Source organism: Mustelus asterias, unplaced genomic scaffold (genome assembly GCF_964213995.1).
Source record: "Mustelus asterias unplaced genomic scaffold, sMusAst1.hap1.1 HAP1_SCAFFOLD_1864, whole genome shotgun sequence".
NCBI classification, from domain to species: Eukaryota; Metazoa; Chordata; class Chondrichthyes; order Carcharhiniformes; family Triakidae; genus Mustelus; species Mustelus asterias.
Window position 1 is genome coordinate 10225 of NW_027591809.1, and position 63195 is coordinate 73419.

Below are 63195 nucleotides of genomic sequence, written 5' to 3' on the forward strand. Positions count from 1 at the left end.
CAGTGTTGAGGGAGCGCCGCACTGTGGGCGGTTCAGTGCTGAGGGAGCACCGCACTGTGGGAGGGTCAGTGCTGAGGGAGCGCCGCACTCTGGGAGGGTCAGTGCTGAGGGAGCGCCACACTGTGGGAGGGTCAGTGCTGAGGGAGCGCCGCACTGTGGGAGGGTCAGTGCTGAGGGAGCGTCACACTGTGGGAGGGTCGGTGCTGAGGGAGTGCCGCACTGCGGGAGGGTCAGTGCTGAGGGAGCACTGCACTGTAGGAGGGTCAGTGCTGAGGGAGCGCCGCACTGTGGGAGGGTCAGTGCTGAGGGAGCGCCGCACTGTAGGAGGGTCAGTGCTGAGGGAGCGCCGCACTGTGGGAGGGTCAGTGCTGAGGGAGCACTGCACTGTGGGAGGGTCAGTGCTGAGGGAGCGCCGCACTGTGGGAGGGTCAGTGCTGAGGGAGCGCCGCACTGTGGGAGGGTTAGTGCTGAGGGAGCGCCGCACTGTGGGAGGGTCAGTGCTGAGGGAGCGCCGCACTGTGTGAGGGTCAGTGCTGAGGGAGTGCCGCACTGTGGGGGGGTCAGTGCTGAGGGAGCGCCGCACTGTCGGAGGGTCAGTGCTGAGGAAGTGCCGCACACTGTGGGAGGGTAAGTGTTGAGGGAGCGCCGCACTGTGGGCGGTTCAGTGCTGAGGGAGCACCGCACTGTGGGAGGGTCAGTGCTGAGGGAGCGCCGCACTGTGGGAGGGTCAGTGCTGAGGGAGCGTCACACTGTGGGAGGGTCAGTGCTGAGGGAGCACTGCATTGTGGGAGGGTCAGTGCTGAGGGAGCACCGCACTGTGGGAGGGTCAGTGCTGAGGGAGCGCCACTCTGTGGGAGGGTCAGTGCTGAGGGAGCGCCGCACTGTGGGAGGGTCGGTGCTGAGGGAGTGCCGCACTGCGGGAGGGTCAGTGCTGAGGGAGTGCCGCACTGCGGGAGGGTCAGTGCTGAGGGAGCACTGCACTGTAGGAGGGTCAGTGCTGAGGGAGCGCCGCACTGTGGGAGGGTCAGTGCTGAGGGAGCGCCGCACTGTAGGAGGGTCAGTGCTGAGGGAGCGCCGCACTGTGGGAGGGTCAGTGCTGAGGGAGCACTGCACTGTGGGAGGGTCAGTGCTGAGGGAGCGCCGCACTGTGGGAGGGTCAGTGCTGAGGGAGCGCCGCACTGTGGGAGGGTCAATGCTGAGGGAGCGCCGCACTGTGGGAGGGTTAGTGCTGAGGGAGCGCCGCACTGTGGGAGGGTCAGTGCTGAGGGAGCACCACACTGTGGGAGGGTCAGTGCTGAGGGAGCGCCGCACTGTCAGAGGGTCAGTGCTGAGGGAGCGCCGCACTGTGGGAGGGTCAGTGCTGAGGGAGCGCCGCACTGTAGGAGGGTCAGTGCTGAGGGAGCGCCGCACTGTGGGAGGGTCAGTGCTGAGGGAGCGCCGCACTGTGGGAGGGTCAGTGCTGAGGGAGCACTGCACTGTGGGAGGGTCAGTGCTGAGGGAGCGCCGCACTGTGGGAGGGTCAGTGCTGAGGGAGCGCCGCACTGTGGGAGGGTCAATGCTGAGGGAGCGCCGCACTGTGGGAGGGTTAGTGCTGAGGGAGCGCCGCACTGTGGGAGGGTCAGTGCTGAGGGAGCACCACACTGTGGGAGGGTCAGTGCTGAGGGAGCGCCGCACTGTCAGAGGGTCAGTGCTGAGGGAGCGCCGCACTGTGGGAGGGTCAGTGCTGAGGGAGCGCCGCACTGTAGGAGGGTCAGTGCTGAGGGAGCGCCGCACTGTGGGAGGGTCAGTGCTGAGGGAGCTCTGCACTGTGGGAGGGTCAGTGCTGAGGGAGCACCGCACTGTGGGAGGGTCAGTGCTGAGGGAGCACTGCATTGTGGGAGGGTCAGTGCTGAGGGAGCACCGCACTGTGGGAGGGTCAGTGCTGAGGGAGCGCCACACTGTGGGAGGGTCAGTGCTGAGGGAGTGCCGCACTGTGGGGGGGTCAGTGCTGAGGGAGCGCCGCACTGTCGGAGGGTCAGTGCTGAGGAAGTGCCGCACACTGTGGGAGGGTAAGTGTTGAGGGAGCGCCGCACTGTGGGCGGTTCAGTGCTGAGGGAGCACCGCACTGTGGGAGGGTCAGTGCTGAGGGAGCGCCGCACTGTGGGAGGGTCAGTGCTGAGGGAGCGCCGCACTGTGGGAGGGTCAGTGCTGAGGGAGCGCCGCACTGTGGGAGGGTCAGTGCTGAGGGAGCGTCACACTGTGGGAGGGTCAGTGCTGAGGGAGCGTCACACTGTGGGAGGGTCAGTGCTGAGGGAGCACTGCATTGTGGGAGGGTCAGTGCTGAGGGAGCACCGCACTGTGGGAGGGTCAGTGCTGAGGGAGCGCCACTCTGTGGGAGGGTCAGTGCTGAGGGAGCGCCGCACTGTGGGAGGGTCGGTGCTGAGGGAGTGCCGCACTGCAGGAGGGTCAGTGCTGAGGGAGTGCCGCACTGCGGGAGGGTCAGTGCTGAGGGAGCACTGCACTGTAGGAGGGTCAGTGCTGAGGGAGCGCTGCACTGTGGGAGGGTCAGTGCTGAGGGAACGCCGCACTGTAGGAGGGTCAGTGCTGAGGGAGCGCCGCACTGTGGGAGGGTCAGTGCTGAGGGAGCACTGCACTGTGGGAGGGTCAGTGCTGAGGGAGCGCCGCACTGTGGGAGGGTCAGTGCTGAGGGAGCGCCGCACTGTGGGAGGGTCAATGCTGAGGGAGCGCCGCACTGTGGGAGGGTTAGTGCTGAGGGAGCGCCGCACTGTGGGAGGGTCAGTGCTGAGGGAGCACCACACTGTGGGAGGGTCAGTGCTGAGGGAGCGCCGCACTGTGGGAGGGTCAGTGCTGAGGGAGCGCCGCACTGTGGGAGGGTCAGTGCTGAGGGAGCGCCGCACTGTAGGAGGGTCAGTGCTGAGGGAGCGCCGCACTGTGGGAGGGTCAGTGCTGAGGGAGCTCTGCACTGTGGGAGGGTCAGTGCTGAGGGAGCACCGCACTGTGGGAGGGTCAGTGCTGAGGGAGCGCCGCACTGTGGGAGGGTTAGTGCTGAGGGAGCGCCGCCCTGTGGGAGGGTCAGTGCTGAGGGAGCGCCGCACTGTGTGAGGGTCAGTGCTGAGGGAGTGCCGCACTGTGGGGGGGTCAGTGCTGAGGGAGCGCCGCACTGTCGGAGGGTCAGTGCTGAGAAAGTGCCGCACACTGTGGGAGGGTAAGTGTTGAGGGAGCGCCGCACTGTGGGCGGTTCAGTGCTGAGGGAGCACCGCACTGTGGGAGGGTCAGTGCTGAGGGGGCGCCGCACTCTGGGAGGGTCAGTGCTGAGGGAGCGCCGCACTGTGGGAGGGTCAGTGCTGAGGGAGCGCTGCACTGTGGGAGGGTCAGTGCTGAGGGAGCGTCACACTGTGGGAGGGTCAGTGCTGAGGGAGGTCACACTGTGGGAGGGTCAGTGCTGAGGGAGCACTGCATTGTGGGAGGGTCAGTGCTGAGGGAGCACCGCACTGTGGGAGGGTCAGTGCTGAGGGAGCGCCACACTGTGGGAGGGTCAGTGCTGAGGGAGCGCCGCACTGTGGGAGGGTCGATGCTGAGGGAGTACCGCACTGCGGGACGGTCAGTGCTGAGGGAGTGCCGCACTGCGGGAGGGTCAGTGCTGAGGGAGCACTGCACTGTAGGAGGGTCAGTGCTGAGGGAGCGCCGCACTGTGGGAGGGTCAGTGCTGAGGGAGCGCCGCACTGTAGGAGGGTCAGTGCTGAGGGAGCGCCGCACTGTGGGAGGGTCAGTGCTGAGGGAGCACTGCACTGTGGGAGGGTCAGTGCTGAGGGGCGCCGCACTGTGGGAGGGTCAGTGCTGAGGGAGCGCCGCACTGTGGGAGGGTCAATGCTGAGGGAGCGCCGCACTGTGGGAGGGTTAGTGCTGAGGGAGCGCCGCACTGTGGGAGGGTCAGTGCTGAGGGAGCGCCGCACTGTGGGAGGGTCAGTGCTGAGGGAGTGCCGCACTGTGGGAGGGTCAGTGCTGAGGGAGCGCCGCACTGTGGGAGGGTCAGTGCTGAGGGAGCGCCGCACTGTGGGAGGGTCAGTGCTGAGGGAGCGCCGCACTGTGGGAGGGTCAGTGCTGAGGGAGCGCCGCACTGTGGGAGGGTCAGTGCTGAGGGAGCGCCGCACTGTGGGAGGGTCAGTGCTGAGGGAGCACTGCACTGCCTTGCGAGGTGAGCCTGAATTACCCCAAGGTTTCCACTGGCTGGAGTACGGGTGGAGATGGGGTTGGGGGTTTCCTTGGTGACCACAGGTTCGATATCTCACCCTGAACCAACAACAGTGAACATGGAACAGCAGATGTGGGTCATGGATCTGATTGGTATTTTGTGGGATCTTGCTGTGCCTGAATGCTCTGGCCCTGTTTCCTGTATCATCACGGTGACAGCGCCTCTCACCCCGTCTCCGCCTGCTGCCCGGCGCGTTGAGACTGACGATCCGTGACTGACCTCATTCCCGATCCTCCCAATCTGATTGGTCATCTGCGTCTCCAGAAAATGCACCAGCTTCCTGTGATGTTCCCGCCCTGACCCCAAGAGTGAGCAACGGAGAGGCCATTCAGCCCCTCTCGAGCCTGTTACACAGGAACAGGAGGAGGCCATTCAGCCCCTCTCGAGCCTGTTACACAGGAACAGGAGGAGGCCATTCAGCCCCTCTCGAGCCTGTTACACAGGAACAGGAGGAGGCCATTCAGCCCCTCTCGAGCCTGTTACACAGGAACAGGAGGAGGCCATTCAGCCCCTCTCGAGCCTGTTACACAGGAACAGGAGGAGGCCATTCAGCCCCCCTCTCGAGCCTGTTACACAGGAGCAGGAGGAGGCCATTCAGCCCCTCTCGAGCCTGTTACACAGGAACAGGAGGAGGCCATTCTGCTTCTCTCAAGCCTGTCTCACCAATTAATCAGATCAGGGCTGATCCGTATCTTAGCTCCATCTACCCATCTCGATTCCGTGACCCTTGACCTGCTCCCCCCGCAACTACCCAACAAATATCTATCAGTCTCATAGTTGAAATTTCCAATTGTCCCCCCTCCCCCCACCTCACACCCACCCCCACCTCACACCCACCCCCGCAGCCTCGACAACCTTTTTTGGGAGAGAGTTCCAGATTTCCGCTCCCCTTTGTGTGGGGTCGGGCTTCCTGGCCCCCCTCTTGGACGGCCTGACTCTCATCAGGCCCCCCTGACCCCCCCCTGTTGTGGACTCTCCCACCCACCAGCGACGCCGTTTCTCTCTATCAACCCTATCGAATCCTTTAATCATCTTCAATCTCCTTCGATCAGATCACCCCCTCAATCAGAGTCACAGAGAGTCAAAGAACAAAGAAAATTACAGCACAGGAACAGGCCCTTCGGCCCTCCAAGCCTGCACCGACCATGCTGCCCGACTGAACTAAAACCCCCTACCCTTCCGGGGACCGTATCCCTCTATTCCCATCCTATTCATGTATTTGTCAAGGCGCTCCTTAAAAGTCACTTTCATATCTGCTTCCACTACCTCCCCTGGCAGTGAGTTCCAGGCACCCACCACCTTCTCTGCAAAAGAAAAGCTGCCTCGTTCAACTTCTTTAAACCTTGCCCCTTGCATTTTAAACCTGTGCCCCCTAGTAATTGACTCTTCCACCCTGGGAAAAGCTTCTGACTCTCCACTCTGTCCATGCTCCCCCCTCCAATAATCTTGTAGACTTCTATCAGGTCTCCCCTCAACCTCCGTGGTTCCAGTGAGAACAAACCGAGTTTCTCCAACCTCCCCTCATAGCTGATGCCCTCCATACCAGGCAACATCCTGGTAAATCTTTTCTGTACCCTCTCCAAAGCCTCCACATCCTTCTGGTAGTGTGGCGACCAGAATTGAACACTATATTCCAAGTGCGGTCTAACTAAGGTTCTATAAAGCTGCAACATGACTTGCCAATTTTTAAACTCAATGCCCCAATAGTCATAGAGATATACAGCATGGAAACAGGCCATTCGGCCCAACTTGTCCATTCCGGCCATGTTTCCTAAACTGAACTGGTCCCATTTGGCCGTGTTTGGCCCATATCCCTCTAAACCTTTCCCATCCATGTATCTGTCCAAATATCTTTTAAATATTGTAATTGTGACCGCCTCAGCTCCCTCTTCTGACAGCTCATTCCATACACGCACCACCCTCTGTGTGAAAAAAGTTGCCCCTCGGGTCCCTCTCACCTTAAACCTACGCCCTCTAGTTTTGGACTCCCCTACCCTGTAGAAAAGATATTAGCTATTCACCTTGTCTATGCCCCCCATGATTTTATAAACCTCTATAAGGTCACCCCTCATCCTCCTATGCTCCAGGGAAAAAAGTCCCAGTATTCAGCCTCTCTTTATAATTCAAAGCTTCCAGTCCCGGTAACATCCTTGTAAATCTTTTTTGCACCCTTTCCAGTTTAATCACATCCTTCCTATGGCAGAGTGATCGGAATTGTGCACACTATTCCAGATGTGGCCTGACCAATGTCTTGTACAGTTGTAACAGAACACCCCAACTCCTGTACTCAAAGCTCTGACTGATGCAGGCAAGTGTGCCAAACACCTTCTTCATATCCCTGTCTACCTGTGACGCCACTTTCAAGGAACTATGTACCTGCACCCTCTCGGTCCCTCTGTTCAGCAACACTCCCCAGGGCCCTACCATTAACTGTACAAGTCCTGCCCTGGTTCGTCTGACCAAAATGCAACCCCTCACATTTATCTGAATTCAACTCCATCTGCCGTTCCTCGGCCCACTAGCCCAGTTATAGAATCGTAGAATCCCGACAGTGCAGAAGGAGGCCTTTGGCCCATCACTTCTGTACCGACCACAATCCCACCCAGGCCCTATTCCCGTAACCCTTATTTAGGGGAGCTATACAATAAATGGCAGAACCATCAGGAGTATAGACACACAGAGGGACCTGGGTGTACAAGTCCACAGACCCTTAAAGGTGGCAGCACAGGTGGAGAGGGTGGTGAAGAAGGTATGTGGCATACTTGCCTTTATTGGACGGGGTATAGAATATAAAAGTTGGCACATGATGTTGCAGCTGTATAGAACGATGGTTAGGCCACATTTGGAATACTGCGTCCAGTTCTGGTCGCCACACTACCAGAAGGACGTGGAGGCTTTGGAGAGAGTACAGAGAAGGTTTACCAGGATGTTGCCTGGTATGGAGGGTCTTAGCTATGAGGAGAGATTAGGTAAAACTGGGGTTGTTCTCCCTGGAAAGACGGAGGATGGGGGGGTGACCTAATAGAGGTGTATAAAATTATGAAGGGCATAGATAGAGTGAACAGTGGGAAGCTTTTTCCCAGGTCGGAGGTGACGAACACAAGGGGTCACGGGTTCAAGGTGAGGGGGCAAGGTTCAAAACAGGTGTCAGGGGGACGTATTTTACACAGAGGGTGGTGGGGGCCTGGAATGCACTGCCAAGCAAGGTGATTGAGGCGGACATGCTGGGATCGTTTAAGACTTATCTAGATAGCCACACGAACAGACTGGGAATAGAGGGATACAAATGAATGGTCTAGTTGGGCACATGAGCAGCGCAGGCTTGGAGGGCCGAAGGGCCTGTTCCTGTGCTGTACTGTTCTTTGTTCTTTGTTATTTACCCTGCTTATCCCCCTGACACTAAGGCGCAATTTAGCACGGCCAATCCACCTAACCCGCACATCTTTGGACTGTGGGAGGAAACTGGAGCAGCCGGAGGAAACCCACGCAGACACGGGGAGAACGTGCAAACTCCACACAGAGGCCGGAATCGAACCCGGGTCCCTGACGCTGTGAGGCAGCAGTGCTAACCACTGTGCCCTTTTGTGTGGGGAATAATCAAGATTATTCACTTCGACACTGGAGGAAGACAAGAACCCCAGTGCCTCTCCCATCCTGTGACCCCACCCTCCACTCCCCCACCCCCAGCTACTCCCACGCCCACCCCAAAGCCACCCCACCCCACCCATCTGACGCCCACATCCAATTCCCGCGTTGCGTTGTGGGGGAGGGAGACGGAAGAGAAAGTTTTGCAGTCCACACAAATCCCAAGCCGGGAGAAGAGCAAACACTTTTATCTTTATTATTACGATTGACAACAAAGAATCACTGTGCACAAGATGGCGTGAGGGCTGCGAGCTATTCGGCCAAGGGGGGAGGCGGGGGGGGGGGGGGGGGGGCGGCACGCACCACCGCCCCCCCCACCACCCCCACCCCACCCCGCGCTAATCCCCCCTCCCTCCCCACAGAAGCTGGTGATCACAACGGGGGACACAGAAACACAGACTCAGGGGGAAAAAATAAAGAGAAATTTGCCGCAATTACAGGTTGGGGAGCGCCCCCTCTGATAAACAGCAGCCCCTCGGCCACTCCCCCCACTAACCCTTCATTTGTGTCACGATTAGAGATATAATATATATATATAAATATTCCATTCATCTTCTGGGCAGTGGTTGGCACAATTTAATCGGGCAGGAATTTGATGAAGCGCTCTGCCAGTTCTGCCCCCTGGTACCCCGAGTAGCGTCTGTTCCGGATGAGTGTCCCCGGCTCCGGCAAATGCCCCTCGATTCGCTTCATCCGCTGCAGGCCCTGGGCCTCCTTGGCTGCCGAAGGATAGCCGATACCCTCCTGCGCTCCCCCCTCCTCTTCCCCCCCGTCCTCCTCCTCCCCGTCAAGGCCCCCCAGTCGTTTGACACGCAGCAGATTGGTGCGTCCCCCTGAGCCACTGCCCCTCTCCTGGGGCAAGGCTCTCCTCACGCGCCTGGGGCCTGGGCCCTCGGGCAGGGAGGGCAGCAGATCGCGGCGGGCCAGCCGCTGGGTGCCGGCGTCCAGGTTGGCGAGGATGCGGCCCACCAGATAGCGCACGACCTGCTCTTCCAGCTCCCCGCCACCCTCCCCCGCCATTTCCTCCAGGCCCGGGCGCCCCGGGGGCAGGTAGGCCGGCTGGCGGTTACCGTAGCGACCAGCTGCCAGCTCATCGTAGTCGGGGTAGCCGTTGCGCGGCTCAGGCCCAGCCTCATTGTCGGTGGCCTCACCCCCGCCGCCGGGGTAGGCCTCAGGCAGGCCCAGCTCGCTCCAGGCCTGCAGCAGGTTGGCTAGGTAGGCCGCCTCCTGGTCTCGTCGCCGGCTGTCCTCCAGCAGTCTCTGCAGGGCCTCGCCCAGCCTCTCATCGCCGTCCTTCCGGCCCCAGCCTGGCTTCACCTCGGCCTGGCTCAGCAACAGGCCCTGTCGCTCCAGCAGCTCCCGCTCCCGGGGACCAAGGCCCAGTCGGGCCATAGCCGCCTGGCTGGCCAGCGGTGCGTAGAAGGCCTCATTGCGGGCAGCCTCGCCAGAGGGGTAGGCAAACATCTCACCCTCATAGGGCAGTGCGTCCCGTCGGAACCTGGTAACCACCAATCCGGTCTCATCATCCACTGGGACCCTTGACATGGCCAGAGGCTAAAGGACAGAGAGAGAGAGAGAAAGGAGAGTTAGAAATGGGACCCTTCAGGGACAAAGAGACAATATCCAAATCTAATACTGTCCCGAACATCATTTAAAGAATTTAGTTTGATGATAATAGATCACCATTATTGGCGGGTCAGCGGTGAGGGAGCGCCACATTGTCGGAGGGTCAGTGCTGGGAGAGTGCCGCACTGTGGGAGGGTCAGTGCTGGGGGAGTGCCGCACTGTGGGAGGGTCAGTGCAGAGGGAGCGCCGCACTGTGGGAGGGTCAGTGCTGGGGGAGTGCCGCACTGTGGGAGGGTCAGTGCTGGGGGAGTGCCGCACTGTGGGAGGGTCAGTGTGAGGGAGCGCCGCACTGCGGGAGGGTCAGTGCTGAGGGAGCGCCACATTGTCGGAGGGTCAGTGCTGAGGGAGCGCCGCACTGTGGGAGGGTCAGTGCTGAGGGAGCGCCGCACTGTCTGAGGGTCAGTGCTGAGGGAGCGCCGCACTGTGGGAGGGTCAGTGATGAGCGAGCGCCGCACTGTGGGAGGGTCAGTGATGAGGGAGCGCCGCACTGTGGGAGGGTCAGTGCTGAGGGAGCGCCGCACTGTGGGAGGGTCAGTGCTGAGGGAGCGCCGCACTGTGGGAGGGTCAGTGCTGTGGGAGCGCCGCACTGTGGGAGGGTCAGTGCTGTGGGAGTGCCGCACTGTGGGAGGGTCAGTGCTGTGGGAGCGCTGCACTGTGGGAGGGTCAGTGCTGAGGGAGCGCTGCACTGTGGGAGGGTCAGTGCTGAGGGAGCGCCACACTGTGGGAGAGTCAGTGCTGTGGGAGCGCCGCACTGTGGGAGTGTCAGTGCTGAGGGAGCGCCGCACTGTGGGAGGGTCAGTGCTGAGGGAGCGCCGCACTGTGGGAGTGTCAGTGCTGAGGGAGCGCCGCACTGTGGGAGTGTCAGTGCTGAGGGAGCGCCGCACTGTGGGAGGGTCAGTGCTGAGGGAGTGCCGCACTGTGGGAGGGTCAGTGCTGTGGGAGCGCCGCACTGTCAATTGAAATATGTTCAGAACCCTTCCTGTTGACTGATGCTCAATTTTGGCCCAAGTGTCTGGAGATACAGGTGTAACGGTTGAATGTATGTTACGATGTGTCGCCACGGATGGAGTGTGAGACAAGAGTTACACCATCACCACCATCGCTTCGGGACAAAATGGCTGCTGGGCTGACTGACTTCATCCATCATCACTACCCTCTGACTGAACCTTGTCAACTGATAGTCCTGACCTAAAGGGATTCAGGGCACAAGACCCCTCCTCAAGTCTGTATGGCAGTTGTCATAGAGCACACGTGGCGACAGGTCCGCGCACAGCAAGATCCCAGTGCTAGCAGTGTGAGGGAGGACACCGCACCTTTACCTTACAAAGGAGGGTTATCTGCTTGGGGGGTGGAGGGTGCCTGTTCGGTCCCCCAGGACTTGGGGAAGAACTCGGACATAGCACCGTGCCCCGACAGAGCGAGGGGCTATATAAATGCAGGGCTGGATTCTATCCTCATAAGATGGACCTTCCTGGGGGGCTCACATTGTCCTGTGTCGCGATAAAACCATTCCCCCCTCCTCCCCTCACTACAGCCTGCAGTGTTGACAGGACTGTACAGATGGAGGGTTCGCAACGTCTTGCAAAGATCGGCATTTTCACCGGTTGCTGGGTAACTTCCTCTGAACAGAAGGGCCACAGAATGTGGACTTTGATATCAGTGGTTGACAAACACAATTAAATGGCCAATCGCGCCCATTCTGGTTAGCTGTTCCAAACTGTTTGCGCAGCCAAGCATGGTATCCAAGGAGACTGGGGTTCAATATCGTGGATCGATCTCTGTTACTCATCATAAGTCTGCTTCTGAGTCACAAAGCCATCTCCCGCAACACCCACTCCAAGCTTATGAGTCCCATAAATCAGACTGACATACCTCAGTGCTGAGGGAGTGCCCATTGTCAGAGGGTCAGTGCTGAGGGAGCGCCGCACCGTGGGAGGGTCAGTGCTGAGGGAGTGCCCATTGTCAGAGGGTCAGTGCTGAGGGAGTGCCGCACTGTGGGAGGGTCAGTGCTGAGGGAGTGCCGCACTGTGGGAGGGTCAGTGCTGAGGGAGCGCCGCACCGTGGGAGGGTCAGTGCTGAGGGAGTGCCGCACTGTGGGAGGGTCAGTGCTGAGGGAGCGCCGCACTGTGGGAGGGTCAGTGCTGAGGGAGCGCCGCACTGTGGGAGTGTCAGTGCTGAGGGAGCGCCGCACTGTGGGAGGGTCAGTGCTGAGGGAGCGCCGCACTGTGGGAGTGTCAGTGCTGAGGGAGCGCCGCACTGTGGGAGTGTCAGTGCTGAGGGAGCGCCGCACTGTGGGAGGGTCAGTGCTGAGGGAGCGCCGCACTGTGGGAGTGTCAGTGCTGAGGGAGCGCCGCACTGTGGGAGTGTCAGTGCTGAGGGAGCGCCGCACTGTGGGAGGGTCAGTGCTGAGGGAGTGCCGCACTGTGGGAGGGTCAGTGCTGTGGGAGCGCTGCACTGTCAATTGAAATATGTTCAGAACCCTTCCTGTTGACTGATGCTCAATTTTGGCCCAAGTGTCTGGAGATACAGGTGTAACGGTTGAATGTATGTTACGATGTGTCGCCACGGATGGAGTGTGAGACAAGAGTTACACCATCACCACCATCGCTTCGGGACAAAATGGCTGCTGGGCTGACTGACTTCATCCATCATCACTACCCTCTGACTGAACCTTGTCAACTGATAGTCCTGACCTAAAGGGATTCAGGGTCAGGGCTGAGGGAGCACCGCCTTGTCTGAGGGTCAGGGCTGAGGGAGTGCCTCACTGTCGGGGGTCAGGGCTGAGGGAGCGTCGCCTTGTCTGAGGGTCAGGGCTGAGGGAGTGCCTCACTGTCGGGGGTCAGGGCTGGGAGACTGCCACACAGTCGGAGGGTCAGTGCTGAGGGAGCTCTGCACTGTTGAAGGGTCAGTGCTGGGGAAGCGCCGCACTGTGGGAGGGTCTGTGTTGAGGGAGCGCCGCACTGTCGGAGGGTCAATGCGTAAAGTGTATAAAAATAAAAGCTCCTGGTGTAGGGGATTAAATATTGCCGTGGATTGAAGATTTACTGGATAACAGGAAAGAGAGAGTATGCATAAATGGGCCATTTTCTGGTTAGCAGAATGTGTGCCACAGGGATCAATGCAGGGCCCTCACCTTTTTACTTGTATAAAGTGACTTGGATGAAGGGACCGAAGGGACTGTTGCTAAATCTGCTGCAACACCAAGATAGGTAGGAGAGTAAATTGTGAAGGGGACGTAAGGAGGCTACAAAGGGGCAGAGATTTAATGAATGGTCAAAGATCGGGCAAGTGGAGAATAATGTGGACAAATGTGAAATGGTCCATTTGGCTGGAAGAATAAAAGAAGCCGATTGTCTAAATGGTGAGAGATTGCAGAGCTCTGAGGTGTAGAGGGAGCTGGGTGTCCTGGCAAGTTATTAGGAAAGCTCATAGAATGTTATCATTTATTGGGGGGGGGCGGATTGGGAATATTAGGGAGGCTATTATTCAGTTGTGCAGGGAATTGGTGAGACCACATCTGGAGTATTGTGTACAGTATCGGTCCCCTTATTTAAGGAAAAATGTAAATGTGTTGGAAGAAGTTCAGAGAAGTTTTACTAAACTAATATCCAGAATGGGCAGGTTGTCTTATTAGGAAGGGTTGGACATCCTATTCTTGTATCCGTTCTCTCAACACTGTCCCCATCAAACACTCCCAGGACAGGTACAGCACGGGGTTAGATACAGAGTAAAGCTCCCTCTACACTGTTCCCATCAAACACTCCCAGGACAGGTACAGCACGGGGTTAGATACAGAGTAAAGCTCCCTCTACACTGTTCCCATCAAACACTCCCAGGACAGGTACAGCACGGGGTTAGATACAGAGTAAAGCTCCCTCTACACTGTCCCCATCAAACACTCCCAGGACAGGTACAGCACGGGGTTAGATACAGAGTAAAGCTCCCTCTACACTGTTCCCATCAAACACTCCCAGGACAGGTACAGCTCGGAGTTAGATGCAGAGTAAAGCTCACTCTACACTGTCCCCCATCAAACACTCCCAGGACAGGTACAGCACGGGGTTAGATGCAGAGTAAAGCTTCCTCGACACTATCCCCATCAAACACTCCCAGGACAGGTACAGCACGGGGTTAGATACAGAGCAAAGCTCCCTCTACACTGTCCCCATCAAACACTCCCAGGACAGGTACAGCACAGGGTTAGATACAGAGTAAAGCTCCCTCTACACTGTCCCCGTCAAACACTCCCAGGACAGGTACAGCACGGGGTTAGATACAGAGTAAAGCTCCCTCTACACTGTCCCCATCAAACACTCCCAGAACAGGTACAGCACAGGGTTAAAATTGCAACGTCTTCTAATTCTTGTGTTGACTTAGTCCCAATTTTGTGTCCATTGCTGTGGTTTTGGAGAAGGTGTGACAGTGAGAGAGAGGCGTAAAATGTGTGAGAGCGTGAGTGAGAGAGTGAGGGAGGGACAGAGAGAGAGAGGGAGAAACAGGGATATGGAGAAAAACAGAGAGCGAAAGAGAGAGAGACAGAGCGATAACGAGACAGAGAGAGAGAGAGAAATGGAGAAAAGAGAGAGAGAGACAGGGAAAGAACGATAGACAGAGAGAGAGAGGGAGAGAATGAGTGAGAGACACAGAGAGAAAGAGAGACACAGAGGACAGAGAGACTGAGAAAGAGAGAGTGAGAGAGGAGGGACAGAGACTGAGAGAGACAGACAAAGGCAAAGAGAGACAGAAAGACGGGGGGGGGGGGGGGGTGGGACGACGCAAAGACTGAGAAAGAGGGACATAGAGAGACAGACAGAAAGAGAGCGTGAGAGGCAGACAGAGAGGGGGGGGGGACAGAGAGACTGAGGAAGAGAGACAGAAAGACAGAGAGAAAAAGGACAGAGAGACTGAGAGAGAGAGACTGAGACAGAAAAAAAAGTGTTGAAAGGCAGAGATAGGTTTGTGGGAGTGAGGCAGTGTGAGAGAGGGGATTGAGATGGAGGGAGACAGAGAGAAACTCAGCGGGTAATTGAGATATGAAGAAATGATTAGTTTCTAGATTCTGACTTCCTCGTCAATGAATGAGTCATTTTCCCAGCTCAATATCTCGAGACGTCACAACATTCCCTGATGCAGTTAAAGTCAGGAGACAAATTATTCTTTATAAAACCCGTCCAGAGTCATGAACTGAGAAACATTGACATGAATATCAGCTTTTTGTAACTCGCTGTGATTATTCCTGAGAAAAACCGAATCGATTGTGTCAAAGATCCCGATTGGGAATTTAGACTGCGGTGAATCGATCTGTTTATCAGCTGAGGGAGAAATGTAAATGTGGGAATGTTAGATGAAGGGTTGGGACCTGTTGAAAGCCTCTCCATTCTGCTGTTACATAACCAGAGGCTCGGAGTGAAACTGGAATGGTCCGTGCTGTTTGAGACTTGTGGTCACGTCCGCCCCAGAATCTGCTCCTGCAGTCTCTGAGACAAACAACACTGCTCAAACCGCTGAATGCGAGGGCTGAGATCAAAAGAAAAGAGAGAGAGAGAGTGAGAGTGAGGGGAGACAGAGAGAGATAGAGAGAGGGAGAGACAGAGAGAGGGAGAGACAGAGAGAGATAGAGAGAGGGAGAGAGACAGAGAGAGAGAGACAGAGAGAGAGAGAGACAGAGAGAGAGAGAGAGAGAGGGAGAGAGAGAGAGGGAGAGAGAGAGAGACAGAGAGAGGGAGAGAGAGAGAGACAGAGAGAGGGAGAGAGAGAGGGAAATAGACAGAGAGAGAGACAGAGAGAGAGAGAGGGAGAGAGACAGAGAGGGGGAGAGATAGAGAGACAGAGAGAGAGACAGAGAGAGAGGGAGACAGAGAGAGGGAGAGAGAGAGGGAGAGAGAGAGAGACAGAGAGAGGGAGAGAGAGAGGGAGAGAGAGAGAGGGAGAGAGACAGAGAGGGGGAGAGATAGAGAGACAGAGAGAGAGACAGAGAGAGAGGGAGACAGAGAGAGGGAGAGAGAGAGGGAGAGAGAGAGAGACAGAGAGAGGGAGAGAGAGAGACAGAGAGAGGGAGAGAGAGAGGGAAATAGACAGAGAGAGAGACAGAGAGAGAGAGAGGGAGAGAGACAGAGAGGGGGAGAGATAGAGAGACAGAGAGAGAGACAGAGAGAGAGGGAGACAGAGAGAGGGAGAGAGAGAGGGAGAGAGAGAGAGACAGAGAGAGGGAGAGAGAGAGGGAGAGAGAGAGAGACAGAGAGAGGGAGAGAGAGAGAGAGGGAAATAGACAGAGAGAGAGAGACAGAGAGAGAGACAGAGAGAGAGAGAGGGAGAGAGACAGAGAGAGGGAGAGATAGAGAGACAGAGAGAGAGAGACAGAGAGAGAGAGAGGGAGAGAGAGAGGGAGAGAGAGAGGGGGAAAGAGACAGAGAGAGAGAGACAGAGAGAGAGACAGAGAGAGAGACAGAGACAGAGAAAGAGGGAGAGAGAGAAAGAGACAGAGAGACAGAGAGGGCGACAGAGAGCGGAGAGACAGAGACAGAGCGAGAGAAGGAGAGAGAGAGAGAGAGATGGGGGGGGTGGAAGGGAGACAGAGGGTGAGAAAGAGACAGAGAGGGACAGAGAGAGGGAGAGAGAGACAGAGAGGGAGAAAGAGACAGAGAGAGAGAGGACGACAGAGAGCAAGGGAGAGAGAGAGCAATAGGGAAAGAGAGAGGGTCTCAGGAACAGCGGAGACGTGATTAGATTCGCTGAGGAGCGGCTGCACTGTGGCAGAGAGAGGTTTCAGCACCGCGGACAGCGGCTCCGACCAGGAGCTCTGTCTGAATGGGGGGCGCTCAGGCTGGTGCCTCCCGCCTGCAAGGGCTGCATGCAATCATTTATCCTTACCCCCCTCACCCTCTCACAAACCCCTCACCCCTCCCCTCACCCCCTCACTCCCCTTACCCCCCTCACGCTCTCACAAACCCCTCACCCCCTGACGCCCCCTCACTCCCCTTACCCCCCTCACGCTCTCACAAACCCCTCACCCCCTGACGCCCCCTCACTCCCCTTACCCCCCTCACGCTCTCACAAACCCCTCACCCCCTGACACCCCCTCACTCCCCTTACCCCCCTCACCCTCTCACAAACCCCTCACCCCCTCCCCTCACCCCCTGACTCCCCTCTTTCTGGCCAGTGGGTATGTTGACGAACTGCTTACCTTGCTGTGGGCTGGCTGGAAGGAGCTGAAGGTGATGCAGACAGACAGAAGCAGGGAGCAGAGACCAGGGCCCATCATCCCGAGCTGGTATGAGGCTGCCCAGGCAGACTGAGGAAGCAGGTGAATGGAGGATGGTGAGCGGGATGGGGGAGAGAGAGAGAGAGAGTGTGGCAGGGAATGAGAGGACAGCCCAGACGAGACTGGCTTACAAACTGCTGGGTGTGGACATCACAGGCAGAGGGAGGGGTGTACCAGGGGGAGGGGTGTAGGGGAGGGGTGTACCAGAGGGGAGGGGTGTACCAGGGGGGGAGGGGTGTACCAGGGGAGGGGTGTAGGGGAGGGGTGTACCAGAGGAGAGGGGTGTACCAGGGGGGAGGGGTGTACCAGGGGAGGGGTGTACCGGGGTAGGGGTGGACCGGAGGAGGGGCGTACCGGGGGAGGGGTGTACCAGGGGGAAGGGCGTTGCAGGGGGGAGGGGTGTACCAGGGGGGAGGGGTGTACCAGGGGGGAGGGGTGTACCAGGGGGGAGGGGTGTACCAGGGGGCAGGGTGTACCAGGGGGAGAGGTCTACCGGGGGGAGGGGTCTACTGGGGGGAGGGGTCTACCAGGGGGAGGGGTCTACCGGGGGAGGAGTGTACTGGGGGGAGGGGTCTACCAGGGGGGAGAGGTGTACCGGGGAGGGGTGTACCAGGGGGAGGGGTGTACCAGGGGGAGGGATATACTAGGGGTAGGGGGTGTACCGGGGAGAGGATTTACCAGGCGAGAGTGGTGTACCAGGGGGAGGGGTTTACCGGGGGAGGGAGTGATGAACCAGGGGGAAAGAGTATACCAGGGGAGTGGGTATACCAGCGGGAAGGTGTGTACATGGGGGTGGGGTGTACCGGGGGAGGGGAGTTCCAAGGGCAGCGTTATATAAGGAGTAGGATTATACCAGGAGTAAAGGTAGGGGTGTACTGGGGGGAGTGATGTACCAGGGGGAGAGGGGAGTACAGGGGGGGAAGGGTGTACCAGGACAGAGGAGTGTACCGGGTGAGTGGTGTACTGGGGCAGAGGGGTGTACCAAGGCAGAGAGGTGTATCGGGGGGGAGAGGTGTACCGGGGAGAGGGGTGTGGCAGGGAGGCAGGGGGGAGCGGTGTACTGAGGGGTGCGTATCAGGTTAGAGTGGTGTACAAAGGTGGGTATACATGGGGGAGGAGTGTTCCGGGGAGGGGTGTAACAGGGGAGAGGGGTGTGTGTACACACTCACACACATACACAGTCACAGACACACACACACACACTCACACACACATTTCCACTGACAAGCACACACTCACTAACCTTCATGCATGCACACAAACATGCAGCATTGCACACACACACCCACACTAACATACAGACGCTCACACAGAGAAATGTGCCATTGCTAATTCGTAAATGGTAAATGGGAACATTACTATCCAATTCAATTCACTCACATTGCACACAATCCCAATGGACACACTGTTCGAGGGTCAGTGCTGAGGGAGCGCCGCACTGTGGGAGGGTCAGTGCTGAGGGAGCGCCACACTGTGGGAGGGTCAGTGCTGAGGGAGCGCCGCGCTGTGGGAGGGTCAGTGCTGAGGGTGCGCCGCGCTGTCAGAGGGTCAGTGTTGAGGGAGCACTGCACTGTCGGATGGTCAGTGCTGAGGGAGCGCCGCACTGTGGGAGGGTCAGTGCTGAGGGAGCGCCGCACTGTGGGAGGGTCAGTGCTGAGGGAGCGCTGCACTGTGGGAGGGTCAGTGCTGAGGGAGCTCCGCACTGAGGGAGGGTCAGTGCTGAGGGAGCGCCGCACTGTGGGAGGGTCAGTGCTGAGGGAGTGCCGCACTGTGGGAGGGTCAGTGCTGAGGGAGCGCCGCACTGTCAGAGGGTCAGTGCTGAGGGAGCACTGCACTGTCGGATGGTCAGTGCTGAGGGAGCGCCGCACTGTGGGAGGGTCAGTGCTGAGGGAGCGCCGCACTGTGGGAGGGTCAGTGCTGAGGGAGCGCCGCACTGTGGGAGGGTCAGTGCTGAGGGAGCGCCGCACTGTGGGAGGGTCAGTGCTGAGGGAGCGCCGCACTGTGGGAGGGTCAGTGCTGAGGGAGCGCCGCACTGTGGGAGGGTCAGTGCTGAGGGAGCACCGCACTGTGGGAGGGTCAGTGCTGAGGGAGCACGGCCTCTATATGAGGCGGTGTTGATTGTCCCATCCTCCTGTACATCCAGCCTCTATCACTGAGGGACTTAATCTGGGCCGTTCCTACCAGGAGTGGAGGGGAGAGAGGGGGTCGAGGTGGGTGGAATTGGGATCTTGCTCTGCACACTGTGGCTAACAGAGCAGTAAGTGGTGAAAGGTCTTCATATTGCAGCGATTGTGCTGGTGTCTTGGAAAGGTCACTTGCTGGTTAGCTTTGCGAATTAAATTAGACTGCAGGGTGACATCCGATTGATATGATACCCCCAAGGGGGTTTTCTGGATGAGTTTAATCACATCCGAAGCTTTCAGAGAGGATTGCCTGCCAGGCAAGTCATGGCCACTTAGCTGTGAGGTTGGCCGCGTGCTTGTGGACGGGGCCTGAGCAGGTGGGCAGTGACATCAAGGCCTGCTCCAAAACCACAGGACGGCGAAAGGGGACCACCCAACCACAGCGGGAGCCTGCTACTCTCACCAACAACAACCTGCATTTATATACCACCTTTCACGTAGAAACACTCCCGCAAAACTCCTCATGGGAGGGTAAATCAGACAGAATCTGACCCCGAGACACATTGGGAGATATTAGGGACAGGCGACCAAAAGATCGGTCGAAGACGGCAGTTTTAAGGAGCGTCTTAGAGGACAGAGAGAGAGACAGAGAGACAGAGAGAGAGAAACAGAGAAAAAGGCAGAGAGATATAGAGAGACACAGAGAGAGAGAGAGAGACAGAGAGAGAGAGAGAGAGACAGAGAGAGAGAGAAAAAGACAGAAAGAGAGACAGAGAGAAACAGAGAAAGAGAGACAAAGAGAGATAGACACAGAGAGAGGGACATACAGAGAGAGGGACAGAGAGAGAGAGAGACAGACAGAAAGAGAGAGAGAGAGACACACAGAGAGAGAAAGAGAGAGAGACAGAGAGAGAGAGACAGAGACAGAGAGAGAGAGAAAGACAGAAAGAGAGACAGAGAGAGAAACAGAGAAAGAGAGACAAAGAGAGATAGACAGAGAGAGAGGGACATACAGAGAGAGGGACAGAGAGAGAGAGAGAGACAGACAGAAAGAGAGAGAGAGACACACACAGAGAGAGAAAGAGAGAGAGACAGAGAGAGAGAGAAACAGAGAGAGACAGAGACAGAGAAAGAGAGAGATAGAGAGACAGAGAAAGTGATAGAAACAGAGAAACAGACAAAGAGAGACAGAGGGAGAGAGAGAGAGGGGGAGATAGAGGGAGAGAGGAGGGAGGGACTGCGAGACAAGACAGACAGAGGAAGACACAGACAGAGAGCGGGAGAAAGACAAAGAGAGAGAGATAAAGAGAGAGAGAGAGAGAATGAGAAAAGGAGAGACAGAGAGAGATAGATAGACAGAGAGAGAGAAAGAGAGAGAGGGAGAGACATAGAAACTAGAAGCAGAAGGAGGCCATTTGGCCTTCGAGCCTGCTCCGCCATTCATTATGACCACAGCTGATCATCCAACTCAATATCCTGATTCCCCCTTCCTCCCATATCCCTCGATCCTTTAGCCCCAAGAGCGAAATCTAATTTCTTCTTGAAATCACACAACGTTTTGGCCTCAACTACTTTCTGTGGCAGTGAATTCCACACATTCACCACCCTCTGGGTGAAGAAATTTATCCTCACCTCAGTCCTAAAAGGTTTACCCCATATCCTCAAACTGTGACCCCTAGTTCTAGACTCCCCCCACCACCAGGAGCATTCTTACTGAATCTACCCTGTCTAATCATGTTAGAATTTTATACGTTTCTATGAGATCCCCTCTCACTCTTCTAAACTCCAGTGAATATAATCCTAACCGATTGAATCTCTCCTCGTATGACAGTCCTGTCATCTCTGGAATCAGCCTGGTAAACCTTCTCTGCACTCCCTCAAGAGCAAGAACATCCTTCTTCAGATGAGAAGACCAAAACTGCACACAATACTCCAGGTGTGGCCTCACCCAGGCCCTATACATTTGTAGTAAAAACATCCCCATCCCTATACTCAAAGCCTTTCACTATGAAGGGCAACATACCATTTGCCTTCTTTACTGCCCGCTGCGCCCACACGCTTACAGCAGGCAATAACCTCACATTTATCCACGTTATATTGCATCTGCCATGCAGATACCCAAACAGTCAGCCTGTCCAAATCTCTGCATCCTTCTCACAGCTCACACTCCCACCCAACTTTGTATCATATGCAAATTTGGGGATAATACGTTCAGTTCCCTCTTCCAAATCATGAATACATAATGTGAACAGTTGGGGTCCCAGCACAGATCCCTGTGGAACCCCACTAGTCACTGACTGCCAATCAGAAAAAGACCCATTTATGCCGACACTTTGCTTCCTATCTGCTAACCAGCTTTCTATCCATCTCAAGTAGGAGATAGACGGAGAGAAGGAGAGGGAGTGCAGAGAGAGAGAAAGAGAGAGAGAGAGTGAGAGATAGACAGAGGGGGAGAGAGAAAAACAGGCAGAGAGAGATAGAGAGAGACAGACACAGAAAAATAAAGAGAGAGAGACACAGAGGTGACATAGAGAGAGGTAGAGAGGTTTAGGGAGGGGATTCTAGAGCTTAGGGCCCCCCAGGCAGCCGAAGGCACAGCCGCCAAAGGTGGTCCAATGGGAATTGCAGGTGAGGCCGGAATTGGAGACGCGTAGAGGTTGTAGGAGGTTGGAGGAGTTAACAAAGAGAGGGAGGGTTGTAGGGGCTGCAGGAGGTTACAGAGATAGGGAGTGTTGTAGGGGCTTGAGGTTACAGAGATAGGAAGTTTTGTAGGGGCTAGAGGAGGTTCCAGAGATAGGGAGGATTGTAGGGGTTAGGGGAGATTACAGAGAGAGAGAGTGTCTTAGGAGCTGGAGGAGATGACAGAGATAGGGAGGGTTAGAGGGGTTGGAGGAGATTACAGAGATAGGGAGGGTTGTAGGGGCTGGAAGAGGTTACAGAGATAGGGAAGGTTGTAGGGGCTGGAGGGTGTTACAGAGATAGGGAGGGTTGAAGGGACTGGAGAAGGTTACAGAGATAGGGAGGGTTGTAGGGGCTGGAAGAGGTTCCAGAGATAGGGAGGGTTGTAGGGGCTGGATAAGGTTATAGAGGTAGGGAGGGTTGTAGGGGCTGGAGGAGGGTACAGAGATAGGAGGGTTGTAGGGGTTGGAGGAGGTTACAGACATCGGGAGGGTTGTAGGGGCTGGAGGAGGTTACAGAGATAGGGAGGGTTATCGGGGCTGGGTGAGGTTGCAGAGATAGGGAGGGTTGTAGGGGCTGGAGGAGCTTACAGAGATAGGGAGGATTGTAGGACCTGGAGGAGGTTACAGAGATAGGGAGGGTTATAGGGGCTGGAGGAGGTTACAGAGATAGGGAGGGTTGTAGGGGCTGGAAGAGGTTACAGAGATAGGGAGGGTTATAGGGGCTGGAGGAGGTTACAGAGATAGGGAGGATTGTAGGGGCTGGAGGAGGTTACAGAGATAGGGAGGGTTGTAGGGGCTGGAGGAGGTTACAGAGATAGGGAGGGGTGTAGGGGCTGGAGGAGGTTACAGAGATTGGGAGGGTTGTAGGGGCTGGAGGAGGTTACAGAGATAGGGAGTGGTAAGTCAAGGGTGAGAATTTGAAAATGTAGAAGTTGGCAAACTAGGAGCCGGTGAAGATGAGTGACTGCAGTGGCTGATTGGAATTTAACAATCCGCGTCACGCCCCCACGCAGCCATTTCCCTGAATCTGTCTCTCACTGTCGATCCCATTATAAACAGTCTGAGAGCCCCGTATTGTTCCTGTTGCTTCATGGGGTAGTGGCCGTCGGTGGCCGGGCCCAGCATTTACCCCCATCCCTAATTGCCCCTTGAGAAGGTGGTGGGTGAGCCGCCATCTTGAACTCGCTGCAGTCCCGTGTGGTGTAGGTACATCCACAGTGCTGTTAGGGAGCGAGTTCCAGGATTTTGACACAGTGAAGGAACGGCCGATATATTTCCAAGTCGGGATGGTGTGTGTGTGTGTGTGTGGGGGGGGGGGGGGGGGGGGGGGGGGGGGGCGGGGGCGGGGGCGGGGTGAGCGGGAACTTGCAGGCGGTGGGTGTTCCCCATGGCGTTGGCTGCCCTTGTCTTTCCAGGGGGTAGAGGTGGCGGGTTTGGGCAGCGCTGTCGAAGGAGCCTTGGCGAGTCGCTGCAGCGCATCTTGGAACTGGGAGGACCTTTGCAATGTCAAAGGGGACATGCCTCACCTCCAGGTGCCATTTTGAGTCAGCAGAATCACGATTTCCTCGCTCCCCTCCCCCCCTCCCCCCTCCCATCTCTCGACTCCGCAGTTCCCTGAGTCATCATCAGCTGCCATTGAAATTCACTCCCAAAGATTTGTGGGCTGGCGTTGCCAGGGCAACAGTCCTTCATTATCTTTCTCGAAGACTGGAAATGGGTCCTGTTGCTAGGGTGATAAAGCCCAGAGCAAACAAGAGTCATTATTCTCGTTTGGAGACAGGGGACTGATAATAATTTCCCCATTGGCGCAGTCGCAGGTGGGTCGTGTATGAGATATACTCCCACCCGGGCCCAAAAACCGCCCCCCGCCAACATCCCCTGTCCCTCTCGGAAAGGAGGAAGGGGGCTTGCAAATACGCAGCCCTCCAACTGCCGCAGACACTCGAGGGATTTCAGTACCTGGGATTCCAGTCTGTAACTCACTCCCGGGTATCTGTTATTCTATATATAAACCACCCTGAACCCCTCGATTAGATTCCAGTCTGTAACTCACTCCTGGGTATCTGTTATTCTATATATAAACCACCCTGAACCCCTCGATTAGATTCCAGTCTGTAACTCACTCCTGGGTATCTGTTATTCTATATATAAACCCCACCAAACCCCTCGATTAGATTCCAGTCTGTAACTCATTCCCGGGTATCAGTTATTCTATATATAAACCCCACCGAACCCCTCGATTAGATTCAAGTCTGTAACTCACTCCTGGGCATGTTATTCTTTATATAAACCACCCTGAACCCCTTGATGAGATTCCAGTCTGTTACTCACTCAGGGGTATCGGTTATTCTATATATAAACCACCGAACCCCTCGATTAGACTCCAGTCTGTAACTCATTCCCAGGTATCTGTTATTCCATACATAAACCACCCCAAACCCCTCGATTAGATTCCAGTCTGTAACTCACTCCCGGGTATCTGTTATTCTATATATAAACCCCCCCGAACCCCTCGATTAGATTCCAGTCTGTAACTCACTCCCGGGTATCTGTTATTCTATATATAAACCCCCCCGAACCCCTCGATTAGATTCCAGTCTGTAACTCACTCCCGGGTATCTGTTATTCTGTATATAAACCACCCCGGACCCCTCGATTAGATTCCAGTCTGTAACTCACTCCCGGGTATCTGTTATTCTGTATATAAACCACCCCGGACCCCTCGATTAGATTCCAGTCTGTAACTCACTCCCGGGTATCTGTTATTCTGTATATAAACCACCCCGGACCCCTCGATTAGATTCCAGTCTGTAACTCACTCCCAGGTAATTGTTGGATGTTGATAGAAACAGCGGATGCAATGAAATAAATGTCAGATTCTTCCAGCAGAGTTGAAATATCACTTTATTTGATGAATGGTCTAGTGCAGAAACCGACCGTCCTTGGAATGGTGGACGGGAGATTTGATCAGCGAAGCTTTGACTGCTATGGGCACATGTTCAGCATGTGGAATGGGGACAGACAGTGGCCCGACAGACACACAGATAGCAGCACGCACGACAGGGTTACCGGGGAGGGGTGGAGGGGCACGCCAGGCAACGAGCTACAAGCGCAGTGCGACACTGGGGAAGGTCAGAGTGTTACCGAGATGCCTCATTCTGAGAGGTGAGAGAGAGAGGGAGGGACGGGACAGGGAAAAAGAGACAGACAGAGACAGGGGAGGGCGAGAGAGGGGAGGGGAGGGACAGGTAGAGGGAGAGTCCCGTCCAGTTCAGGCAGACGGGGTTAAGCAGACCCAGTCTGCAAATTGGAGTGCCACAGAGACAGCTGGCACAGCTGGGGGCAGGGGGGGTGGACAGGTTGGGGCATGCGTCCCTTTCCGAAATTCAGAATCACAGAATTGGATGGGCGCGGGGGGGGAATAATTAGTGAAACCCTTTAACGATGAGACACAACCCCGTTACCCGGCGATGGGGAAGCGGTGGGAATACTGAGGGAGTGTGTGCAGAAATCCGGACAGAAGCAGCAGCTGGAGGAGACGCCCCTCTCCTGGATCGATGGGCAGTTCAACACAAAACGGAGGCCGAACGGCCAGCAGGTGGCACCAAACCCCCCACAGCAGAAGGAAACATCTCGAACATCACTGGAGAGAGGCGGCAGGTTAGCTGGAACACCCGGAACACCCGGCACATTGGACAGCATCTGGAGAGCAAAAAGACAGAAGTGGGATAACTAGAATCTCCTTTGCCTGCTTCAACGATGACTTGCATTTGCATGCGACACTTCATGCGACAATGCCCCCTCCCCTCCCTCCCGCCCACACACACGCACGCGCGCGCACACACGCACACACGCACGCGCGCGCGCGCGCGCACGCACGCACGCACACACGCACCCTCCCCTTTATGCTCGAGCGTAAATGAGACAGGATTCGATATCCAGCCACGCGGGGAGATATTCAGGAGGGGGAGGTGGGTTACGCCCAGGAATCAGGCACAGGAATAGTCCATTCAGCCCATCCAACCTGCTCCCCCCGCCCCCAATTCCATACTATCTCGGCTTCAACTCCATGTCCCTGGAACCCACCCCCCCGATAGACCAAATACCTGTCCAATCAAATGTCCTCAACACTGGACAGCAGGGCTGGAGAATCCCAAAGGTTCGCAACCCTTTTGAGTGAAGAAATTTCTCCTCAACTCAGTCCCAAACAATCACACACCCTCCCATTCTGGGACTGTGCCCGTGCCCCCCACCGTGTTATAGATTCCCTATCCTGTGGAGACAATCTCTCATCGCCACCCTGTCAAACCCCCCCCCCCCCCCCCCCCCCCCCCTCAGAATCTTGTACATCTCAACAAGCTCATCTCTCGTTCGTCGAAACTCTGGAGAATGTCAACCCGACTTACTCAGCCTCTCGTCGTGGGACCACCCTCCCATCTCCCTCCTTATCGCACAGACCCCCAGTCTGGAGAACGTTCGCCGTTCCGGCCTCCAATACGAGTCTATCCTTCCTTAACAATGGGGAGACCAAACCTGGGCACAGTTATTCCCGATGTAGTCTCCCAGAACCCTGTACGACCGTAGCAAAAGCTCTTTGTCCCTGTACTCCAGCCCCCTCACGGTGAAGGTTAAGGTGTCACTGGCCTTCCAACTCCTTGCTGCACCTCAACGCTAACTCTCCGTATCTCGTACCCGACACCTGAGTCCCTCTCTCTGAACATTGACATAAGACCATAAGAAATAGGGACAGGAGCAGCCATTCGGCCCCTCGAGCCCTGCTCTGCCATTCCACGCGATCATCGCCGATCTGCTTGCCTTTCGAATTCCTCACCGCCCCCACTCCCAAACCAGAGCACCCGGAGGAAACCCACGCAGACACGGGGAGAACGTGCAAACTCCACACACAGACAGTGACCCGAGGCCGGGATTGAACCCGGGTCCCTGGCGCTGTGAGGCAGCAGTGCTAACCACTGCGCCGCCCTGCCGCTAACTGTGGTTCACTAAAGAAACTCAGGAAAGTATCAGACACGAGGAAAAAGCATAAAAACAGCGCAAAGGTGAGCGGCAGGTCAGCGTGACTGGTCAGAGGATAAAGAACGGCAGAGAAAGACTGAAAGGTTCGTCAAGAGGTAGAACCCTTTGATTCCCTTGCTTCACAAGAATCTATCTCCTTCTGCCTCAGAAATGTTCCATGCCCTCCCCGATCCCCGTTCTCACTCGCGAGAGGACCAGCGCTCCTTTTATTTACTTGTTTCCGGTTCAGATATCTGCAGGAACTCTCGCTGTCTGTTTTCCCATTCCTAGCTAGCTTCCTCTCACACTCTAATTTCTTCCTCTTGACGAACCTTTCAGTCTTTCTCTGCCGTTCTTTATCCTCTGACCAGTCACGCTGACCTGCCGCTCACCTTTGCGCTGTTTTTATGCTTTTGCCTCGTGTCTGATACTTTCCTGAGCTTCTTTAGTGAACCACAGTTAGCGGCAGGGCGGCGCAGTGGCTAGCACTGCTGCCTCACAGCGCCAGGGACACGGGTTCGATTCCCGGCCTTGGGTCACTGTCGTGTGTGGAGTTTGCATGTTCTCCCCGTGTCTGCGTGGGTTTCCTCCGGGTGCTCCGGTTTCCTCCCACAGTCCAAAGATGTGTGGGTTAGGTGCATTGGCCAAGCTAAACTGACCCTTAGTGTCAGGGAGCTTAGCAGAGTACATATGTGGGGTTACGGAAATAGTGCCTGGGTGGGATTGCGGTCGGTGTAGACTCGATGGGCTGAATGGCCTCCTTCTGCACTGTAGGGATTCTATGATTCTGCGTCCCTTGTACCAATGCACTCAAGTCTCTCTCTCTCCAAACATCAACATTTACAGGCTTTGCACCTTTTTCAAAAATATTCTGTTTTTCCATCCTTAGGGCCAGGGTGAATAAACCTCACGCTTCCCCACACATCGCATACCATCTGACACCGTGCTGCACACTCGCCTAACCCTGTCTATATCTCTTTGTGTCCTCCTCACAGCTTACCTTCCCATCTACATTTGTATAAATCAGCAAACTTTGATACCGTACTCTCTGCCTCTTCATCCAATACATCAATATTGATTGTAAATCGCTGAAACCTCATCAATGATCCTCGGGGACACTCCACGCGTCACTGCCTACCCACTTGAACATGTCTCATTTATCCCTACTCTCTGTTTCCTGTCCATTAACTAATCCTCTATCCGTGCTAATCCATCACCCTCAACTCCATGAGCACTTATCTTGTGAGTTACCCTTTGTGTACCACGTCCCCAGTGTCTTTTGGACATCCAGGTATATCACATCTACCGGTTCCCCTTTATCTACCCTACCAGGTACATCCTCAGTGCAGCATTTAAGAAGCTCGATACCATCCCCAGGGCAAAGCAGCCCCCACTCAATCGACACGCTAACCAACAGCACCTTCAACATTCACTCCCTCCACCACCGACGCACAGCGGCAGCAGTGTGTACCGTCTACAAGATGCACCGCAGCGACTCGCCAAGGCTCCTTCGACAGCGCCGCCCAAACCCCACCACCTCTACCCCCGAGAAGGAAATCGTGTCTTTCGGGGACTCCTGTCACATTCTGGGGACTGACTGGGACAGTGGGAAGGGTTCAGTTTGACACGAGTGAGGCTGGAATCATTACTGTGTCAGATTCGATCACGCTCTGCAGGGCCCAGTCCAAGAGGACACAGCTAACACCCAGCCACCTCCCCCACACCCCCATCGGGGGGCAGGGGGAGAGGCACAAATCTGGCGAGCCTGGCGGTGGGCCACACAGACCAAAAGTAGCAAGTCCGATCCCTGGGGCAGTACGCGGAAGAGGACAGTCTTGGTGGACGTGGGGATCACTGGTAGAAGCAGGCTGCACTCCCAGGCTGTGACGAGGAGCATGTTCAAGGGGGAAATGGGAGAGATTGGGAGGGGGGAAGCAACCTGGCAGGGGTCAGCCCGTCACTGACAGAGCGACGCTGTACTGTGTCGAGCATTTGAGGTTTAATTCAGAAAGATCTAAACAGCGCCGTTGCCCGAACGATGCCCAAGGACAGGAAATGGGTCAGGCTCTGGCGACGGTGAGATCCAGGAACGAGGTTAAAATAAGTCCCAGTCCTGGTGTAACCCTGGCATTAATCCCTGGGTGTGCCCTCAAACTCCTGCATTTATCCCTCCTGTACCTTCAACATTGCTCCTCGTATAACCGAGAGATACTCTGCGTATATTCCAGATTTGAACAGCCTTAAACCCCTGGTATTACCCCCGCACACAATACAACACACACAAATACACACCACACAACTGTGCAATCTCAGTGTGCACTTCGCATACATGCCCAATGTTACCACTGCTGCTAATATATAGCCAGTCCCCAGCCCGCAGATACCCACTTCCCCTCCATTTACCCCCATCGTCTCCTCTCCAGGCTTCACACCAGGGCTGGTCTGCCTCTGCCATTCTGGATCAGCTGGGTGACAGCTTGAACAACATCCATTGTGGTCCCCAATCCTCCGATATCAGGAGTGTGCAACTAAAACAGAGAGAGAGAGAGAGTGACAATGAGAGTGAGCACAGTGCGCGAGAGCGAGTGCCCGAGGGGGATGCAGGAGGATGAGTCAGTACGCAAGAGGATGAGTCAGTACGCAAGAGGGTGTGAACAAGAGAGAGAACGCACGGGGTTAGATACAGAGTAAAGCTCCCTCGACACTGACCCCATCAAACACTCCCAGGACAGGTACAGCACGGGGTTAGATACAGAGTAAAGCTCCCTCGACACTGACCCCATCAAACACTCCCAGGACAGGTACAGCACGGGGTTAGATACAGAGTAAAGCTCCCTCGACACTGACCCCATCAAACACTCCCAGGACAGGTACAGCACGGGGTTAGATACAGAGTAAAGCTCCCTCTACACTGACCCCATCAAACACTCCCAGGACAGGTACAGCACGGGGTTAGATACAGAGTAAAGCTCCCTCTACACTGTCCCCCATCAAACACTCCCAGGACAGGTACAGCACGGAGTTAGATACAGAGTAAAGCTCCCTCTACACTGTCCCCAGCAAACACTCCTGGGACAGGTACAGCACAGGGTTAGATACAGAGTAAAGCTTCCTCTACACTGTCCCCATTAAACACTCTCAGGGGAGGTACAGCACGGGGTTAGATACAGAGTAAAGCTCCCTCGACACTGTCCCCATCAAACACTCCCAGGCAGGTACAGCACGGGATTAGATACAGAGTAAAGCTCCCTCTACACTGTCCCCAGCAAACACTCCTGGGACAGGTACAGCACAGGGTTAGATACAGAGTAAAGCTCCCTCTACACTGTCCCCATTAAACACTCTCAGGGGAGGTACAGCACGGGGTTAGATACAGAGTAAAGCTCCCTCTACACTGTCCCCATCAAACACTCCCAGGACAGGTACAGCACAGGGTTAGATACAGAGTAAAGCTCCCTCTACACTGTCCCCATCAAACACTCCCAGGTGAGGGGGAGATAGTTGGGGTTGAAATAATGACATACACAGGCCTGGCACAAGCCTGACCATGGGCTGGTTGCTATGGTGATGGACAAGCAGCTACTGGACACACTGCTGGTGCCTGGCCCTTTGCCATTCAATTGGTTTGAGCAGTGGCGGGAACAGCAGCGCTGGATCGGAGGGAGAAGAATACGTCTCACTCACTCGATGTTCATTCATGGTGGTCATGACAGCATTTCGGATCAAACTGGCAAAGTTATGCAGCCTTGGGAGAGAAAAAGAATTAACAGGCATGAGGAAAAGGAAAGAGATATTACACTCCCTGTATCAACAATAAGATTCCAGTCTGTAACTCGCTCCCGTGTATCTGTTATTCTATATATAAACCCCCTCCCCGAACCCCTCGATTAGATTCCAGTCTGTAACTCACTCCCGGGTATCTGTTATTCTATATATAAACCACCCGGAACCCCTCGATTAGATTCTAGTCTGTAACTCACTCCCGGGTATCTGTTATTCTATATATAAACCACCCAAACCCATCGATTAGATTCCAGTCTGTAACTCACTCCCGGGTATCTGTTATTCTATATATAAACCACCCAAACCCCTCGATTACATTCCAGTCTGTAACTCACTCCCGGGTATCTGTTATTCTATATATAAACCACCCGGAACCCCTCGATTAGATTCTAGTCTGTAACTCACTCCCGGGTATCTGTTATTCTATATATAAACCACCCAAACCCATCGATTAGATTCCAGTCTGTAACTCACTCCCGGGTATCTGTTATTCTATATATAAACCACCGGAACCCCTCGATTAGATTCCAGTCTGTAACTCACTCCCGGGTATCTGTTATTCTATATATAAACCCCCTCCCCGAACCCCTCGATTAGATTCCAGTCTGTAACTCACTCCCGGGGATCTGTTATTCTATATATTAACCACCCTGAACCCCTCGATTAGATTCCAGTCTGTAACTCACTCCCGGGTATCTGTTATTCTATACATAAACCACCCCGAACCCCTCGATTAGATTCCAGTCTGTAACTCACTCCCGGGTATCTGTTATTCTATATATAAACCACCCCGAACCCCTCGATTAGATTCCTGTCTGTAACTCACTCCCGGGTATCTGTTATTCTATATATAAACACCCCCGAACCCCTCGATTAGATTCCAGTCTGTAACTCACTCCCGGGTATCTGTTATTCTCTATATAAACACCCCCGAACCCCTCGATTAGATTCCAGTCTGTAACTCACTCCCGGGTATCTGTTATTCTATATATAAACACCCCCGAACCCCGCGATTCGATTCCAGTCTGTAACTCACTCCCGGGTATCTGTTATTCTATATATAAACCACCCCGAACCCCTCGATTAGATTCCAGTCTGTAACTCACTCCCGGGTATCTGTTATTCTGTATATAAACCATCCCGAACCCCTCGATTAGATTCCAGTCTGTAACTCGCTCCCGGGCATCTGTTATTCTATATATAAACACCCCCGAACCCCGCGATTAGATTCCAGTCTGTAACTCACTCCCGGGTATCTGTTATTCTATATATAAACCACCCCGAACCCCTCGATTAGATTCCAGTCTGTAACTCACTCCCGGGTATCTGTTATTCTGTATATAAACCCCCCCCGAACCCCTCGATTAGATTCCAATCTGTAACTCGCTCCCGGGTATCTGTTATTCTATATATAAACCGCCCTGAACCCCTCGATTAGATTCCAGTCTGTAACTCACTCCCGGGTATCTGTTATTCTATATATAAACCCCCCCGAACCCCTCGATTAGATTCCAGTCTGTAACTCACTCCTGGGTATCTGTTATTCTATACAAAAACCACCCCGAACCCCTCGATTAGATTCCAGTCTGTAACTCACTCCCGGGTATCTGTTATTCTATATATAAACCACCCCGAACCCCTCGATTAGATTCCAGTCTGTAACTCACTCCCGGGTATCTGTTATTCTGTATATAAACCACCCCGAACCCCTCGATTAGATTCCAGTCTGTAACTCGCTCCCGGGTATCTGTTATTCTGTATATAAACCACCCCGAACCCCTCGATTAGATTCCAGTCTGTAACTCACTCCCGGGTATCTGTTATTCTATATATAAACACCCCCGAACCCCGCGATTAGATTCCAGTCTGTAACTCACTCCCGGGTATCTGTTATTCTATATATAAACCACCCCGAACCCCTCGATTAGATTCCAGTCTGTAACTCACTCCCGGGTATCTGTTATTCTGTATATAAACCCCCCCCGAACCCCTCGATTAGATTCCAATCTGTAACTCGCTCCCGGGTATCTGTTATTCTATATATAAACCGCCCTGAACCCCTCGATTAGATTCCAGTCTGTAACTCACTCCCGGGTATCTGTTATTCTATATATAAACCCCCCCGAACCCCTCGATTAGATTCCAGTCTGTAACTCACTCCCGGGTATCTGTTATTCTATACAAAAACCACCCCGAACCCCTCGATTAGATTCCAGTCTGTAACTCACTCCCGGGTATCTGTTATTCTATATATAAACCACCCCGAACCCCTCGATTAGATTCCAGTCTGTAACTCACTCCCGGGTATCTGTTATTCTGTATATAAACCACCCCGAACCCCTCGATTAGATTCCAGTCTGTAACTCGCTCCCGGGTATCTGTTATTCTGTATATAAACCACCCCGAACCCCTCGATTAGATTCCAGTCTGTAACTCACTCCCGGGTATCTGTTATTCTATATATAAACACCCCCGAACCCCGCGATTAGATTCCAGTCTATAACTGCCCATTGATGTCCCTACTTGAGATGGTCGAGCATCAGACAGCTAGCGAGCAGCATGGCAGTCGGATTCGCAATGTTCTTGTTGGCGATGCTCTTGCCAGTGTTTCGTGTGCCCTGAGGGGAAGAATCAGAGCAGAAATATTGCCTAATTGAGTGAGAGGCTGTCGGCATTCCTCGGGGGTGCTCAGCCATTGAGGCGCCTTGAGGGGAAGTTTATAAAGCAACGTGACTGAGGCATTCCTGCAGATTAAATTGATTGCTGGGGAAACTTTGCCCCGCCAGTGGGTAAAAAACAATTTGCGCACAGCAAGATCCCAGAACCAATATTCATTCTTGTGAGCAGAGGTTCGGTTCCAGTGACGTTGGATTGATGATTTCAAGACACTGGGGAGAGCTGGGACAGCACGGTGACACAGTGGTTAGCACTGCTGCCTCACAGCGCCAGGGACCCGGGTTCGATTCCCGCATCGGACCACTGTCTGTGCGGAGTCTGCACAATCTCCCCGTGTCTGCATGGGTTTCCTCCGGGTGCTCCGGTTTCCTCCCACGCTCCAAAGATGTGCAGGTTTGCTGGATTGGCCAGGCTAAATTGCCCCTTAGTGTCAGGGGGGCTAGCAGGGTAACTGGGTGGGATTATGGGGATAGGACCAGGGTGAGATTGTGGTCAGTGCTGACTCAATGGGCCGAATGGCCTCCTTCTGCACTGTAGGATTCTATGACTCTACGTCACGGACCACTTTTCCGAATACTGGCTGCGTAATGTTCTCGTATTATTCTGTGAGGAAAACAGATCTTGGCTTTAACATTTCATCGTGAAAGGCAGGACCTCCCACAGTGCGGCACTCCCTCAGCACTGACCCTCCCACAGTGCGGCGCTCCCTCAGCACTGACCCTCCCACAGTGCGGCACTCCCTCAGCACTGACCCTCCCACAGTGCGGCACTCCCTCAGCACTGACCCTCCCACAGTGCGGCGCTCCCTCAGCACTGACCCTCCCATAGTGCGGCGCTCCCTCAGCACTGACCCTCCCACAGTGCGGCGCTCCCTCAGCACTGACCCTCCCACAGTGCGGCGCTCCCTCAGTACTGACCCTCCCACAGTGCAGCGCTCCCTCAGCACTGACCCTCCCACAGTGCGGCGCTCCTTCAGCACTGACCCTCCCACAGTGCGGCGCTCCCTCAGCACTTACCCTCCCACAGTGCGGCGCTCCCTCAGCACTGACCCTCCCACAGTGCGGCGCTCCCTCAGCACTGACCCTCCCACAGTGCGGCGCTCCCTCAGCACTGACCCTCCCACAGTGCGGCGCTCCCTCAGCACTGACCCTCCGACAGTGCGGCGCTCCCTCAGCACTGACCCTCCCACAGTGCGGCGCTCCCTCAGCACTGAGACTCCCACAGTGCGGCGCTCCCTCAGCACTGACCCTCCCACAGTGCGGCACTCCCTCAGCACTGACGCTCCCACAGTGCGGCGCTCCCTCAGCACTGACGCTCCCACAGTGCGGCGCTCCCTCAGCACTGACCCTCCCACAGTGCGGCGCTCCCTCAGCACTGACCCTCCCACAGTGCGGCGCTCCCTCAGCACTGACCCTCCCACAGTGCGGCGCTCCCTCAGCACTGACCCTCCCACAGTGCGGCGCTCCCTCAGCACTGACCCTCCCACAGTGCGGCGCTCCCTCAGCACTGACCCTCCCACAGTGCGGCGCTCCCTCAGCACTGACCCTCCCACAGTGCGGCGCTCCCTCAGCACTGACCCTCCCACAGTGCGGCGCTCCCTCAGCACTGACCCTCCCACAGTGCGGCGCTCCCTCAGCTTGCAGCGCTGCGATCGCTCCCAGCTGGACACTCACCGTTTCAAACACCGCATAGTCCTTGCCGTAGTTGGCACCTGGCGCCAGCCCGGGCCCACCGACGAGGCCGGCACAGACATTGCTCACCACGTTGCCGTAGAGATTGGGCATCACCATCACATCGAACTGCTGCGGCTTCGAGACCAGCTTGAGGGGGACGGGATCGAGAGGAAACAATGTCTAGTTAATCGAGTTGGGCCGGGATGGACTTACACAGCCTGGCGCTGGTCAGCCCTGTGCCACCGGGTCACCCCTCCCTTCCTCTCCAGCAGCAGCGGGCGAACGCCGGAGTGCCGTGGTGAAACCTGACCCACCTCGTACCCGATCTCCACACCGCCCGCAGCGGCCCGAGGCAGCGGCTGCGATTGGATTGGCGACCTGTTACTGGCACGGCGCTTGGGGTCAGACACATGTTGACCCATTCATGACCCATGTTGGGGTCTGTATGCCAGGGGAGTGCCTGAGGCCACCTTCGCCAGGCGAGTAGGGCGGGCACCGCGCAGTCCCAGGGGTGTGGCACCCCGCAACCTACCCCCACAGCACATGAGGGGGGCGGGGGGGGGGGGGAGGTGTCTTCACCTGCATGGTGGTGTTGTCCACGATCATGCTGTCAAAGGTGATGTCAGTGTAACGTTCCGCCACCTCCTTACAACACTGCAGGAACAGGCCGTCAGCAAGCTTCCTGAAACACAGAATGGCGACACATTAGCGCCTGCCCCTCGCCTCCTCCAAACACTCCTCCGCATCAGCAAAGCCCCCCTCCCCCACCCCACCCAGTCCTGCACTGCCCCTGGTAAGGTCAGGCTGAAGGAGAGAGCGAGAGTGAGTGAGAGTGAATGAGTGAGAGAGAGGAGGGGGTTGAATCATAGAAACCCTACAGTACAGAAAGAGGCCATTCGGCCCATCGAGTCTGCACCGACCACAATTCCACCCAGGCCCTACCCCCCATATCCCTACATATTTTACCCGCTAATCCCTCTAATCTACGCATCCCAGGACACTAAGGGGCAATTTTAGCACGGCCAATCAACCTAACCCGCACATCTTTGGAGTGTGGGAGGAAACCGGAGCACCCGGAGGAAACCCACGCAGACACGAGGAGAATGTGCAAACTTCACACGGACAGTGACCCAAGCCGGGAATCGAACCCGGGTCCCTGGAGCTGTGAAGCAGCAGTGCTAACCACTGTGCTACCGTGCCGCCCTATTTCAGAGTGTTAAATGTTGAGGTTTAGGGAAGCTTTGCTGTTGCTCGGGCCAACTCGTACCTTGCTCCATTCACCCATCACCCTCCTGCTGTCTCGCACCCTGCTCAGAACATACCGCTTTTCAAAACTTCCTCATCCTCGATTAAAATATGGATATAGAGATATAGATGGTCTAAGTGAGTGGGCCAGGGTCTGGCAGATGGAGCACAATGTTGGTAAATGTGAGGTCGTCCATTTTGGGAGGAATAACAGCAAAATGGACTATTATTAAAATGGTAAAAAATTGCAGCATGCTGCTGAGCAGAGGGACCTGGGTGTCCTTGTGCAGGAATCACAAGGAGTTGGTTTGCAGGTGCAGCAGGTAATTAAGAAGGCAAATGGAATTTTGTCCTTCATTGCGAGAGGGATGGAGTTTAAAAACAGCGAGGTTATGTTGCAGCTGTATAAGGTGCTGGTGAGGCCACACCTGGAGTACTGTGTACAGTTTTGGTCTCCTTGCTTGAGAAAGGATATACTGGCACTGGAGGGGGTGCAGAGGAGATTCACTAGGTTGATTCCGGAGTTGAGAGGGTTGGCTTATGAGGAGAGACTGAGTAGACTGGGGCTATCCTCATTAGAATTCAGAAGAATGAGGGGAGATCTTATAGAAACATATAAGATTATGAAGGGAATAGATAAGATAGAAGCAGGGAGGTAGTTTCCACTGGCGGGTGAAACTAGAACTAGGGGGCATGGCCTCAAAATAACAGGAAGCAGATTTATGACTGAGTTGAGGAGGAACTTCTTCACACAAAGGGTTGTGAATCTGTGGAATTCCCTGCCCAGTGAAGCAGTTGAGGCTACCTCATTGGATGTTTTTAAGGCAAGGATAGATAAATTTTTGAACAGTAAAGGAATTAAGGGTGATGGTGAGCGGGCGGGTAAGTGGAGCTGAGTCCACGAAAAGATCAGCCATGATCTTAATGAATGGCGGAGCAGGCTCGAGGGGCCAGATGGCCCAGTCCTGTTTCTAGTTCTTCTGTTCTTAAATCCCGCAGAAGCCCGGTTGCCCCCCTCCTCAGCTCTGCAACCCCCTCGAGCCCCCCCCCTCCCCGCCCTCGGTGACACCCTCTGGCCCCCCTCGATGACCCGCTCCAGCGCTCCCCCCCCTCGATGACCCGCTCCGGCGCCCCTCCCTCGACGACCCGCTCCGGCCCCCCTCCCACGATGACCTCCTCCAGCCCCCCTCCCGCGATGACCTCCTCCAGCCCCCCTCCCCACCTCTGCAACCCCCTCGAGCCCCCCCCCCTCCCCTCCCTCGACGACCCTCTCCGGCCCCCCTCCCGCGATGGCCTCCTCCAGCCCCCCTCCCTGTCCTCGGTGACCTCCTCCAGCCCCCCTCCCCGTCGACCTCCTCCAGCCCCCCTCCCCGCCCTCGGCGACCTCCTCCAGCCCCCCTCCCCGTCCTCGGCAACCTCCTCCAGCCTCCCCTCCCCGTCCCTCCAACCTCCTCCAGCCCCCCTCCCCGTCCCTCCAACCTCCTCCAGCCCCCCTCCCCGTCCCTCCAACCTCCTCCAGCCCCCCCTACCCCTGCAACCTCCTCCAGCCCCCCTCCCCGTCCCTGCAACCTCCTCCAGCCCCTCCCCTCCTCTGTAACCTCCTCCAGACCCTCCCCATCCCTGTAACCTCCTCCAGCTCACCCTATCTCTGTAACCTCCTACAATCCTCCGAGATCTCTGCGCTCCTCCAATGCCAGCCTCTTGAGCATTCGATTCCCATCGCTCCGCCATTGGCGGGCGTTCCTTCAGCTGATTGAGGGGCCCTAAGCTCTGGAATTCCCTCCCTAAACCTCTCCACCTTTGCCCGTCTCTCTCCTCCTTTAAGACACTCCTTAAAAACCGGGCTCTGTGACCGAGCTGTTGGTCGCCTGGCCCTGATATCTCTTGATGGGGTTCAGGGTCAGATTCTGTCTGGTTGGTGCTGCTGTGAAGCGCCTTTGGGAGGTTACACTGCCGAAAAGGTGGTACAGAAATGCAAGTTGTTGTCTCTTCACGCTCCATTGTGGAGTCACGTTGCCAAGTTGTGGCATGTGTGGATTGGGAGGGGGTGTTACTCAATCCTGTGGTGACTGGGAGTGCCTTACACTCGTGGCATCTCGAGGGGCAGAGCCCGCACTCCGACCTTTAACCCCTGGTAAAATATCACTCAACTTTCGCTGTCTCTCGTGGTCCCAGAATAACAGGGATACAGATCCCGGTCTTTCCAGTGGCCTCTCATCACTTTGGACACTCCCTCCACCACCGACGCACAGCGGCAGCAGTGCGTACCGTCTACAAGATGCACTCACCAAGGCTCCTTCGACAGCACCGCCCAAACCCGCCACCTCTACCCCCTAGAAGGACAAGGGCAGCAGACTCCATGGGGAACACGCACCGCCTGCAAGTCCCCCACTCCGAGGGCCCCACACACACACCCCACCCTACCTTAGAAATATATTGGCCGTTCCTTCACTGTGGCCGGGTCTAAATCCTGGAACTCCCTCCCTAACAGCGCTGTGGGTGTACCTACACCACATGGGACTGCAGCGGGTTCAAGATGGCGGCTCACCCACCACCTTCCCGATGGCCAATTAGGGATGGGGGATAAATGCCAGGCCCCACCAGTGATGTCCACGTCCCCCATGGAAAAATAAACATTGGAGGTACGCCGGGGGGGGGGGGGGGGGTTACTCACATGATGTTGGCCTTGTGCACGGCCGTGACCTTCTTTCGACCCTTGGCGCGCGCCACTTCGAAGGCGTACTCCGCGATGCGCCTTGAGTTGTGCTCGGTGATGATCTTCAGACTCTCCACAACTCCTGCCACGCTCTGCGGACAAGAACAGGCCGCAAACCAAGTCACTAAAGGAGGCAGCCGGGCTGACGCACAGCAAGATCCCACAAACAGCCACCAATTAGATCCACCTGGAGTGCTGGGTACAGTTTCTGGTCTCCTTACCCTTACTTGAGGGATGTACTCATATAGGCCTTGATAGTGAATTCCACACAATTCACCACCCTTTGGGTGAAGAAATCTCTTCTCACCTCAGTCCTAAAAGGTTATCCTCAAACTATGACCCCTGGTTCTGGACTCCCCCACCTTTTGGGAACATTCTTTCTGAATCTACCTTGGCTAACCTGGTTAGAATTTTATAAGTTTCTATGAGATCCCCTTTCACTCTTCTAAACTCCAGTGAATATAATCCTAACCGGCTTAGTCTCTCCTCATATGACAGTCCTGATATCCCAGGAATCAGCCTGGTAAACCTTCGCTGCACTCCCTCTATAGCAAGGACATTCTTCCTCAGACAAGGACACCAAAACTCCACACAATACTCCAGGAGTGGCCTCATCAACGCTCTGTATAATTGCAGCAAAACAGCCCTATCCCCACACTCAAATTCTCTCGCTATGAAGGCCAACATACCATTTGCCTTCTTTACTGCCTGCTGTACCTGCGCGCTCACTTTCACACACAGCGACACACTGAACAGTCCCCCTCCGAAATGGCCACTCTGTTTCAAGGGGAAGGGCAAGAAATGCTGGCCCATGAACGATTACATTATTAAAAAACCACGCGGCGCCCGACACACGCAGGATCTCTGCAAAGGAGCTGCCTGCGGCTCTCACCTCATGCTCCAGGTTGCTGTACTCTCCCTCCGTGTTCTCCCGGATGATGAGGATGTCAATGCCCTGGTGCCTGGTCTGCACGCCTGGCAGACTCTGGCAGTGTATCACGTTGGCATAAAGATCCAGGCTGGTCCTACGGTGGACAGAGAGAGAGAGTGACAGAGATCGGGACAAGTATAACACAGGTTAGAGCCATCGGGACTCAGGTTTGGTACAGGGCAAAACCTCAAGAGAAAGCGTTTGCCAAAACAATACACAGAAACTAGAAGCAGGAGGAGGCCATTCGGCCCTTCCAGCCTGCCCCGCCATTCATTCTGGTCATGGCTGATCATCAAATTCAATATCCTGATTCCCCCCTTTCCCCCATATCCCTTTAGTCCCAAGAGTTATATCTAATTTCTTCTTGAAATCAGACAATGTTTTGGCCTCAACTACTTTCTGAGGCAGCCAATTCCACACATTCAGCACCCTCTGGGTGAAGAAATTTCTCCTCACCTCAGTCCTAAACGGTTTATCCCTTATCAAAGAACAAAGAACAAAGAACAATACAGCACAGGAACAGTCCCTTCGGCCCTCCAAGCCCGCGCCGCTCCCCAGTCCAGGATTGAATCCTGAATCCAGGATCCCCGCCCAATTTTCCAGCCTATCTACATACCAATATCCTATCCACCGAGCTGTCCCTCACAGCTACGATGCTTTGTTCATTACAACCTATTAACTCACCCCCACCCCCCCATTCCAGACCATGTGATCTCCAGGGAGAGGCGAAAACCCAGAGTGAAAAACCCCAGGGCCAATATGGGGAAAAAAAAATCTGGGAAATTCCTCTCCGACCCCCTGAGGCGATCGAAACGAGTCCAGGAGATCACAATGGCCCCGATCGGAAAATGCTTCCCAACCCTAGTCATTTCCACTTCCACGAACACCATATGAATTCCCTGCCCCCGAGACAGGTTCCCAACTATCCGCAGTCTCGCTCTGTACTGGCACCAGCAAGATGATCATAGAATGAAGCCTTTAAACGAGAAACAAGGAACAATTAGCCCGCGCCGCTCCCTGGTCCAAACTAGACCACTCTTTTGTATCCCTCCATTCCCACTCTGTTCATATAGCTGTCTAGATAAGTCTTAAACGTTCCCAGTGTGTCCGCCTCCACCACCTTGCCCGGCAACACATTCCCCCCCACGACCCTCTGTGTGAAATATGTCCTTCTGATATCTGTGTTAAACCTCCCCCCCTTCACCTTGAACCTATGACCCCTCGTGAACGTCACCACCGACCCGGGGAAAAGCTTCCCACCGTTCACCCTATCTATGCCTTTCATAATTTTATCCTCAAACTATTAACCCCTATTCTGGACTCCCCCAGCATAGAGAGAATTACAGCTCAGGAGACCAGTTGGCCCACTCTGCCTGTGATAGCCCCTTTAAAAAAGCTCTCCAGTTGGTCTCAGCTTCCCCCCACTGCTCTCACACCCCCTCAATATCGCTGCCAATCTCGCCCCTTTCCGTATTTCTCCAATTCCACTCCCCTTCCCGAGGGTGAAACTGCTCCCACTGCCCTCTCAGGCAGCACCTTCCAGGTCACAACTCGCTGCGTCAAGAATAAAATCGCCCCCTCCCCCACTCCTGGATCTGTCACTGCTTCTCTTCAATCTGTGTCCCATTCCCCACACCACTACCCCCCCCCCCCCCCCCCTTCCTCCTCCTCTGGTTTTCGACCATCCTGCGGCTGGGAAAAGCTTTCTCCTCATTCACTCGATTGAAGCCCCCTCGTGATAGTGACGGCCTCGGTTAAATCTCCCCCCTTAACCCCCTCTGCTCTTAAGGGGAACGATCCCAGCTTCTCCCAGTCTCTCTCCCTCCACATGAACTGAAGACCCCTCATTCCCAAGTCACTGACACCCTAATATGGTGAGGGGCATAGAATACTCCAGCCGGATAGTATTCCAGCATTATTCTGAAATTCTATATATAAACCACCCTGAACCCCTCGATTAGATTCCAGTCTGTAACTCACTCCCGGGTATCTGTTATTCTATATATAAACCCCCCCGAACCCATCGATTAGATTCCAGTCCGTAACTCACTCCCGGGTATCTGTTATTCTATATATAAACCACCCCGAACCCCTCGATTAGATTCCAGTCTGTAACTCACTCCCGGGTATCTGTTATTCTATATATAAACCACCCCGAACCCATCGATTAGATTCCAGTCTGTAACTCGCTCCCGGGTATCTGTGATTCTATATATAAACCATCCCGAAGCCCTCAATTAGATTCCAGTCTGTAGCTCACTCCCGGGTATCTGTTATTCTATACATAAACCACCCCGAACCCCTCGATTAGATTCCAGTCTGTAACTCACTCCCAAGTATCTGTTATTCTATAACTAAACCACCCCGAACCACTCGATTAGATTCCAGTCTGTAACTCACTCCCGGGTATCTGTTATTCTATATATAAACCACCCCGAACCCCTCGATTAGATTCCAGTCTGTAACTCACTCCCGGGTATCTGTTATTCTATATATAAACCACCCCGAACCCCTCGATTAGATTCCAGTCTGTAACTCGCTCCCGGGTATCTGTTATTCTATATATAAACCACCCCGATCCCCTCGATTAGATTCCAGTCTGTAACTCACTCCCGGGTATCTGTTATTCTATATATAAACCACCCCGAACCCCTCGATTAGATTCCAGTCTGTAACTCACTCCCAAGTATCTGTTATTCTATAACTAAACCACCCCGAACCACTCGATTAGATTCCAGTCTGTAACTCACTCCCGGGTATCTGTTATTCTATATATAAACCACCCCGAACCCCTCGATTAGATTCCAGTCTGTAACTCACTCCCGGGTATCTGTTATTCTATATATAAACCACCCCGAACCCCTCGATTAGATTCCAGTCTGTAACTCGCTCCCGGGTATCTGTTATTCTATATATAAACCACCCCGAACCCCTCGATTAGATTCCAGTCTGTAACTCACTCCCGGGTATCTGTTATTCTATATATAAACCACCCCGAACCCCTCGATTAGATTCCAGTCTGTAACTCACTCCCGGGTATCTGTTATTCTATATATAAACCACCCCGAACCCCTCGATTAGATTCCAGTCTGTAACTCGCTCCCGGGTATCTGTCATTCTATATATAAACCCCCCCGAACCCCTCGATTAGATTCCAGTCTGTAACTCACTCCCAGGTATCTGTTATTCTATAACTAAACCACCCCGAACCACTCGATTAGATTCCAGTCTGTAACTCACTCCCGGGTATCTGTTATTCTATATATAAACCACCCTGAACCCCTCGATTAGATTCCACTCTGTAACTCACTCCCGGGTATCTGTTATTCTATATATAAACCACCCTGAACCCCTCGATTAGATTCCAGTCTGTAACTCACTCCCGGGTATCTGTTATTCTATATTTAACCCACCCCGAACCCCTCGATTAGATTCCAGTCTGTAACTCACTCCCGGGTATCTGTTATTCTGAATATAAACCACCCTGAACCCCTCGATTAGATTCCGGTCTGTAACTCACTCCCGGGTATCTGTTATTCTGAATATAAACCACCCTGAACCCCTCGATTAGATTCCAGTCTGTAACTCACTCCCGGGTATCTGTTATTCTGAATATAAACCACCCTGTACCCCTCGATTAGATTCCAGTCTGTAACTCACTCCCGGGTATCTGTTATTCTGAATATAAACCACCCTGAACCCCTCGATTAGCTTCCAGTCTGTAACTCACTCCCGGGTATCTGTTATTCTATATATAAACCCCCCCGAACCCCTCGATTAGATTCCGGTCTGTAACTCACTCCCGGGTATCTGTTATTCTATATATAAACCACCCCGAACCCCTCGATTAGATTCCAGTCTGTAACTCACTCCCGGGTATCTGTTATTCTATATATAAACCACCCCGAACCCCTCGATTAGATTCCAGTCTGTAACTCACTCCCGAGTATCTGTTATTCTATATATATACCACCCCGAACCCCTCGATTAGATTCCAGTCTGTAACTCACTCCCGGGTATCTGTTATTCTATATATAAACCACCCCGAACCCCTCGATTAGATTCCAGTCTGTAACTCACTCCCGGGTATCTGTTATTCTATATATAAACCACCCCGAACCCCTCGATTAGATTCCAGTCTGTAACTCACTCCCGGGTATCTGTTATTCTATATATAAACCCCCCCGAACCCCTCGATTAGATTCCGGTCTGTAACTCACTCCCGGGTATCTGTTATTCTATACATAAACCACCCTGAACCCCTCGATTAGATTCCAGTCTGTAACTCACTCCCGGGTATCTGTTATTCTATATATAAACCCCCCCGAACCCCTCGATTAGATTCCAGTCTGTAACTCACTCCCGGGTATCTGTTATTCTATATATAAACCCCCCCGAACCCCTCGATTAGATTCCAGTCTGTAACTCACTCCCGGGTATCTGTTATTCTATATATAAACCCCCCCGAACCCCTCGATTAGATTCCAGTCTGTAACTCACTCCCGGGTATCTGTTATTCTGAATATAAACCACCCCGAACCCCTCGATTAGATTCCAGTCTGTAACTCACTCCCGGGTATCTGTTATTCTATATATAAACCACCCCGAACCCCTCGATTAGATTCCAGTCTGTAACTCACTCCCGGGTATCTGTTATTCTGAATATAATCCACCCCGAACCCCTCGATTAGATTCCAGTCTGTAACTCACTCCCGGGTATCTGTTATTCTCTATATAAACCACCCCGAACCCCTCGATTAGATTCCAGTCTGTAACTCACTCCCGGGGATCTGTTATTCTGAATATGATTCAAAGTTACCTCAGTAGGTTGTTACTTGATTTGTGCGACGGGGGCATATTGTGGTTGGTTTCTATATTCCCTGTAAAACAGCAACCGAGAGAGTTAGGAAACGCATGACCATGGGAAAACAGTGCACCCTCTTGCTGTGAGTAACACCACGGGCGAATAGCCAGGACGTCAAAAAGGCAACACTGCGCCTTCCCTGCTTTGGTCACATTCTGTGCTAGGGCCTTTAACATTTGCTCCTTCTACCATTGTGTCTGTGTCTGCAGTGCGCTCCATCTAGAAGATACACCGTCAGAACTGAGAGACAGTGAAATACAAAAGGGGGACATTCAGCCCATCGATTCCATACTGGTTCTCCTGAACACCAGATGTTGCAAAGATATATAGAGGGACAGGTAGTATTGAGGAAGCAGGGGGGCTGCAGAAGGACTTGGACAGGTTGGGAGAGTGGGCAAAGAAGTGGCAGATGGAATACAATGTGGAAAAGTGTGAGGTTATACACTTTGGAAGGAGGAATGGAGGCACAGACTATTTTCTAAATGGGAAAATGCTTAGGAAATCAGAAACACAAAGGGACTTGGGAGTCATTGTTCAAGGTTAATGTGCAGGTCCAGTCAGTAGTTAGGAAGGCAAATTCAATGGTAGTATTCTTGTCCAGAGGGCTAGAATACAAGAGCAGGGATATACTTCTGAGGTTGTATAAGGCTCTGGTCAGATCCCACTTGGAGTATTGTGAGCAGTTTTGGGCCCTGTATCTAAGGAAGGATGTGCTGTCCTTGGAAAGGGTCCAGAGGAGGTTCACAAGAATGATCCCTGGAATGAAGAGCTTGTCGTATGAGGAACGGTTGAGGACTCTGGGTCTGTACTCGTTGGAGTTTAGAAGGATGAGGGGGGATCTTATTGAAACTTACAGGATACTGCGAGGCCTGGATAGAGTGGACGTGGAGAGGATGTTTCCACTAGTGGGAAAAACTAGAACCAGAGGGCACAACCTCAGGCTAAAGGGGCGATCCTTTAAAACAAAGATGGAGGAATTTCTTCAGACAGAGAGTGGTGAATCTGTGGAACTCTTTGCCGCAGAAGGCTGTGGAGGCCGGGTCATTGAGTTTCTTTAAGACAGAGACAGATAGATTCTTGATTAGTAAGGAGATCAGGGGTTATGGGGAAAAGGCAGGAGAATGGGGATGAGAAAAATATCAGTCATGATTGACGGCGGAGCAGACTCGATGGGCCGAGTGGCCTAATTCTGCTCCTATGTCTTATGGTCGAATCCGGTCACCCCATTCTCCCCCCAACCCCTCACGGGGCTCTGCAAGTTTTATCCCCTCAGTTCCCCCTCGAATTCCCTTTTAAAAACCATGCATGTCTCCACTCGCCCACCCCCTCCCTTCTGCTCCCTTATTTATCCTCCCCGAACAAAGTCCACCACCCCCTCCTCCTCCTCTCACAACCTGCCCCCAACCCCCCCTTCCCCACGACTCCAGTCACCCTTCAGCGCGACGCGGTTCCTCCGAATGGCAGTCAGCACGCCCTCGATTCCGGCCTTGTTGTCGAGGGAAGGATGCACGTCCACCACCTCGAAGTCGACAGGTACGCAGGCACACCTTTTGTGAGGAAGGAGATTGGTGTCACACAAGGTCACAGCTATTCCCGTCCCCTCTGCGAGACCCCTGCCCCAAGCCCCAGTCTCGATTCTTTTCAAGGCCATCCTGCCTGCTCACTCACCTTCCAGGATCTGCTGAATGGAAGCTCTGGTTGCCCCCTTCCCCTCATCCTGATTCACACCGGGGCCGGTCCTGTTCGCCCCTCACCCACAGGTGCTTGGTGACCGACCTCTGGCCGACAACCCCTCCATTATCAAACTGTCATCTTTGTTTTCAAATAGGGCCCATGGCCCCCTCCCTATCTCTGTCACCTCCTCCAGACCCTACAACCCTCCCCATCTCTGTAACCTCCTCCAGCCCCTACAACCCTATCTCTGTCACCTCCTCCAGACCCTACAACCTTCCCCATCTCTGTAACCTCCTCCAGCCCCTACAACCCTATCTCTGTCACCTCCTCCAGACCCTACAACCCTCCCCATCTCTGTAACCTCCTCCAGCCCCTACAACCCTATCTCTGTAACCTCCTCCAGCCCCTACAACCCTTCCTAGCTCTGTAACCTCCTCCAGCCCCTACAACCCTCCCTATCTCTGTAACCTCCTCCAGACCCTACAAACCTCCCGATCTCTGTAACCTCCTCCAGCCCCTACAACCCTCCCTATCTCTGTAACCTCCGCCAGCTCCTACAACCCTCCCTATCTCTGTAACCTCCTCCTGGCCCTACAACCCTCCCTACCGCTGTAACCTCCTCCAGCCCCTATAACCCTCCCTATCTCCGTAACCTCCTCCAGCTCCTACAACTCTCCCTATCTCTGTAACCTCCTCCAGCCCCTACAACCCTCCCTATCTCTGTAACCTCCGCCAGCTCCTACAACCCTCTCTATCTCTGTAACCTCCTCCAGCCCCTACAACCCTATCTCTGTAATCTCCTCCAGCCCCTACAACCGTCACTATATCTGTAACCTCCTCCAGTCCCTACAACCCTCCCTATCTCTGTAACCTCCTCCAGCCCCTACAACCGTCACTATATCTGTAACCACCTCCTGTCCCTACAACTTTCCCTATCACTGTAACCTCCTCCAGCCCCTACAATCCTCCCTATCTCTGTAACCTCCTCCACCCCTACAACACTCCCTATCTCTATAACTGCTTCCAGCCCCTACAACCTTCTCCAGCCCCTTCAATCCTCCCTATCTCTGTCACATCCTCCAGCCCCCACAACGTTCCCTATTTCTGTAACCTCCTCCAGCCTCTACAACCCTCCCTATCTCTGTAACATCCTCCAGCCCCTACAACCCTCCCTATCTCTGTAACCTCCTCCAGCCCCTACAATCCTCCCCATCTCTGTAACCTCCTCCAGCCCCTACAACCTCCCTATCTCTGTAATCTCCTCCAGCCCCTACTAACCTCCCTATTTCTGTAATCTCCTCCAGCCCCTGGAGAGGTTTTGCATTGGGATTGTGTACAGTGAGAGTGAATGGGAAGAGGTTTGGGATTGGGATTGTGTACAGTGGGAGTGAATGGGAAGGGTTTTGGGTCCATTGGGATTGTGTACAGTGGGAGTGAATGGGAAGGGGTTTGGGTCCATTGGGATTGTGTACAGTGGGAGTGAATGGGTAGGGGTTTGGGTCCATTGGGATTGTGGACAGTGGGAGTGAATGGGAAGGGTTTTGGGTCCATTGGGATTGTGTACAGTGGGAGTGAATGGGAAGGGGTTTGGGTCCATTGGGATTGTGGACAGTGGGAGTGAATGGGAAGGGGTTTGGGTCTGAAGAAGGGAAAGGGTTAATGTTTTTTGTACTCAATGTATTTTGTACCTAAAGGGTTAATGCAGTAAACCAAGGACTGCTTCGTGACCTGAGAATACCAGATACACTCTGGTTTATGACCAGAGGCTTTAAATGTATTTTTGAGTCGTGACTGATCTGGTGTTTGAGTTGTGACCAGTATTAGAAGCCATGCTGTATATATATCCCCACTTTTCTGTGTTCAGGGAGAACTTTGGCTTCTACTTTCAAGGGGTCAAGTTCTCCCGTAAGCTTGTGAGAATAAAGCCTACTCTATTTTGACTCATACCAGCCTCAGAGGTATTTTGTACCTACTACAATTGGTGCCGAAACTCAGGACACCCCCGGGATCTGTTTGCGGGACTCTGTTTGCAGGCTCAGGTTGAATGCCACAACCTGGGTACTGGAATAGAGTTCTGAACCTAATAGGGTGAATCAAACCACAGTCAGGTGATCATATGTGATGAGAGAGTGCGAGAGTGAAAGACGTCTGAACTGAACACATACGGACAAGGAGGCATTTGTCTTTAATACTCAAGTGAGTGTAAAGACTGGAGGAAAAGTTGCCTGAGGTGTGATGTTCAGGCGTGAGTGAGAAAGAGAGACTGTCTGAGTGACCACCGGAGTAGAAGCCGGCTTAATGGCATAAGCTTAATAGTGTAAGCGGTGGTACGGAGGGATTTGATCACCCCTGACAGGTAACACCGGACTCCGATAAGAGCGACCTAGGAGTGGGAGAGTGAGAAGGGAAAATAGAAGACTCCAGGTGGTGAGTATAAAACCTATCTGTATTATGGCAGGATCACAAGGCCAGTGGGGACTTCCGGAATCCCTGATAAATGAGTGTATGACTAAGAGGAACAAATTCATTAAACAGATGAGAAAAGGGGGGTGGAACTTATCCTGCCCTCTGGGCCAACAGCATAAGTGGTTGGATAAAGAAAAGAGAAACATGACAACGAAAATAGGAGTATTGTTAATACATCAGTTAGCTGGGCTGATTGAGCAAGTAGTCGCCTCTACTAAGAAGTGGAGTGAGGATAAAGAAAGGATTAGCGAGTGAGAATCCAGAGTAAGGGAACTGGAGAAACAAAACCAACTATTAGAAGAAAAGCAATGCAGAGGGCAAACCGTTCCTCTACCTCCTTATGAGTCCACACAACAGGGACTCACCGCTCCTCCAGAGGAGTGGGAAGCGCTAGAACACAACTTAGCGCCAGTAACCCAAGGGGGAACAGATGCGCAGCCAAAAACAAATTATAAACCATTCACCCCAGGTGAGAGGCAGCAGATAATGGCTTCCCTGGGTAAATTACAACGTAGAAGCACAAACACTAAATTCTGGGAAGAATTAGACACAATCTGGGTAGGACACCTATTACACCTGAGAGACGTACACCAGCTGGTCAGGGCAGCCTGTCCAGCGGGTAAGTGGAGGCAGGTAGCAGGTGGACCCGCCGCTCCTCCAGCACAGGATTATAGTGGGGGACGGTGGACACATGTAGTCGGCCGAACATCAGAGATAGATGCCCAACAGGCACCCTTCGCCCTGTTTGAAACTCTGAGAGTGGTAGAGAATGTTCCTAACTAACTGGAGCGGAATAACCACAATGAAACAGCTAAAAGGGGAAGGAGCTTCTGAATATGGGGGATGGTTGTTCCAGGTATATCAGGAGTGCTCAGGACAAGGAAACCCAGGTCGAGGAGATCGAGTGTTCATCCAGGCTTTTAAGGATGAATTCTTTAGTGTTCACCAAAGAATCCTTGAAATGGGAATTCTCAGTACCCCGAACTATGATGAATTGGTAGAATGGGCTAGTGGCATACCTGGAGGTGGGTAGGAGAGATCTTCGTTTTTGTATTTCAGTGTGTTTGTGTGATCTGGTTGCTAGTCGAATGTAGGTGGTTGTTGTTGTATTAGATTGAGAGCAGGAATTGTTGAAGCCTTTGTTTGTTCTTGTGGAGTGTTTATTGCGGGTAATAAATGACCTTAGTTTAGCCTCAGGAGAGCTGGGGAGGTGTTAAGACTGTTAAAAATTAAAGTAATAAGATTTCTTGAATTTACTTCAGTTTTGCGTTTAATTATAGTTTGGAAGAAAGAAGAATAAAAGTGACTGTCTTAACCCAAGTTCTGTATTCTTTTAAATGTTTGACTTACATCTCAGTTTAAGATGTTAAGTTTGAATGGGTGTTGGAAGCTTCCATGTGTGTCTGTGTGTGTTTAACAGAGTTGTTTGTTTTGATGTTCTTCCCTGTTGTGATTTTACAACAGTGGGTTTGATACAGAGTTTAAATAAAATTAGAAGGTAAATTGAAATTTCAAAATCGAGTACATAAATTGAAGTTTGAAATAGCCAATTTGGATTCTGAATAAGCCTGTGTTTAAATTTTGTTAAGAAAGGATTTAAACCTTGGAGGGAACCATGTGCTCTCTCCTTTGTCTCAAAGTGAAGATTATGAGAGTTAGTTGAGAATTGGGAGAAGAAAAAGAGTAATTTTATGGGAAAGTAGATGAACAAGAACAAAAGAATGAGGTAAATTTACTGTCTACGAGTCAGTTTAAAATATTTTAAGTCAGTGAAATGAATTGTAATTCTGCTTATTTCAAGTTCCAGCAGGAGGTTATTCAATTAAATCTTAGCCGCCAATGCAAATTGCCCATTTAGAATGCAGTGTTAAGGTCCGCAGGATATAGTGATTTACGAATGTCTAATAGTTTAATATTCTGTAAACTGGTTCAAATTATGTACTGCCGTTGGAATTTTATGTGCTATCTATTGTTCAAAGTTTGCCAAATATTGAGCACTATCAAGCTTAAAATCTAGCCAGTTAAAATCAAACCACAATGTTACTGATTAATTAACTAGTCTGTATTGTACCTACTTTGGTTTTGATTTGGCGCCTGTTGTTTTCCTCGAGTGCGGGGGTTTTGATCTGGAGCTCAGTTTAAAATTGGAAACAGCTTGGATTAAAAGGGTTTGGATATCACAGTTATGATGTGTAAAGTATGATACAGCTGCCGCTTGATTATTTTCCATATAGACCCGAGAATAAAATCAAATCCTGAAAAGCCTTCACCAATTTTGTATAATATAGTTATATATTATATATGTTGTGTATTGATGAAACATAATTCTGTAGGAGCTTCCTGTTTTCCTCGCCATACAAATGATCAAATTAGAGATAATGTAAGAGTACATTATATAAAGATTGGAGCTGTATGGTATGTGATTTAATGGGGAATGCGATGTTTTTTGATGAGATTATATACAAATGAATGGATGTCCAACTGCAGCCAAAAAGCCAGTGTAAAGTGTTATTTAATTCACACTAAGCTTTCTATGGAAGGGGGGTGTGTAGTTAACTGTATAATGTACTAGCTAAAGCCATACAGACATCGGGAAAATAGTGGACAGAGATATTGCCCACTATACTGATGAGGCTAAGAGTTACCACAAACCGGACAACCAGATTAACCCCTTATGAATTAATGACAGAATGGGCGGTGATGTAGGTTCACTAAAAGATGAATTCAGGAAATATGTTTTGGAGCTGAGCACCCAACTAAAAGGGATGCGCAAATTAGTAAAAGACAATCAGGAACAAAGAGACACAGGGAGAGAGAGAGCTTGAAATGCTCCCTGACGGGCGGGAAGTTGCGTCCTAGTAAAAGCACTACTTGAAACCTGGGTTCGCCCCTAAATGGAAGGGTCCCTATGAGGTTAAAATTGTGTAGTGTGCTTAATTCACAGATTCGAGAGACGGTTGACCTCCAAGCAAGCTGAACGGGTTCGCGGGCAGTGGCGCGCGGGCGGTATAGCCTTTGGACCATTGTATAACGGTTGCGCGGGTTATTAGTTAAGTGAAAGGTTGATTTTCTTGCTGCTCCTCACGACCCTTGCCCTGCTAGTTACGGAGGGGAAGTATAGATGGAATTGTGTAGACTTGGGGACAGAGCATCACAAGCATCTCTGTAATGATGGCTCTGTCTATTGTAACCTTCCGACGCATGGAATAAGTCCCTGGGAGGTAACCCGTAGGGACCGATGCTTGGGATTCCTTAACCATGCCATGTTGCCAACTCTGTTGGAGGGGCGAGGTGATTGGGGTCTCCCATGCAATGTAACTGGAATTTTTGGTGTTTAGCTGAGGGACTGGGATGGATCTGTACCCGGCAACATCAGAGGGCTCGGGAGGATGAGTACATCAACACGAGATTTGGTCGATCCACGCGATCATTGTACCAATCCTCCAAAATCAGATCCCATCATGTGAACACTTTCATGTATATGTCTCACTTGTTTGTATTGCAGTCAAAATTTTGAGCAAGTGCTGGGTCTGCTTACATATTCCCAGGCACGAAGGAAAGGGGGGAAAGTCTTTTATTCCCTATCCCTTTGTCAACTCCGGGAATAGTAGAGGGGATTTTGAATCAGAATGGAACCCAAGACGGGACAAGGAAAGTGACATTTAAAAACCCCATCAGGCATGTTGTGAAAAACCAACAAGGGGGGATCTATCTGCTTGGTAAGAAATGGAACCATACCTGTTGGCCGTAGCTACTGTACCCAGCAGGTTAATGTCACCAGTGGTGCCTGGGCTTTGGTGCAACAGATTACAATCCATTGCCCCACTGCCGATGTCCTGGTCAGCCTCTCCTCTACTTATATGAGCAGCATCACTGCATATGATGGTACCTGTTTTGTCTGTGGAAACAATGCCTACCCATGGCTTCCTTGGGATTGGGTAGGATCGTGCTATTTAGCATATGTGGTACCCTATATTCACCATTAGTGAGACAGAACGGTTCTTTATGATAGTTTTCCCACTTTATGGGACAGCAAAAGCAGCTCAGGAACTTATACATATGGCCTCGACCTTGGAGAGAATTGCGAATGAAACTAGAGACAGGTTCGAGGAGGTGAGCACAGCCTTCTCTGAAGTATCAGCCGAGGTTGTAGCTATCCGGACTGTTGCTTTACAGAACCATTTGACACTTGATTGTGTGTTGGCTTTCCAGGGAGGAATGTGCGCTCCGAATGCTGCACGTATATCCCAGATGATTAAAATATAACTCGTTTGGCAGATCATATCCAACGAGTAGCGAAGACAATACGGGATGAAGGGAGCCAATATCATAATTATAACCCTCCGGGACGGCTAGGGCAATGGTTTGGGTCGTGGGGATCAGACCTGATGCAGGGGTTGATTGTATTGTTATTGCTTGCTGTATTTATATGACATTATTGCACGAACAGCCCGAATTATGCCGAGTGCAAGTGTACAGGCAGAAGGGGCAGACTTCCTGACGAAGGAGGTAGGCCCATATATACTGGTAATCTTTGGCTCTGAATTGGTCATGGGGCCATGCTTGGACCTGACCCTGACCAAAAGGGGGGATTGAAGAGGGGAAAGGGTTAATGTTTTTTGTACTCAATGTATTTTGTACCTAAAGGGTAAATGCAGGAAACCATGGACTGCTTCGTGACCTGAGAATACCAGATACACTCTGGTTTATGACCAGAGGCTGTAAATGTATTTTTGAGTCGTGACTGATCTGGTGTTTGAGTCGTGACCAGTATTAGAAGCCATGCTGTATATATATCCCCACTTTTCTGTGTTCAGGGAGAACTTTGGCTTCCGCTTTCAAGGGGTCAAGTTCTCCTGCAAGCTTGTGAGAATAAAGCCGACTCTATTTTGACTCATACCAGCCTCAGAAGTATTTTTTACCTACTACAGGTCCATTGGGATTGTGTACAGTGGGAGTGAATGGGAAGGGGTTCGGGTCCATTGGGATTGTATACAGTGGGAGTGAATGGGAAGTGGTTTGGGTCCATTGGGATTGTGTACAGTGGGAATGAATGGGAAGGGGTTTGGGTCCATTGGGATTGTGTACGGTGGGAGTAAATGGGAAGGGGATTGGGATTGTGTACAGTGGGAGTGAATGGGAAGAGGTTTGGGATTGGGTATAGTGGGAGTGAATGAGAAGGAGTTTAGGTCCATTGGGATTGTGTACAGTGGGAGTAAATGGGAAGGGGTTTAGGATTGGGATTGTGGACAGTGGAAATGAATGGGAAGGGGTTTAGGATTGGGATTATGTACAGTGGGAATGAATGGGAAGGGGTTTAGGATTGGGATTGTGTACAGTGGGAGTGAATGGGAAGAGGTTTGGGATTGGGATTGTGAACAGTGGGAGTGAATGGGAAAGGGTTTGGGTCCATTGGGATTATGTACAGTGGGAGTGAATGGGAAGGGGTTTAGGATTGGGATTGTGGACAGTGGAAATGAATGGGAAGGGGTTTAGTATTGGGATGGTGTACAGTGGGAATGAATGGGAAGGACTTTGGGATTGGGAATGTGTACAGTGGGAATGAATGGAAAGGGGATTGGGAATGTGTACAGTGGGAGTGAATGGGGAGGACTTTGGGATTAGGATTGTGTACAGTGGGAGTGAATGGGAAGGGGTTTGGGATTGGGATTGTGTACAGTGGGAGTGAATGGGAAGGGCTTTGGGATTGGGATTGTGTACAGTGGGAGTGAATGGGAAGGGCTTTGGGATTGGGAATGTGCGCTCACACCCAGTCCTGCTCTCCGCCCTGTCCTGTACAGCTTTTCTCACCTGAAAACATCTCGGACATGTCGCATCAGTTCAGGACCAATCCCGTCGCCCGGGATCATGGTGACTGTGTGTCGGCCTCCATACATGGCCGGGGGAGGCTGCAGAACAAAGAGACGGCCAGTGTGAGGCGAAAGAGAGCTCAAAGACAAGGCATGCTGTATCCACAGGGTGCAGCTAACAGGACACTCACGACTCCAATGCTCAGCTCTGAATGACTATTATCCTGCTGACATGTTTCTGCTGCTGCTTTCTGGATCAAACACCTCTCCCGATTATATCCACTGCCCTTCCCCTGAGGCGGGGGAGACAGAGGTGACTGCCTCGCTAGATACTCCACCTCACTAGATACTCCACCTCACTACTGAGACACCCTGGACATTGCGAGTGTTCCTTTCCCAAAAATCCCAAGCCATACTTTCACAACGACCCTTTCCGGAAGCCTCCGGCAGTTTCCTCTTCAAAGCCCCTACAGCTTTGCATCCACTGGGTGGGAGAGCGCCTTGGAAAGTCTATCCTCCATCTCAGTGTCCTGTGTCCTCGGACACAAGAGTCAACTCCCTCAGGGAGATATCTGTACACTGACTGGTATTCCGACAACCCTCCCTATCTCTGTAACCGCCTCCAACCCCGTCAACCCTCCTTATCTCTGTAACCTCCTCCAACCCCGTCAACCCTCCCTATCTCTGTAACCTTCTCCAGCCTCTACACCCTCTCTATCTCTGTAACCTCCTCCAGACCCTACACCCTCTCTATCTCTGTAACCTCCTCCAGACCCTACAACCCTCCCTATCTCTGTAACCTCCTCCAACCCCGTCAACCCTCCCTATCTCTGTAACCTTCTCCAGCCTCTACACCCTCTCTATCTCTGTAACCTCCTCCAGACCCTACAACCCTCCCTATCTCTGTAACCTCCTCCAACCCCGTCAACCCTCCCTATCTCTGTAACCTTCTCCAGCCTCTACACCCTCTCTATCTCTGTAACATCCTCCAGCCCCTACAACCCTCCCTATCTCTGTAACCTCCTCCAGCCCCTACACCCCTCACCATCTCCATAACCTCCTACAACCCTCTGAGATCTCTGCACTCCTCCAATTCCAGCCTCTCGAACATCCCACAATTCCCATCGCTCCACGATTGCTGGCCGAGCCTTCAGCTGCCTGGGAGGCCCTAAGCTCTGTAATTCCCTCCCTCAATCTCTTCACCCCTCTCCTCCTTTAAGACGTTCCTCAAAAACTGACCAAGCTTTTGGTCGCCTGTCCCCGCTATCTCCTCAAGTGTCTCGGGGTCAAATTCTGTCTGATTGATGTTCCCATAAAGCCCCTTGGGGACGATTTACTGGCTCGTTGTTATTGTAACCGAACCCCTGGTGTTTGAGGGTGGGGTGGGGTTAAAAGAACGCCCACTGCAGCCCGTCACCTCCGCAGAGCCACTCGATAATTGGAACCAGTGTGTTGTTACGTGGGGACTGAGGACATTAAAAACAGAAGCCAGCACTCCGCCAAGGTGCAGTAACACTCCATTCCCCGGCAGCAGCAAGGGAGGCACTGCATTTGTCTAGCACCTGACACAGACCCAGAATCCTCAAAGCATCTGCCACACCTGGCTAATGATAAGTCATAAGAGTTTTACAGCACAGAAAGAGGCCTTTCAGCCCATCATGTCTGCGTTGGCCAAAAAGCACCTGTCAATTCTAATCCCATTTTTCAGCACTTGGTCTGTAGCCTTGTACACTGGGGAGTTTCCAAGTGCTTATCGAAATGTTTCATTAGTGTTGTGAGGGTCTCTCTGCCTCCACCACCCTTTCAGACAGTGAGTTCCAGATTCCCATCATCCTCAGGGTGAAAAAGCTTCTCCTCAAATCCCCTCTAAATCTCCTGCCCCCCGACCTTAAATCAATCCCCCCGGTTACTGACCCCTCTACGAAAGGAGAACGTTTCCTTTCTTCCTCATAATTTTGTTTTTGGAAGCACGATCCCAGCTGAAATGTGGGAGCCAAGTTAGCAACAACAGAATCAACTCTCAGTTTTAGGATTGCTGGCTGAGGGGACTGTGAGGACTCCGCTCGCACCCCGCCCCCCTCCCCGCTCGCACCCCGCCCCCCTCCCCGCTCGCACCCCGCCCCCCTCCCCGCTCGCACCCCGCCCCCCTCCCCGCTCGCACCCCGCCCCCCTCCCCGCTCGCACCCCGCCCCCCTCCCCGCTCGCACCCCGCCCCCCTCCCCGCTCGCACCCCGCCCCCCTCCCCGCTCGCACCCCGCCCCCCTCCCCGCTCGCACCCCGCCCCCCTCCCCGCTCGCACCCCGCCCCCCTCCCCGCTCGCACCCCGCCCCCCTCCCCGCTCGCACCCTCTCCACCGCTCATACCTCCCTCCACCCCCCATCCCCCTGACCAACCCCCACCCCACCAACAGTGCGGCGCTCCATCAGCACTGACTCTCCGACAGTGTAGATCTTAATGAGGGGACTGTGAGGACTCCGCTCACACCCCAACACCCCCCGCTCGCACCCCAACACCCCCCGCTCGCACCCCAACACCACCCGCTCGCACCCCAACACCACCCGCTCGCACCCCAACACCCCCCGCTCGCACCCCAACACCACCCGCTCGCACCCCAACACCCCCCGCTCGCACCTCCCTCCACCCCCCATCACCCTGACGAACCCCCATCTCACCCTCCCACCAACAGTGCGGCGCTCCCTCAGCACTGACCCTCCGAAAGTGCGGCGCTCCCTCAGCATTGACCCTCTGACAGTGCGGCGCTCCCTCAGCACTGAACCTCCCACAGTGCGGCGCTCCCTCAGCACTGACCCTCCCACAGGGGGGCGCTCCCTCAGCACTGACCCTCCCACAGTGCGGCGCTCCCTCAGCACTGACCCTCCCACAGTGCGGCGCTCCCTCAGCACTGACCCTCTCACAGTGCAGTGCTCCCTCAGCACTGACCCTCCCACAGTGCGGCGCTCCCTCAGCACTGACCCTCCCACAGTGCGGCGCTCCCTCAGCACTGACCCTCCCACAGTGCGGCGCTCCCTCAGCACTGACCCTCCCACAGTGCGGCGCTCCCTCAGCACTGACCCTCCCACAGTGCGGCGTTCCCTCAGCACTGACCCTCCCACAGTGCGGTGCTCCCACAGCACTGACCCTCCCACAGTGCGGCACTCCCTCAGCACTGACCCTCCCACAGTGCGGCGTTCCCTCAGCACTGACTCTCCGACAGTGTAGATCTTAATGAGGGGACTGTGAGGACTCCGCTCGCACCCCACCTGCCCCCGCTCACACCCCAACACCCCCCGCTCACACCTCCCTCCACCCCCCCATCACCCTGACCAACCCCCATCTCACCCTCCCACCAACAGTGCGGCGCTCCCTCAGCACTGACCCTCCGAAAGTGCGGCGCTCCCTCAGCATTGACCCTCTGACAGTGCGGCGCTCCCTCAGCACTGAACCTCCCACAGTGCGGCGCTCCCTCAGCACTGACCCTCCCACAGGGGGGGCGCTCCCTCAGCACTGACCCTCCCACAGTGCGGCGCTCCCTCAGCACTGACCCTCCCACAGTGCGGCGCTCCCTCAGCACTGACCCTCTCACAGTGCAGTGCTCCCTCAGCACTGACCCTCCCACAGTGCGGCGCTCCCTCAGCACTGACCCTCCCACAGTGCGGCGCTCCCTCAGCACTGACCCTCCCACAGTGCGGCGCTCCCTCAGCACTGACCCTCCCACAGTGCGGCGCTCCCTCAGCACTGACCCTCCCACAGTGCGGCGTTCCCTCAGCACTGACCCTCCCACAGTGCGGTGCTCCCACAGCACTGACCCTCCCACAGTGCGGCACTCCCTCAGCACTGACCCTCCCACAGTGCGGCGTTCCCTCAGCACTGACTCTCCGACAGTGTAGATCTTAATGAGGGGACTGTGAGGACTCCGCTCGCACCCCACCTGCCCCCGCTCACACCCCAACACCCCCCGCTCACACCTCCCTCCACCCCCCCATCACCCTGACCAACCCCCATCTCACCCTCCCACCAACAGTGCGGCGCTCCCTCAGCACTGACCCCCCCGCCCGACTGTGGGCGCTTCCTCAACACTGACCCTCCCACAGTGCGGCGCTCCCTCAGCACTGACCCTCCCACAGTGCGGTGCTCCCTCAGCACTGACCATCCCACAGTGCGGCGCTCCCTCAGCACTGACCCTCCCACAGTGCGGCACTCCCTCAGCACTGACCCTCCCACAGTGCGGTGCTCCCTCAGCACTGACCCTCCCACAGTGCGGCGCTCCCTCAGCACTGACCCTCCCACAGTGCGGCGCTCCCTCAGCACTGACCCTCCCACAGTGCGGCGCTCCCTTAGCACTGACCCTGGGGGTGGATAGTCAATCCTGCCTATGGGAACTCAATGGAGTTTGTGGGGAGGTTGTGGTGGACCCGTGTCCCTGACCTTCAGACTCAGAGGGGAGAGAATGACCAATTCAGTTTCTATATGCAATCCACTATCTAACCAGCTAAGAACTGGAGGTATGTGGGGCTGTAGCAGCTGAGGGGAGAAATGCACGAGAGCATGGCGGTCATTACACATTCAAGGGGGTTGCATAGAACGCTTCACCAACCAAGCACCGTGGAGCATCGCCCACCCAAAGCCAACTCGTGTTATCATCAAAGAAAGTTCACCGAAAAATACTTACAATTGATTCTTCGGTCTGATTGAAAGGGAGGAGAAAGGAAGAAATTAGTTAAACACACACCAAGCAGCCAGTGTTGCCTCATTATTGTACAATGACATTGCCCCGAGCACAAGCAAGCTCCATTAGTACCCTGTGGGAAAATGCACCACACTAGAGCGGCTTGCAAAGAGCCTTCCTGTGAAAAAGGATCCGACAGGCTACCAGCTGTGCAAAGATCACGTCGCAGCTAACCCAGCCCCGAGCCGGACTCACACTGACGTCTGTGCCTCCAACATCAGCAGCTATGTATATGGAGTGGTCATCATTGCGTCTCATTACTGAGACTGTGGGAGTGAATGGGAAGGGGTTTGGGTCCATTGGGATTGTGTACAGTGGGAGTGAATGGGAAGGGGTTTGGGTCCATTGGGATTGTGTACAGTGGGAGTGAATGGGGAGGGGTTTGGGTCCATTGGGATTGTGTACAGTGGGAGTGAATGGGAAGGGGTTTGGGTCCATTGGGATTGTGTACAGTGGGAGTGAATGGGAAGGGGTTTGGGTCCATTGAGATTGTGTACAGTGGGAGTGAATGGGAAGGGGTTTGGGTCCATTGGGATTGTGTACTGTGGGAGTGAATGGGAAGGGGTTTGGGTCCATTGGGATTGTGTACAGTGGGAGTGAATGGGAAGGGGTTTGGGTCCATTGGGATTGTGTACAGTGGGAGTGAATGGGAAGAGGTTTGGGTCCATTGGGATTGTGTACAGTGGGAGTGGATGGGAAGGGGTTTGGGTCCATTGAGATTGTGTACAGTGGGAGTGAATGGGAAGGGGTTTGGGTCCATTGGGATTGTGTACAGTGGGAGTGGATGGGAAGGGGTTTGGGTCCATTGAGATTGTGTACAGTGGGAGTGAATGGGAAGGGGTTTGGGTCCATTGGGATTGTGTACAGTGGGAGTGAATGGGAAGGGGTTTGGTTCCATTGGGATTGTGTACAGTGGGAGAGAATGGGAAGAGGATTGGGATTGTGTACAATGAGCGTGAATAGGAAAGAGTTTGGGATTGGGTTTGTGTACAGTGGGAGTGAACAGGAAGGGAGTTGAAAGGGCAATAAAGAATCTGAGGCTTTTGGAAGGATGTGGAAGGAGGGCCGAAGGGCCTGTTTCCTGTGCTGTACTGAGGGTTTCTGAGATCTCACGTTTCACACTCTGGAGTTCATTCTCCCTGGGTCGATTGGGTGGCGGGATGGAGGGTACGGCCGAAGGAATTGGTGGGAAGAAGTTATATGGATTATTGTCGTGAGCCTTGAGGCAGGAAAATGGGAGTTTGCTGACCCTCCAAACGGATTCACAGGACACTGGAACATGGCGTGGATTGACAGCGGCTGGGGGCATTGGGTGAGTAAGGGAGCCGGTGAGTAGGGAAGGAACCGAGGTCGGGGAGGGAGAACTTGACGGGGGCAATGTGACGAGTGAAGAAGCAGCAGAGGGAGTAACATCAACAGAGGCTGCATTAAGCCTTATTTCCATAGAGAGATGGAGGGACGCAGAGGCTGGGGTAGGGCACTGGGTAGGAGAAGGAATATCTCTACAGGAACTAGAACACACACCATTTGGGATAAGGAACAATAACAAAAATTTGCATTTATATTGCAGCTCTAGCTTGGCAACATAGCCCCAGGGTTGATAATCAGACAGAATCCGACCCTGAGCCACATCGGGAGATATCAGGGGCAGGTGACCAAAAGCTCGGTCGAATGTTGATTTTTAAGGAGCGTCTTAAAAGGGGGAAAGAGGGATGGACAGGGGAAGTTAGGTATGAGGAGGAGGGGGGGGGGGGTTAGGGGGTTGGACTATGGTTGGGGAAAGTTTTCAGGATGGAATACTGGAGCTTAGGGCCCCCCAGGCAGCTGAAGGCACGGCCGCCAATGGTGGAGCGATGGACATCGGGGGATGCGCGAGAGGCCGGAATTGGAAGAGGGTTGTAGGAGGTTGCAGAGATAGGGAGAGTTGTAGGGGCTGGAGGAGGTTACAGTGATAGGGAGGATTGTAGGGGCTGGAGGAGGTTACAGTGATAGGGAGGGTTGTCGGGGCTGGGGGAAGTTACAGAGATCGGGAGGGTTGTCGGGGCTGGAGGAGGTTGCAGAGATAGGGAGGGTTGTAGGGACTGGAGGAGGTTACAGAGATAGGGAGCATTGTTGGGGCTGGAGGAGGTTGCAGAGATAGGGAGGGTTGTCGGGGCTGGAGGAGGTCACAGAGATAGGGAGGGTTGTAGGGGCTGGAGGAGGTTGCAGAGATAGGGAGGGTTGTTGGGGCTGGAGGAGGTTACAGAGATAGGGAGGATTGTAGGGGCTGGAGGAGGCTAAAGAGATAGGGAGGGTTGTAGGGCTGGTGGAGGTTACAGAGATAGGGAGCATTGTAGGGGCTGGAGGCGGTTACAGAGATAGGGAGGGTTGTAGGGCTGGTGGAGGTTACAGAGATAGGGAGGATTGTAGGGGCTGGAGAAGGTTACAGAGATAGGGAGGGTTGTCGGGGCTGGAGGAGGTTACAGAGATAGGGAGGGTTGTAGGGGCTGGAGGAGGTTACAGAGATAGGGAGGGTGGTCGGGGCTGGAGGAGGTTACAGAGATAGGGAGGGTTGTAGGGGCTGGAGGAGGTTACAGAGATAGGGAGGGTTGTCGGGGCTGGAGGAGGTTACAGAGATAGGGAGGGTTGTCGGGGCTGGAGGAGGTTACAGAGATAAGGTGAGGCTGAGAATATCAAGGAATTTAAACAGAAGCAGGAGAATTTTTAATCAGAGGTGTGGCTGATCCGGGAGCCTGTGTGGGTCAGTGAACAGAGCGAGGGGCGGTGGGTGCCCATCTGCGTCATCGGACATGGTGGAGGGCGGCGGGGAGCAGAATTTGCAATGAGCTGAAGTTAGATCCCAGTTCGGAGTACTGAGAGCAGATCTGGGCACCGCACCTGAGGAAGGACGAATTATCCTTGGAGGGAGTGCAGCGTCGGGTGAGGAGAATGACATCTGGACTTCAGTGGTTTAATTATGAAGAGAAATCATATAAATCATCTAGAATTCTCTAGAATTTAGAAGGCTATGGGATGATCTGATCAAAGTTTTCAAGATACTAACAGGAAAAGAGAGGATAAATTATTTCCACTGGTTGGAGATTCGAGAACTTGGGGGCATTGTCTAAAAGTTAGGGTCAGACTGTTCAGGAGAGATGTTAGGAAGCACGGTGGCACAGTGGTTAGCACTGCTGCCTCACAGCTCCAGGGACCTGGGTTCAATTCCTCCCCTCGGGTCACTGTCTGTGTGGGGTTTGCGCATTCTCTCCGTGTCTGTGTGGGTTTCCTCCAGGTGCTCCGGTTTCCTCCCACACTCCAAAGAAGTGCAGGTTAGGTTGACTGGCCATGATAAATTGGCACTTAGTGTCCCGGGAGCTCAGATTAGAGGGATTATGGGGTAAATATGTGGGGTTACGGGGATAGGGCCTGGATGGAATTGTTGTCGGTGCAGACTCGATGGGCCGAATGGCCTTCTTCTGCACGGTAGGGATTCTATAATTCTACACAGGAGGAAGGGGGGAGGGGTTTGGAATTCTACTCCCGAAACGGCTGTCGATGCCGGATCAGTTGGTAATTTTAAATCGGAGACGGATCAATTTTTGTTAAAGCAAAGGTGTTAAGGGTTAGGTTCCGAAGGCAGGTGTGTGGAGTTAGGCCTCAGATCAGATCAGATACCATCCTCCTGACTGCCGAGTTGGGCCGTCTCCGTCTCGGACCCACTGGGCAGAGTGAGGGAGGGATGGTAGAAAGGAACTCTGGCCAGCGTCCAGCACGAGCATCTTCCTCACACTGAACTGAGACCCTGGGAGAGTGGGAGGGGGAGGGGGAGGGGGAGGGGGAGGGGGAGGGGGAGGGGGAGGGGGAGGGGGAGGGGGAGGGGGAGGCGGAGGGGAGGGGGGAGGGGGAGGGGGAGGGGGAGGGAGAGGAGGAGGGGGGGAGGGGAGGGGGGAGGAGGGGGGGGAGGGGGGGAGGGGGGAGGGGGAGGGGGAGGAGGGGGGGAGGGGGAGGAGGGGGGAGGAGGGGGAGGAGGGAGGGGGGGAGGGGGGGGAGG

At 53.8% G+C, this 63195-nt stretch overlaps 2 protein-coding genes across 2 annotated transcripts; both read right to left on the reverse strand.

Moving 5' to 3' along the window:
- Positions 1-8473: 8473 nt before the first annotated feature.
- On the reverse strand, positions 8474-16888 carry pcsk1nl (proprotein convertase subtilisin/kexin type 1 inhibitor, like). The gene is made up of 2 exons (XM_078206895.1): positions 16707-16888; positions 8474-9451 (listed from the first exon to the last, which is right to left on the reverse strand). The coding sequence occupies exons 1-2, from the start codon at positions 16782-16784 to the stop codon at positions 8474-8476; spliced, it is 1056 nt and encodes a 351-aa protein (XP_078063021.1). The 5' UTR covers positions 16785-16888.
- Positions 16889-24474: 7586 nt separating this feature from the next.
- idh3g (isocitrate dehydrogenase (NAD(+)) 3 non-catalytic subunit gamma) lies at positions 24475-59122 on the reverse strand. The gene is made up of 12 exons (XM_078206896.1): positions 59109-59122; positions 54441-54538; positions 45921-46036; positions 44445-44505; positions 39587-39719; positions 38653-38786; positions 35313-35415; positions 34734-34880; positions 32908-33002; positions 30286-30346; positions 29005-29129; positions 24475-25290 (listed from the first exon to the last, which is right to left on the reverse strand). The coding sequence occupies exons 2-11, from the start codon at positions 54524-54526 to the stop codon at positions 29028-29030; spliced, it is 1038 nt and encodes a 345-aa protein (XP_078063022.1). The 5' UTR covers positions 54527-54538; positions 59109-59122; the 3' UTR covers positions 24475-25290; positions 29005-29027.
- Positions 59123-63195: the final 4073 nt, after the last annotated feature.

Bases quoted from the DNA above. Each gene is read 5' to 3' on its own strand.
- idh3g (XM_078206896.1), bottom strand. From the start codon at position 54,526: ATGTATGGAGGCCGACACACAGTCACCATGATCCCGGGCGACGGGATT. The intron at 44,506-45,920 runs GTGACTGGAGTC...GCTGTTTTACAG, and splicing joins GAACCGCGTCGCGCTGAAGG to GGAATATAGAAACCAACCAC. The intron at 29,130-30,285 runs GTGAGTGAGACG...TCTCTGTTTTAG, and splicing joins CCACCATGAATGAACATCGA to TTGCACACTCCTGATATCGG.
- pcsk1nl (XM_078206895.1), bottom strand. From the start codon at position 16,784: ATGATGGGCCCTGGTCTCTGCTCCCTGCTTCTGTCTGTCTGCATCACC. The intron at 9,452-16,706 runs GTAAGCAGTTCG...TCTGTCCTTTAG, and splicing joins TCCAGCCAGCCCACAGCAAG to CCTCTGGCCATGTCAAGGGT.